Genomic DNA, 72089 nt, shown 5'->3' with positions numbered 1-72089 from the left:
CCGGATGCGCGATGTATGGTGGATGTAACTAACAGAAGTACGGAACCTTGAAGCTTCCACGGCGTACTTAAGGGAGCATTTTTCAGAAATTAATTTGATATTATTCGCTTGTTTATGTGAAAAATGCGATCACATCATGTTGTATTTTTGATTCAGGATGAAAGATATGAACGATCATGATTTACGCAATACATCAAAGAAAATCATACATTCATACAAAAAGTTAAAGAAAAAAAGAGGAAAGAAAATAACATCGACTGGTCCCCGATTCAAAGTCTATAGCATTTTCGAGGACGCTATGGGGATACGTAAAATTCTCCAAACGGCCTGAATCACCAAGCAAAACAATGTCCATGCACTCCGCTCCAAGTAACAAATGCAGCTTGGCTTAAATAGAATTGAGCATATTCGAGTTGTTCCTTTGTTAGAAAATATCCACCGACCGACCGATCGATGGTCGGAGAGACCGACCGACCGACCGATGGCCGGAGGGACCGACCGACCGACCAACAGCCGGAGGGACCGACCGACCGACCAACAGCCGGAGGGACCGACCGGCAGACGCCATCACTGGCCAATTGACGGCCCATCACCGACTGGGGGTGTGTCGGGCGTATCCCTCCCGACCGACTGACGGTCCGACCGACCGACCGACGGCCGACTGAACCCAGAGGTCCAATGGCCGACTCACGAAAGACTCGCCGACCAACGGGGGGGCCCGACACCACTCAGCTAGCCACCGACTTTGGGTCGGTCGGCTCCTCCAACCGCCGTACAGCCGTCAGACCTTGTCAGCTCTGACAGCGACATGCGGCACGGCTACCTAGGGGCATTGTCCCGTCGAGGGCATTGTCAACCCTGGTGATTTGATAGCCGCACGGCGACATGACACTTTCACGGCGACTCTGACAGTCTACAGTGAGTTGACAGTTCCTCACTTGTCTGCGTCATTAATGACGGCGCCATATCGTGCTCCACTATATAAACTGGGGAAGGCAACAATGCAGAGGACCCCCGCTCCGTCTCTCCCACTTCTCGACTCCCAAAAATACAGGCTCGCTCCTCTCTCCCTCTCTCTCTCTCTCTCTCTCTCAATCGAGCTCTCTGTCTACATTTCACTGTTGCCCAGTCACCTCTCTGACTTGACCGTCGGAGGGTCCCCACCGGAGCTGCCTCCGATCAGAGTGGACTTCTCGTTTTTGCAGGTGCACGCTTCCCGGCGATCGAACGACGAGGCGATTGGCCGCAACAGATTGGCGCGCCAGGTAGGGGGACAGCATGACAAAGACAAGAGCTCAACGATCGAGAATCACTGGGTCGGCAAGGCGCTCTTCCCGTCGGGAAGAGGCCTCCCCGCCACCACCGGCGGCGGAGCCTAGCTCTTCGCGCCCTGCAGTGACCACGGAGGCCCAGATCGCGGCCATCGTACGGCAGATGACCGTACTGACCGACGCAGTCAAAAGCCTCCAGCAGCAACCGGCGGCCCGACCGATGCCCTCCAGGAGCAGCCGCCGACGACCACGCCGATCCCTGTCGCCTCCATGCGAGCGCCCCCAACAGCGCTCCCACGGAGAAGAGGAGGGACGACTATGGCGCGATGACCGACGGTCCCAGCGGCCTTCTCCTTCCCCGTTGGAACGGGCAAGGAAGGAGAAACGGTCGCGCACGCCGTCGGCCTCCCTCTCAGAATCTTCCGGAGACTCCACTCCTGGGGTCTCCCAGCATCGACGAGCGGACGACTACGAGCGCCGGTTCGAGGAAATCGACCGCCGACTCACCCAGTTGCAGATGGACGGCCAGAAGTCTTCGAACGATGTCGACTTCCAGACCGCCCAACCTTTCTCCCGACTGGTCCTCGACGAGCCGATTCCCAGTCGGTTCAAAATGCCGCATGTGGAGCCATACGACGGCTCCACCGACCCAGTCGACCACCTCGAGAGCTATAAAGCTCTCATGACGATCCAAGGGGCAACCGACGCTCTTTTTTGCATCGGCTTCCCCGCCACACTCCGCAAGGCTGCCAGGGTCTGGTACTCCGATCTCCGATCGGGAAGTATCCACTCCTTCGGACAGCTCGAGCACTCGTTCGTGGTCCATTTCAGCACCAGCCGAAAGCCGCCGCGAACGTCGGACAACCTTTTCTCCCTCAAGCAGGGGGAAAACGAGACGCTCCGACACTTCGTGGCGCGATTCAATGCGGTCACGCTCGAGGTCCGGGACCTCAACGAAGACATGGCTGTTTCAGCCATGAAGCGGGGCCTGAGGGCGTCCCGATTCACCTATTCTCTGGACAAGACCCTCCCACGGACTTATGCCGAGCTACTGGAGCGCGCATACAAGTATATGCGCACGGACGAAGGAGCGTCCGACCGATGCTTGGCCGAGCCCAGAGGCCCGAAAGAGAAGCGGAGAAAAGGTCGGGAGCCCGCCGAACCAAGCAGGCCCCCGACCAATAGTCGGGTCTCGCCACCCCGACGAATCCAAAAGTCACCCCGGCAACAGACTCCGAGGCCGGCACGCCCCAGGTATGACTCCTACACTCCTCTCTCCGCTCCTCGTGCGCAGATCCTAATGGAGATCGAGGGGGAAGAATACCTGCGACGGCCTCCGCCTCTGAAGGCAAAAGGCCTCGACCATCGGAAGTACTGCCGGTTCCATCGAAGCCACGGCCACGACACCGAACGGTGCATCCAGTTGAAGGATGAGATTGAAGCTCTCATCCGCCGGGGGTACCTCGGCAAATTTCGGAAGGGTCCGCCGACCCAACCAGTTGCCGATCGACGCCCCCAGCCGACTGAAGAGCCGGCGACTAACCAGCCGACGGCCGGAGTCATCAACATGATCTCCAAGCGGCTGGGCCTGGGGACATCTGCGGGAGGGGAGCCGACGAAAAGGCTGCGCCCAGACGACGTAATCACCTTCACGGAGGACGACGTTCGGGGCATCCAGACTCCCCATGACGATGCTGTTGTTGTGTCGGCGACAATAGCGAATTATGATGTAAAACGAATTTTTGTTGATAATGGAAGTTCGACAAATGTTTTGTTTTACTCGACCTTCTCTCGGATGCGACTGTCAACTGACCGACTCAAGAGGGTCTCCATGCCCTTGATCGGCTTTGCCGGAGACGCCGTCACGACAGAAGGAGAAATCACCCTGCCCGTGACGGTCGGCACCGAACCACGGCAAAGCACGGTCTCCCTAACTTTCGCGGTCGTCCGAGTTCCTTCGGCCTATAATGCCATACTTGGATGACCCGGACTGAACGCCCTCAAGGCGATCGTCTCGACGTACCATCTCCTTGTTCGGTTCCCGACCAGAAACGGAACCGGAGAGATGCGCGGAGATCAACAGCTCGCCCGACGATGCTTCCAAATCTCCGCTCAAAGCGACGAGTCGAGGGGTTCTCTGACGATCGACAAGCTGGACCAACGGGAGGAGGAAGAACGAGGTTCGCCGGCCGAGCAGCTCGAGGCGATCCCGATAGGAGAAAATCCCGACAGGAAAGTTTGGGTCGGGTCTCAATTGCCCGACACCGAACGACGCCGACTGACGAAGCTGCTGACGGCCAATGCCGACATATTTGCTTGGTCGGCAGCAGATATGTCGGGCATCCCTCCAGAAACAATAACTCACCGACTCAACATCGACCCGACGATGAGACCGGTGAGGCAGAAGAAAAGGTCCTTCGCTCCAGAAAGGCAGAGGGCCATCGACGAAGAAGTGGACAAGCTACTTGAAGCAGGCTTCATCCGAGAATCCACGTATCCCGATTGGCTCGCCAATGTTGTCATGGTCAAGAAAGCCAACGGGAAGTGGAGGATCTGCATCGACTACACCGACCTCAATCGAGCCTGCCCAAAAGATAGCTTCCCGCTTCCCAAGATCGACCAGCTGGTGGATGCGACGTCCGGATTTCGACGCTCAGCTTCATGGACGCCTTCGCCGGATACAATCAGATCCGGATGGCGCCTGAAGACGAGGAGCAGACCGTCTTCGTGACCCCGAAGGACCTCTACTGCTATAAGGTGATGCCCTTCGGACTGAAGAACGCTGGCGCCACCTACCAGCGACTTGTCAATAAGGTCTTTAAAGACCAAATCGGGTGCAACATGGAAGTGTACGTGGACGACATGCTGGTGAAGAGCGCGTGGGTCCCGGATCATGTTCAGGATCTCGAGGAGACCTTCCGCACCCTTCGACGACACCGAATGAAGCTCAACCCGACCAAGTGTGCTTTCGGGGTGACCTCAGGGAAGTTCCTCGGATTCCTCGTTTCACAGAGAGGGATCGAGGCCAACCCTGAGAAAATAAAGGCGATCCTCGGCATGCGTCATCCGAACACCAAGAAGGAGGTCCAACAGCTGAATGGAAAAATCGTCGCTCTCAGCCGATTCATTTCCCGATCAGCTGAAAGGTGCCTCCCGTTCTTCAAGATTTTGCATCAGGCGAACGGTTTCTCTTGGTCGGATGAGTGCCAGCGGGCCTTCGAAGATCTGAAGAAGTACTTAGCTTCCCCACCGTTGCTCGTGAAGCCGCAGGTCGGGGAGACCTTGTATCTCTACTTGGCCACATCTTCCGAGGCGATCAGTTCGGTGCTCGTTCGGGAAAACGAGTGTCGAACTCATCAGCCCATCTACTACACCAGCAAAGTGCTCCACGGTGCCGAAGCCAGATATTCGGAGACGAAAAAGATGATTTTCGCCCTGACCATCTCCGCGCAACGACTTCGACCATACTTCCAGGCCCATGCCATAGTGGTGCTCACCAACCAGCCCCTGAGGGCGATACTGCACCGACCCGACACATCTGGACGACTCGCGAAGTGGGCAATGAAGCTCAGCGAGTTCGACATTCAGTACCGACCAAGGCCTGCCCTGAAAGCTCAGGTCTTGGTCGATTTCATCGCTGAATGCCCGACAACCGACCAAGGGTCGGGAGCTGAAGACCCAGGATGAGATGCGGTCTCTGAGCCAGACCCGATCTCCACCTGGGTACTCCACATCGACGGAGCCTCAAACGCTTAGGGAAGCGGGGCCGGGCTCCTGCTCACGAATTCGGATGGGGTGGTCACCGAGTACGCCCTCCGGTTCGACTTCAAGGCCTCCAACAATCAAGCCGAATACGAGGCACTCCTCGCTGGCTTGAGGATGGCGAAGGAGCTAGGCATCGACAGCCTCCGGACATTCTCCGACTCTCAGCTGATCGTAAGGCAGGTCAAGGGCGAATTCGAGGTGCGAGATCCGACCATGATCAAGTACCTTCAGAAAGTGAAGGACCTCGTGGCGTGCCTCGAGTATTTCAAAATTTTTCACATCCCTAGGTCGGAGAACGCCCGTGCCGACGCACTCTCCAGATTGGCAACGTCGGCCTACGACTCTTTGGGTCGGACGTTCGTCGAAAACCTTCAGCAGCCGAGCATTGATCGGGTCGAGGAAGTACAACAGCTAACGTCCGAACCAAGTTGGATGGACCCGATCGTCCGGTACCTGACCGACGGGATCAGTCCCGAAGATCCTGCGAAGGCCAAGCGGCTCCGATGGTCGGCCTCTCAATATGTGATCATGGACGGCCGGCTCTACAAAAGGTCATTCTCCCTTCCCCTGCTTAGGTGTTTGGGGCCGACCGACGCCGACTACGCTCTCCGAGAGGTTCACGAAGGAATTTGCGGGAACCACTTGGGGGGCAAGTCCCTAGCCTTCAAGGTCCTGCGACAAGGCTACTACTGGCCCACCATGAAAAATGATGCGACCGAGCTGGTCCGGAGGTGTGAACCTTGTCAAAAGTATGCCAACATTCAACACCAACCGGCCAGCCGAATTGCTCCCATTATCGCTCCATGGCCCTCCGCTCGGTGGGGGGTCGATATTCTCGGCCCTTTCCCTCCAGCGTCGGGTCAGAGGAAGTTCATCGTCGTCGCCATCGACTACTTCACGAAGTGAGTCAAGGTCGAGCCCTTGGCGCAGATCACCGAGCGGAAGATGGAGGACTTTATCCAAAAATCCATCATCTTCAGGTTCGGGTTGCCGCACACCATCGTCACCGACAATAGACGGCAATTCGACAACCAGAATTTCAGAGACTTCTGCGCCAGGTTCCACATAACGCACCGACTGACTTCAGTCGGGCACCCACAGTCCAACGGTGAGGTTGAGGTGACCAACCAGACCTTGCTCCATGGACTCAAGACCCGACTGAATGAAGCCAAAGGTCTCTGGGTCGACGAGCTGGGCTCCGTTCTGTGGGCTTACCGAATGACCCCCCGCATCCCGACCGGGGAGTCGCCGTTCAGCTTGGCCTACAGGACAGAGGCGATGATCCCGCTCGAGATCGGACTGTCATCTTCAAGGGTCGAGCGGTATCAGGAGCCGGACAACTCCGAGGATCGGAGGGCCGACCTGGACCTCCTCTCCGAACTACGAGACGAGGCTCAAATCCGAATGGCTTCATACCGATAGAGGGTCATCCGGTATTACAACGCCAAGGTCAGACCAAAGCTCTTCAGGCCTGGTGACTTGGTCTTGAGGAAGGCGGAGGTCTCGAAGCCCTTGGATCAGGGGAAGTTGGCTCCAAACTGGGAAGGACCCTACAAGGTTGCAGACACCTACTTGCCGAGAGCCTATCGGCTGGAGACCCTTGAAGGGAAGCCCATTCCCCGGACTTGGAACGCCGACAACTTGAAGTTGTATTACCCATGAGCTTTGTAATTGTTCAGTCGGAAAACAAACTCGGTTTGAAATCTCGGAGTCTTAACTCTTCGACTAATGATCGGCGCTCGCCAAAGCCCCAACGTATTGACGTGGACCTAGCATCCACCTAAAACCGACGACCTCATTGTCGGTAACGCATCGGACCCTTACAAGGACCGATGCATCTACAGTGACGGGAGTCGACACTCCTTCGACAGTCGACGAGACATCGGACCCTTACAAGGACCGATGCATCTACAATGACGGGAGTCGACACTCCTTCGACAGTCGACGAGACATCGGATCCTTACAAGGACCGATGCATCTACAATGACGGGAGTCGACACTCCTTCGACAGTCGACGAGACATCGGACCCTTACAAGGACCGATGCATCTACAATGACGGGAGTCGACACTCCTTCGACAGTCGACGAGACATCGGATCCTTACAAGGACCGATGCATCTACAATGATGGGAGCTGGCACTCCTTCTACGGTTGAACTCTCGGGCCAGACCATCGGCTAATACGCCGATCGGGCCCCGACCAAAAAAAGGCGAAATGCCTACGCGACCGACGTCGCGACTCCCGACCGAGCCACGGCCGGTCGAAGGATATTCGGCTTACCACCGTCTATCACACGACGCGACCCTAGTCGCATCTACGACTTGCCGACCGAGCCACAGTCGGTCGGAGGATATGCGGCTTACCACCGTATATCACGAGGCGCGGAGGTGTACCCGACACAAGGGTATCGGGGCCCGACTTATCGGCGCTCCCCCGACTGAATGCGATCGCGCCGATTCGCATTCCCGATGGGATGCCTGACAGCGGCCCACACTCCCGCTAACAGCGCTGGATATTCGGTCGTCTGACACCGTGTCGTGTGGCATCCGATCTTCTGACACCGACGCGACGTCTGACGCCGACAATACGCGCCGTCTGACACCCGACGCCGACGTGACCTCTGACACCGACTAGACACCTGACGTCAGCGAATCGCTCGGCATTTACGAGGTGCCTGACACCGTATCAGACTGATGGTACGGTCGGACTCTTGCATGCGACAAATCCACTCCTATTCGCCCTGGGACGCTGCCCCAGCAAAAGCACCGGCCAGCTCACCGTCCGACTCAGGAGTGGAGGGGGGCAACTGTTGGGGAATATCCACCGACCGACCGATCGATGGCCGGAGGGACCGATCGACCGACCGATGGTCGGAGGGACCGACCGATCGACCGATGGCCGGAGGGACCGACCGACCGACCGATGGCCGGAGGGACCGACCGACCGACCGATGGTCGGAGGGACCGACCGACCGACCGATGGCCGGAGGGACCGACTGGCAGACGCCATCACTGGCCAATTGACGGCCCATCACCGACTGGGGGTGTGTCGGGCGTATCCCTCCCGACCGACTGACGGCCGACTGAACCCAGAGGTCCAATGGCCGACTCACGAAAGACTCGCCGACCAACGGGGGGGCCCAACACCACTCAGCTGGCCACCGACTTTGGGTCGGTCGGCTCCTCCAACCGCCGTACAGCTGCCAGACCTTGTCAGCTCTGACAGCGACATGCGGTACGGCTACCTAGGGGCATTGTCCCGCCGAGGGCATTGTCAACCCTGGTGATTTGATAGCCGCACGGCGACATGACACTTTCACGGCGACTCTGACAGTCTACAGTGAGTTGACAGTTCCTCACTTGTCTGCGCCATTAATGACGGTGTCATATCGTGCTCCACTATATAAACCGGGGAAGGCAACAGTGCAGAGGACCCCCGCTCTGTCTCTCCCACTTCTCGACTCCCAAAAACACAGGCTCGCTCCTCTCTTCCTCTCTCTCTCTCTCGATCGAGCTCTCTGTCTACATTTCACTGTTGTCCAATCACCTCTCTGACTTGACCGTCGGAGGGTCTCCGCCGGAGCCGCCTCCGTCAGAGTGGACTTCTCGTTTTGTAGGTGCACGCTTCCCGACGATCGGACGACGAGGCGATTGGCCGTAATATTTTTTTTTTTTTTTTGCTATCTTCGAGGCAGATGAGGCCATCGGCAATTTTTTTGGGCGACACATCTTGAGCTCACCCTCCACCAACAACGAAGTTCGAACAATATCAGAAATGTTGCACTTCTTAACATCAAACTGATGGACAATACCCCATTGCTTTCTACAAGAACTTGGTGGCCTTATTGCTCCAATCATGTTGTTTAGAGAATTCCACATAGGACCTGGCTTAATAACATAAACTGCTGTTTTTAAAAAAAAAAAAAAATTCACAAAACCACAAAGAATAAAAACAAGTTTTATTTGAACAATATTCTAAATAACCGCTTATCACACATAACATTGAAATAAGTGATGAATGAACCGATATTAATCAAGCCAAACAAATCGAAGTGATCTGGGCATCAACAAAAGGAAGGAGATACCTAAGCTCCCTCTTAGATATCTAAGCCATTTGATTTTAGACTTCTAGCTCCCTCTCAAACGAAGGAGATATCTAAGCCTCAGTCATAATCTACTAGCTAACAGTTTTGTGATTAAAGCGGCTAGTTGACTGCACATTAACAGAAAGCTACAGTCGGGTGAATGACAGATAACCTCAGCTTGCTGTGCCGCATTTTATTTTATAGAATCTGCTGGGCGATATCCCTCTATGATCCCAGCTAGTCCGCAAGGTCAAATTTGTTAGAACCACGCAAACTGGAGAAAAAAGGATCAAAAAATGACAAAAAAAAATCATTTATTTCTTCAGAGCATTCATCCTTTCTGTGAGGTAATAAAGTTTCGCGCTCCTAACTTTCTTCTTATCCAGGACCTTCATTTCCTTGACGTTCGGAGAGTATCTGTCAAAATTGACACTGCCAAAAAATGCCCATTTAGCACATGAATGCACACATGCCAGTGACCAAGTTCTTAAGAACTCAGAATTTTAACTCACAAGGGAAAAACAGATTCGATCCCAACACCAGCTACCAGTCGACGCAATCTAAATGTTGTATTTAGACCAGCAGTCCGCCTCGCTATGACAATGCCTTTTAAAACTGAAACTCGACGTTTGTTCTCAGGCACTTCCTGTTCAAATCATGGATCAACACAGAGCACAAGAGAGAATCAACTAATAAAGAATGTCATACCACTTATAGCTGAACGATAGATCCAGGCTTTATATCAGGAATTTCTCTATCAGCCTGTACTTTTTCCACTGCTTCTTTATCTAAAATCTGTAATTAGTACCAGAAACTATAAGAGTAATGATAATAAGAACAGCTATATCCTTCTAATGGGTTAATAATTCCAATCAATGCCTTCTAATTATGTTAAGTTGGACATTCCCATTTCCGTAAAAGCTGAAAATTATAAAGTTTCGTAAAACAAAAAGTAAAGCAAAATGCTAAAATAAAGCAATCTGGCATCCACCGCTTTAGGCTTACATTCATGATGTGCTTTGCTGTTTTATCAAGCCTTTTGAATTTAATGCGTTGAGGCTGATCTATATCAGGGGAGGCAGAACTATCTTGTCCCAAACATGTCTCTGGTTGACCCATAGTTGCTATGCCTTGGAAGAAAGATCTATTCCCAACAATGGCAGGTTGCTTGTGAAATGGTATTGTTGCTATGCTTCGGAAGAAACATCTATTCCCACCAATTGCAGATTGAAATATCCCATTTTGAAACGGTGCCCGCTCCTGGTGGATTTGCAGCTTGTTTCCCTGAAATAAGTAGACAAGAATCAAATATTTGAACTGCTAATTTTCCTTGATATCAAGGCAATGAAGGAAAAAGCAAAAATGCAATGAGCCAAACACAGAGTCATCATGGTAATCAAAATTATGATAACATACCACAGATCATATTTTACTGAAGATGAAAATTTTATCACTTTCAAGAACATTGGTGATGCCTCTAAATTTTAAATCCCACAATCATGGATAGTGGCAAGAAAGCTACGGGGTGAGTGGTCCATTTGGCACCACCTTGGTGGAGAGGACCAGCTGAAGAGACGGGAGAGAAAAGGGAGTGGAAGAGCGGGTTTTATAAAGGTTAGGTGTTTGATTTTTGAATCTCGGGCAGCTACCTTGAATGAGTGGCCCAGATTCTCTAGCCTTTATAATATATTCGGTAGAAATAAATGTAAATGTACACTTCAAAGTATCAAGTAGTCTTTCAGGCAGACCAGTCTAAGGCCTTGCATGCCTAACCAAAATAAAGTAGGGCCATGAATTTGTAACGTGGCCAAGGTCCAAAGCGCCTTTTTTTTTTTGTTTTTTCTAAGGCATGCTCAGCCCTGCTCAACAGGCCATGGGTTGGTCCAGGTCCATGGTAGCTCAAAGTGCTTGGACTGCCATGACCGCAACTTTAAAGAGCTTCAAAAAATGTGACATAAGGAAAATCAAAATGAAACAATTATTGAGATGGCAGATGTTATTGACAGTAAGAAATGGAGTTATATAGCTAAAAATACTAAGCAAAATCCTCAACAATTCCTTGTAAGTTTGGCATCTAATAGGATAAGGGGATGCAACCTCAAATAGGATCTTCCAATGATGCTTACTGGTAACATCGGCTAAAGTGCAAGCTTGACCAAAGAAAACATAAGAATAGCATATGGCTTGATCAGATGATTTAAGCATATCACAAACTCATATCAAACTCAAGCCAGGCTTAGGTATAAAATGTCTGGCATCTCGAATTTTTTGTCTGGATGTTGACTCCTAAGTTACATACATTAGCTCCACCCTCATGCATACAAGCTAACCACCAGAAGTATTTTAAAGCTGTTCCTCATATACATGGATTTTAAATTTTAGGTTTCAACATAAAATCTAGGATCAAACATAAAATTTGAGAAGGAATGAATCAAACTCTTGAATGATCAAACAACATCTAGATATTGACATTTTGAATTCAAAAGCTGCTTTTGGGAAAACACCAAAAAAAAAAAAAAAAACAAGCAAAAAGAAAGCGAATCACAAATTATTGTAACTGGTAGTGCATATGAACATGCCATAGATAAGTTTGTGATGGAAACTAATGGCCATCTAATGAAGGAACCCATGCATCATACGTCAATTCGAACACTTGCCCTATATTGTGAAGCAGCAGTAACTGGTTCGAGAAATAACACAAATCACAGATCAATCGACATTATATATAAGCATTCTTGAAATGCTAATTTTAACAAGGAATGTAACAATAAATGCGATGTTCTTTTCCCACAAGAAAAAAGAATAAAATCAGCTTCATGCCCCCAACTCTCCCATTCAGAAGGACATCAAACAGGAATACCATACCTACAAAAAATAATAGGAGCTATATTAATCTATAAGCAGTTAAAAGAAAATCTACCTTCCAAGAGGTTTTCATCAAGCAAATCGGCCGACGAATCAGCCAGACACAGTCCAGAAACCCAGACCGACATTATTAGCTAGAAAACTAGATTTATCCCATGCGAGGTTTCATCAAGCAAGGGATATAGGAGTGAATCACAAAATGGTTATTTTTCTTCTTTTTTTCTTAAAAAAAAAATCATCAAATGCTAGCATAGAAAAAATAATCAACAAAAAAATTGGAAAAGAAAATTGTTGGGTATAAAATACCCTCGGCCGAAGTTCTTGGCGGGATTGACCCTCACAAGTCTCTTCCAACTTCAACTGCTGGTAAGCCTTGTCCGGACTCCTACGGGAGCTGGACTTCGTCTTTGACATAAATTGCAGGAAGACTTCGCCCGAACTCCTACGGGAGCCGGGCCTCGTCCTCGACTTCAACGGCTGCGGACAGACTTCATCCGGACTCTTACGGGAGACGGACTCCGTCCGCGACTTCAACCGCAAGTAGACCTCGTCCGGGCTCCTACGGGAGCCGAGCTCCGTCCTCAACTTCAACTGCTGGTAAGCCTTGTCCGGACTCCTACAGGAGCCGGACTTCGCCTTTGACTTTAATTACAGGAAGACTCCACCCGGACTCCTATGGGAGCCGGGCCTCGTCCTCGACTCCAACGGCTGCGGACAGATTTCATCCGGACTCCTATTGGAGACGGACTCCGCCCGCGACTTCAATCGCAAGTAGACCTCGCCCGGGCTCTTATGGGAGCCGGGCTCCGTCCTCAACTTCAACTGCTGGTAAGCCTTGTCCGGACTCCTACGGGAGTCGGACTTCGCCTTTGACTTTAATTGCAGGAAGACTCCATCCGGACTCCTACGGGAGCCGGGCCTCGTCCTCGACTCCAACGGCTGCGGACAGACTTCATCCGGACTCCTACGGGAGACAGACTCCGCCCGCGACTTCAACCGAAAATAGGCTTCGCCCGGGCTCCTACGGGAGCCGGGCTCCGTCCTCAACTTCAACTGCTGGTAAGCCTTGTCCGGACTCCTACGGGAGCCGGACTTCGCCTTTGACTTTAATTGCAGGAAGACTCCACCCGAACTCCTACGGGAGCCGGATCTCATCCTCGACTCCAACGGCTGCGGACAGACTTCGTCCGGACTCCTACGGGAGACGGACTCCGCCCGCGACTTCAACCGCAAGTAGACCTCGCCCGGGCTCCGTCCTCAACTTCAACTGCTGGTAAGCCTTGTCCGGACTCCTACGGGAGCCGGACTTCGTCTTTGACTTTAATTGCAGGAAGACTCCACCCGGACTCCTACGGGAGCCAGGCCTCGTCCTCGACTCCAACGGCTGCGGACAGACTTCATCCGGACTCCTACGGGAGACGGACTCTGCCCGCGACTTCAACCGAAAATAGGCTTCGCTCGGGCTCCTACGGGAGCCGGGCTCCGTCCTCAACTTCAACTGCTGGTAAGCCTTGTCCGGACTCCTACGGAAGCCGGACTTCGCCTTTGACTTTAATTGCAGGAAGACTCCACCCGGACTCCTACGGGAGCCGGACCTCGTCCTCGACTCCAACGGCTGCGGACAGACTTCGTCCGGAGTCCTACGGGAGACAGACTCCATCCGCGACTTCAACCGCAAGTAGACCTCGCCCGGGCTCCTACGAGAGCCGGGCTCCGTCCTCAACTTCAACTGCTGGTAAGCCTTGTCCGGACTCCTACGGGAGCCGGACTTCGCCTTTGACTTTAATTACAGGAAAACTCCACCCGGACTCCTACGGGAGCTGGGCCTCGTCCTCGACTCCAACGGCTGCGGACAGACTTCGTCCGGACTCCTACGGGAGACGGACTCCGCCCGCGACTTCAACCGCAAGTAGACCTCACCCGAGCTCCTACGGGAGCCGGGCTCCATCCTCAACTTCAACTGCTGGTAAGCCTTGTCCGGACTCCTACGGGAGACGGACTTCGCCTTTGACTTTAATTGCAGGAAGACTCCACCCGGACTCCTATGGGAGCCGGGCCTCATCCTCGACTCTAACGGCTGTGGACAGACTTCATCCGGACTCCTACAGGAGACGGACTCCACCCGCGACTTCAACCGCAAGTAGACCTCGCCCGGGCTCCTACGGGAGCCGGGCTCCGTCCTCAACTTCAGCTGCTGGTAAGCTTTGTCCGGACTCCTACGGGAGCCGGACTTCGCCTTTGACTTTAATTGTAGGAAGACTCCACCCGGACTCCTACGGGAGCCGGACCTCGTTCTCGACTCCAACGGCTGCAGACAGACTTCGTCCGGACTCCTACGGGAGACGGACTCCGCCCGCGACTTCAACCGAAAATAGGCTTCGCCCGGGCTCCTATGGGAGCCGGGCTCCGTCCTCAACTTCAACTGCTGGTAAGCCTTGTCCGGACTCCTACGGGAGCCGGACTTCGCATATTGACTTTAATTGCAGGAAGGCTCCACCCGGGCTCCTACGGGAGCCGGCCTCCGTCCTCGACTCCAACGGCAGCCAGACTCCGTCTTCTACTCCGACTGCGGGAAGACCTCGCCCAAACTCCTACGGGTACCGAACATCGCTACTGACTCCTACCGAACTTCGGTCGATAAGTCTGGACCCCCTGGCAGGCCACAGTAACGGACAACACTGCTTCACTCCCTGCGGTGGATCCTACGCAGCCCCATTACCCCCTGACAGGCTGTATTAACGGCAACGATTCTGCTCCACTCCCTACGGCGGATCCTGTGCGATTCCACCACTTCTTGACAAGTCACGACGGCGGACGGCGCTCCACTCCCCGTAACTGATTCCACGTGGCGAGCCACGGCGATAGCCACGATTCCACTCCACTACCCTCCGCAATAAATTCTTCCTGACTCTGGGCGGCCCACTACCAGACAGTTACAGACGTCGCTATCAATTTGTTGCCCCCTTCGTCTATAAAAGGGGAACCCCAGATACGTTATTCCATAAGCTCTCATTTTTACCTAGAAACTCTGCTAAAATTTTTGTTCGAGAACTCCATTCTTGTTGAGGCAGAGAACTGACTTGAGCGTCGGAGGGTCTTGCCAGAGCAACCCCACCTCCGGTTTAGACTTTTTTTGCAGGTCCCAGCGGCGACCGCGACTCCAGCTTCTCCGACGTAAGCGAATTTTTGCACCAACAGGATTGGCGCTAGAGGAAGGGCTGAACCTTCGCGCGGTACCCTTGTTCTTAAAGGATCGCTCAACGGAGCCGCCTCCGATCATCTTCTCCGACACCCACTCCTCCTTTCCCCCACTGGATCCTCGCTCGATGCCTTCTCGTGAAGCATCCGCGCGGCTACCCACGGCCTCCGCAGCCATATCTCGGGCCCCGGTCTCGCCTCTGATTTCTCGGGCCCTGCATCCTCCGGCTATGGTCGCCGGCATGGAGTGGTCGGACAATCGGCCTCCGATTGATTTCGCCAACACCATCTCGGGAGGATCCCGGCAGGAAGCAACCAATATACCAGCTGTACCCTCCAAGCGGCAAAAGATCAAAGAGCCCATAACCTTTACTGAAGAAGACGCTCAGGGGGTCCAATTCCCTCATAACGACGCGGTCGTAGTTTCCATGAATATAGTAAATTACGACGTCCGTCGCATTCTTGTCGACAATGGAAGCTCAGCCGACATCTTGTTCTACGATGTCTTTTCAAGAATGTCCATCCTCGACGGCCATTTGAGACCGATTAGCTCCCCTCTGATAGGGTTTATCGGCGACGCTATTCCGACGGAAGGAATGATAACTTTGACTGTGGCCGCAGGTCGATATCCAAGGCAATCCTGGGCTCTGGTGAATTTCTTGGTGGTGAAGGCGCCGTCAGCCTACAATGCAATCCTCGGCCGACCTGGCCTCAATGCTCTCCGAGCCATCGTATCAACCTACCATTTGAAGTTGAAATTCTCCACCAACCAGGGGATCGGAGAGGTCCGGAGAGACCAAGTCCTGGCCAGACACTGCTACAACAAAGCCTTGCAAAGAAGCGACCAATCTGACCCCTATCCCGTCGATGGACTGGATGCTCGCGATGACCTCACCGAAGAAAGGGGCGCCCCAATTGAAGATCTGGTACCAATCCCTTTGAATGACGGGAACGCGGAGCATGTAGCGATGATCGGCTCCAACCTGGGGGAGGAGGTGCGGACGCGTCTCATTGATTTTCTACGAAGAAATGCGGACATTTTCGCTTGGGTTCCAGCAGACATGCCAGGGATTGACACGGAAGTCATGGAGCATCGCCTGGCCATCGATCCAAAGCATCGACCGATGAAAGAGAAAATTCGAGGTCATGCACTGGAGAGGCAGAAGGCAATAGCCGAGGAAGTGGACAAGCTCCTTAAAGCCGGATTCATTAAGGAAGTCAATTATCCTGATTGGATTTCCAACGTTGTCCTAGTCAAAAAAGCAAACGACAAGTGGAGGATGTGCATAGACTTCAAAAAGCTGAATAAGGCCTGTCCAAAGGACAGCTACCCTCTTCCCAGAATCGATCAACTAGTGGATGCGACCTCGGGCCATGAGCTCCTCACCTTCATGGATGCGTTCTCCGGCTATAATCAAATCAGAATGGCACCGAAAGACGAAGAAAAGATAGCTTTCATCACTAATCTGGCCTTTACTATTACAGGGTCATGCATTTCGGCCTCAAGAATGCGGGCGCAACCTACCAACGGTTGGTGAACAAAATCTTCAAGGAGCAGATCAGCCGTAACATGGAGGTCTACGTGGATGATATGCTCGTAAAAAGCAAATCTTCCAGAGATCATGTCGCCGACCTCAAGGAGACCTTCGACGCTCTCCGAAAATATAGAATGAAGCTGAACCCAACTAAATACGCTTTCGGAGTAACCTCGGGAAAGTTCCTGGGCTTCATGGTGTCGGAGCGCGGGATCTTCCAGAGAAAATTCGCGCCATCCAGGAGATGGCCGCCCCAAAGTCGATAAAAGAGGTTCAGCACCTCACGGGGAGGATAGCGGCCCTGAATCGCTTCGTCGCGAGGTCGGCCGAACGGTGCTTACCCTTCTTTCAAACCCTCAAGCAGCCGAAGAACTTCTGTTGGACCTCTGAGTGCCAACAGGCGTTCGAAGAACTAAGGAACTACCTCGGCTCACCCCCGCTGTTGGCAAAGCCGGAGCCCAGGGAGGAGCTATTTTTATACCTGGCGGTCTCTCTCATGGCTCTCGCGGTCGTCCTTATCAAAGAAGAAGCGAAAGTCCAACGACCGATCTACTACGTCAGCCGCGCATTGAGGGACGCCGAGACCAGGTACACCAAATTAGAAAAATTGACTTACGCCTTGTTGATTGCAGTCCGAAGGCTCCGGCCCTACTTTCAAGGGCACACCGTGACGCTGCTCACCGACCAACCGATCAAAGCGATTTTGCACCGGGCGGACGCCTCTGGGAGGATGGCAAAGTGGGCGATCGAGCTCACAGAATTTGACATCAACTATCGACCCAGGCCAGCAGTGAAGGCCCAAATACTGACAGATTTCATAGTGGAGTGTACTATCCCAGAGGAGGCTGAACCTGAACAAAGTGAAATTGACGACCTGAAGTCCCGACCGAACTCCCCCAAAGAAGAAGCGGACCCCTCTGATCGCTTTTGGGCCCTCTATGTGCACGGGTCTTCCAACATGTTAGGCGCAGGTGCAAGCCTGATCTTGGTCAGTCCGAAGGGAATCGTCGCGGAGTACGCTCTGTATTTTGAGTTCCCCGCAACAAACAATGGAGCGGAGTATGAAGCTCTGATCGCGGGGCTAAGGATCGCCAAAGAGTTGGGAATAGATCAGCTCTGGGTCCACAGTGACTCTCAACTAGTAGTGGGACAAGTCAGCGAAAGTTACGAAGCACGAGAGGACAGTATGGCCAAATATCTCAAAAGGATAAAGGAGCTCGTCCCCGACTTTAGCAGCTTCAACATCAGATAGATCCCAAGGTTGGAAAATACTAGGGCTGACCTTTTCTCCAAGCTGGCAACGCTGGCTCCGGCCGAACTGTCCAAAGGCGTTCTCTTTGAAGTTCTAAAGCGCCCGAGTACAGAAGAGTCGTAGCCCGTGATGGAAATTGACCACGAGCCCAGCTGGGTCGACCCACTGATAGTCTATCTCAGAGATGGAGTTCTCCCCCAGGATGCGAAAGAAGCTCGAAAACTCCAAAACCAAGCCTCCCGATACATCCTTTATGAGGGCAAATTGTACAAGAGATCGTACTCCTTGCCCCTCTTAAAATGTCTCCAGCCTTCGGAAGCTGACTACGCCCTGTGGGAAGTGCATGAAGGAATCTACGGAAACCATCTGGGGGCTAGATCTTTATCCCATAAGTTGCTCCGCCAAGGATATTACTGGCCGAAAATGCATCATGATTCGATTGAATATGTCAGAAAGTGTGATCGATGCCAGAGATATGCTAACGTCCAGAGACAGCCAGCCACCGAGCTCACACCTTTGAGTGCCCCATGGCCTTTTGTGCAATGGGGGATGGACATCCTTGGCCCCTTTCCCATGGCGTCTGGGCAGAGGAAGTTCCTCCTGGTAGCGATCGGCTATTTCACCAAATGGGTTGAAGCCGAACCACTAGCAAAAATCACAGAAGCAAAAGTGCAAGATTTCATCTGGAAGTCGATCATGTGTAGGTTCGATCTGTCTAGAACCCTAATCACTGATAATGGATGGCAATTCGCGGGAGCGAAATTCACCGAATTCTGTGAAGATCTAAACATCTCCCATAACTTCACATCAGTAGCCCATCCTCAGGCGAACGGCGAGGCTGAGGTGACTAACAGAACCCTTTTGCAGGGGATTAAGACAAGGCTCGAAAAAGCGAAAGGAACTTGGGCGGACGAACTTTATCATGTGTTGTGGGCGTATCGAACTACCCAGAGGCTGCCCACAGGGAAAACCCCCTTTGCTTTGGCCTTCAGTATGGAGGCCGTCATCCCAATTGAGCTTAAACTCCCGTCAGCGCGAGTCGTGGCGTTCGACGAACATCAAAATTCGCAAAGTCTTAAAACCAACCTCGACCTGCTGGAAGAAAGATGGGAGATAGCTCAAGTTCGAATGGCAGCCTACAGACAGAAGATCGCTCGGTATTACAACGCCCGAGTCAAGAACAAAGTCTTTAGAGCAGGAGATCTAATGCTTCGACGAGCCACTGTCTCGCAACCTCAGGATCGAGGGAAACTCGCCCCATACTTGGAAGGCCCGTATGAGGTCAAAGAAGTAGTCCGGCCTGGAACTTATTATCTTAAGGAGCTCGAAGGGGCCGACCTCCCACGACCATAGAGCTCGGACAACTTACGGATGTACTACCAATAACTTCATTTTAATTAAAAGTTGTGTATTTGCATGTCTTTAGCAATATCCTACATCTACAGGACCATCCAAACAAATTGTATCAGAAGTGAGAGGGGAACCTCGTCTCGACAAAATCGAAGGCCCGATTTTCTTTAGATCGGATGGGGGGAGAGGCCCTGCAACGCCCATATGCGCCCCCACAGCCCTGTTAGGGACAGGAGGAGAACCTCGCCCTAACTTGAGCAAAGTCGAAGGCCCGGTTCCCTTTAGATCGGATGGGGGGAGAGGCCCTGCAACGCCCATATGCGCCCCCACAGCCCTGTTAGGGACAGGAGGAGAACCTCGCCCTAACTTGAGCAAAGTCGAAGGCCCGGTTCCCTTTAGACCGGATGGGGGGAGAGGCCCTGCAACGCCCATATGCGCCCCCACAGCCCTGTTAGGGACAGGAGGAGAACCTCGCCCTAACTTGAGCAAAGTCGAAGGCCCGATTTTCTTTAGACCGGATGGGGAGAGAGGCCCTGCAATGCCCATATGCGCCCCCACAGCCCTGTTAGGGACAGGAGGAGAACCTCGCCCTAACTTGAGCAAAGTCGAAGGCCCGGTTTCTTTTAGACCGGATGGGGGGAGAGGCCCTGCAACGCCCATATGCACCCCACAGCCCTGTTAGGGACAGGAGGAGAATCTCGTCCTAACTTGAGCAAAGTCGAAGGCCCGGTTCCCTTTAGACCGGATGGGGGGAGAGGCCCTGCAACGCCTATATGTGCCCCCACAGCCCTGTTAGGGACAGGAGGAGAACCTCACCCTAACTTGAGCAAAGTCGAAGGCCCGGCTCTCTTTAGGTCGGAAGGTGGGGAGAGGCCCTGCAACGCCCATATGCGCCCCCACAGCCCTGTTAGAGACAGAAGGAGAACCTCGTCCTAACTCGAGCAAAGTCGAAGGCCCGGCTCTCTTTAGGCCGGGAGGTGGGAAGGGCCCAGCAATGCCCATATGTACGCCCGCGGCTGTGTTAGAAACAAGAGGAGGACCTCGTCCTAACCAGAGCTGAAACTTGTTACGACAGGAATGGGGGAAAACCTCGTCCCGGCATCAATTAAAAGTCTGGTCGTTCAAAGACCAGAGGAGAAAAAGGGGGGACTTTCCCCAACGGCCCCCTCACAATAAAATTCCGTCCGGACTCCTACGGGAGCCGGACTTCGTCCCTAACCTTGACTGCAGGTGGACTCCGCCCGGACTCCTACGGAAGCCGAACTCCGTTCTCAACCTCAACTGCTGAAGGGCTCCGCCCGGACTCCTACGGGAGCCGAGCCCCGCCCGCGACTTCACTTACAGGCTTCATCCGGACTCACACGAGAGCCGGACTTCACCCCGACTTCACTTACGGGAGCCAAACTCCCGTAACCTCACCAAGAGCGTAGGAAAAGTTCCAAGCAAAAAAGAAAAAGAAAGCCGATGGATCACGTCAGCGACGAATGGAAAACAAACAGCGTCCAAGATGCAGAGAACCCTGTCTCGGCAAGGATTGGGGCTCACATCAAGAACCTCAGCTTTCAAGGAAGCTTTCAACACAAGCCCAAGGTAAGACAACTTCCTCTGGGTGACAGAAGCTCAGACCTCCGAGCTCGAGCCCTGATGGGGGCACCAAACCCGAATGGTCCCAGATGACTCTGCGGCCACGGACGAAAAAGATGGGTTGATACGATAGCAACCGAATACCTCCGAACGACACAAAGGCCAAAAAGAAGCTCGGCAAACGATAATTCAACACATGAGTAAAAGAGGTAGTGGAAAATTACCTTCTCGTATGCATTATAGAGCCATTGAGGTTGAAGGAAAGGGATAACTAAAAGGCGAGCCGGCGTGGCAACCACCGGTAACCTAAGGACGACATCAAAAAAAAAAAAAAAAAAGAAAAGAAGAGAGAAGAAAAAGAAAAGAAGAGAAAAGGAGAAAGGGAATACAACAACGATAATGGCAAAGGAAAGAAGTTCGACAGACAACAATTCAATGCAAAGTGCGGACGAGGTAATAAAATCTCCTTCTCATTTTTCAATCAACAAGATGTACGTTACAAGACCCGGAGGGCCAGAAAAGAATACACTATTACAAGGCTCGGATACACGACTTGGAAGAGATACACCGGAGGCCACTTCAGGCTGCAAACTTCTCTTCCCGATTCCGTCCAACCGTATTTTTCAGTGCGTGTGATAAACATGCTTGGCTTTCTCCCGCTCCATCTCAGGAATCCCAACCCTAGGGGAAAAGAATGGGATAGAGTTCAGGAGGCAGCAAGGGCAACGGCAGCGGCGACGATGACTTATTTCAAGAAGAACCGGGGTTACCCCGGGGACAGCGATGGCGTCGGAGATATGCGCCATCACCGAATGCCCCATGACAACCGCCGTCCTAGGCATTCCGGCAAGGTCAGCATGCGCTACTTCCACCATCCCCGCAACAAGTTTTACTGCCCCACCGTCGGCGCCGACCGCTCCTGGTCCCTCGGCTCCGATGACATCAAGGATCCCGCCACGGCTTGTGACGACGACTCTGCCCTCTTGACCGGCGTCGCCCCGATCAGCTACTCCAAAATTCTCAGGCAGAACGTCTTCACCGGTTGTCCCCGTTATTAAACCCCTGTTGTTGAAGGGATTCTCCCTCGAGCCTCCTTCAAAGCGACGAGAACCCACGGCGACACGACCGGAGAACTCGCAGACTACTATTCTCCTCCTTGCACCCTTCCAAGACTGTGGCATCTTCTTGAGATTGGCCTCCAAGGCGGAGATCCTGGCGGGGGAACCCCTTAAAGAGAATCGGGGGACTGAAAATGGCGGAGAGCCGGCGGAGATGGCAAAAACCAGCGCAAAGGACGCTCAGAGTCGGAAGGGGCACCGATGGAGTGGCAGAGTGGCTAAGCTCTCTGGCGAAAGGAAGATGCCGTCCTTCAGGCGAAGCGAAGCCCCCCGAGGAAGGGTGGGGGGTTTAAATAGGCAGTGGAGCCTAACGCAATTATGGTGGCGAGTGTCCCTAGGCCAATCGGTGCTCACCACGTGTCCCATTCGCCGCTACCGAGGGTTGACTGTTCGCAAACTTTCATGGCACGACGCTTGGGATCGCGTCCCGATGGAAGTTCTGAAAAGACTCTTCGGGTCATCCTAATCGGAAAAAGGGACTCCGGCATGCGCGCATTAAATGCCAACATATCCGAGGACGGTTGCGCGCGGGCGTCTGGGGGAGAACTTCGACTGCGACGACCTCTCTGTACTTCCTTCATTCCAAATTCAAACTCGAAAGTAGCGGGACTGGTGTTGGGTATAAAATATCCTCGGTCGAAGTTCTTGACGGGATTGACCCTCGCAAGTCTCTTCCAACTTCAACTACTGGTAAGCCTTGTCCGGACTCCTACGGGAGCCGGACTTCGCCTTTGACTTTAATTGCAGGAAGACTTCGCCCGGACTCCTACGGGAGCCAGGCCTCGTTCTCAACTCCAACGCTGCGGACAGACTTCATCCGGACTCCTACGGGAGACGGACTCCGCCCGCGACTTCAACCGCAAGTAGACCTCGCCCGGGCTCCTACGGGAGTCGGGCTCCGTCCTCAACTTCAACTGCTGGTAAGCCTTGTCCGGACTCCTACGGGAGCCGGACTTCGCCTTTGACTTTAATTGCAGGAAGACTCCACCCGGACTCCTACGGAAGTCGGGCCTCGTCTTCGACTTCAACGGCTGCAGACAGACTTCATCCGGACTCCTACGGGAGACGGACTCCGCCCGAAACTTCAATCGCAAGTAGACCTTGCCCGGGCTCCTACGGGAGCTGGGCTCCGTCCTCAACTTCAACTGCTGGTAAGCCTTGTCCGGACTCCTACGGGAGCCGGACTTCGCCTTTGACTTTAATTGCAGGAAGACTCCATCCGGACTCCTACGGGAGCCGGACCTTGTCCTCGACTCCAATGACTGCGGACAGACTTCATCCGGACTCCTACGGGAGACGGACTCCGCCCGCGACTTCAACCGAAAATAGGCTTCGCCCGGGCTCCTACGGAAGTTGGACTCCATCCTCAACTTCAACTACTGGTAAGCCTTGTCCGGACTCCTACGGGAGCCGGACTTCGCCTTTGACTTTAATTGCAGGAAGACTCCACTCGGACTCCTACGGGGAGCCGGGCCTCGTCCTCGACTCCAACGGCTGCGGACAGACTTCGTCCGGACTCCTACGGGAGACAGACTCCGCCCGCGACTTCAACCGCAAGTAGACCTCGTCCGGATTCCTACGGGAGCCGGGCTCCATCCTCAACTTCAACTGCTGGTAAGCCTTGTCCAGACTCCTACAGGAGCCGGACTTCGCCTTTGACTTTAATTGCAGGAAGACTCCTTCCGGACTCCTACGGGAGCCGGGCCTCGTCCTCGACTCCAACGGCTGCGGACAGACTTCATCCGGACTCCTACAGGAGACGGACTCCGCCCGCGATTTCAACCGAAAATAGGCTTCGCCCGGGCTCCGTCCTCAACTTCAACTACTGGTAAGCCTTGTCCGGACTCCTACGGGAGCCGGACTTCGCCTTTGACTTTAATTGCAGGAAGACTCCACCCGGACTCCTACGGGAGCCGGGCCTCGTCCTCGACTCCAACGACTGCGGACAGACTTCGTCCGGACTCCTACGGGAGACGGACTCCGCCTGCGACTTCAACCGCAAGTAGACCTCGTCCGGGCTCCTACGGGAGCCGGGCTCCGTCCTCAACTTCAACTGCTGGTAAGCCTTGTCCAGACTCCTACGGGAGCCGGACTTCGTCTTTGACTTTAATTGCAGGAAGACTCCACCCGGACTCCTACGGGAGCCGGGCCTCGTCCTCGACTCCAACGGCTGCGAACAGACTTCGTCCGGACTCCTACGGGAGATGGACTTCGCCTGCGACTTCAACTGCAAGTAGACCTCACTCGGGCTCCTACGGGAGCCGGGCTCCGTCCTTAACTTCAACTGCTGGTAAGCCTTGTCCGGACTCCTACGGGAGCCGAACTTCGCCTTTGACTTTAATTGCAGGAAGACTCCACCCGGACTCCTACGGGAGCCGGGCCTCGTCCTCGACTCCTACAGCTGCGGACAGACTTCATCCGGACTCCTACGGGAGATGGACTCCGCCCGCGACTTCAACCGCAAGTAGACCTCGCCCGGGCTTCTAAGGGAGCCGGGCTCCATCCTCAACTTCAGCTGCTGGTAAGCCTTGTCCGGACTCCTACGGGAGCCGGACTTCGTCTTTGACTTTAATTGCAGGAAGACTCCACCCGGACTCCTACGGGAGTCGGGCCTCGTCCTCGACTCCAACGGCTGCGGACAGACTTCGTCCGGACTCCTACGGGAGACGAACTCCGCCCGCGACTTCAACCGAAAATAGGCTTCGCCCGGGCTCCTACGGGAGCCGGGCTCCGTCCTCAACTTCAACTGCTGGTAAGCCTTGTCCGGACTCCTACGGGAGCCAGACTTCGCCTTTGACTTTAATTGCAGGAAGGCTCCACCCGGGCTCCTACGGGAGCCGGCCTCCGTCCTCGACTCCAACGGCAGCCAGATTCCGTCTTCTACTCCGACTGTGGGAAGACCTCGCCCAAACTCCTACGAGTACCGGACCTCGCTACCGACTCCTACCGAACTTCGGCCGACAAGTCTGGACCCCCTGGCAGGCCACAGTAACGGACAACATTGCTCCACTCCCTGCAGCGGATCCTATGCAGCCCCATTACCCCCTGGCAGGCTGTATTAACGGTCACGATTCTGCTCCACTCCCTGCGGCGGATCCTGTGCGATTCCACCGCTTCCTGACAAGTCACGACGGCGGACGCCGCTCCACTCCCCGTAACTGATTCCACGTGGCGAGCCACGGCGATAGCTACGATCCCACTCCACTACCCTCCGCAATAAATTCCTCCTGACTCTGGGCGGCCTACTACTAGATGGTTACAGGCGTCGCTATCAATTTGTTGCCCCCTCCGTCTATAAAAGGGGAACCCCAGATACGTTATTCCATAAGCTCTTATTTTTACCTAGAAACTCTGCTAAAATTTTCGTTCGAGCACTCCATTCTTGTTGAGGCAGAGAACTGACTTGAGCGTCGGAGGGTCTTGCCGGAGCAATCCCACCTCCGGTTTAGACTTCTTTTGCAGGTCCCAGCGGCGACCGCGACTCCAGCTTCTCCGACGTAAGCAGATTTTTGCACCAATAGGAATCAAGGACCATTGAACGATCGATCGTGTACCTTGACGGAATGGAAGAACCGCGTCATGTCTGACTGCTTCCGCCTCCATAGCTCCGAGACGCACTTGAAAGCCGCTGAAATAAACAAGCGGAAAAGAAAAGTTCGAGGCCGGTATCGGATACAAAATCCATCAAACAAGCCACTAGGGGGAGGGAGGGTAAATGGAGAAGAATCAAGGAGAGGGAGAGAGAAGGACGAAGCTCACCCATAAACCGCTCCCGGGAAGCTCTTCGCGCACCCTAGATTGGGTTTTAGGGTTGAGAAATTTTTTGTTTACTGCCTGTGGCGCAGAAAATTTGGCATGGAACACACTACTTCGTCCCGTGTCATCATTTTTTAATATATATTTGATATTTATAATTTTATCTTTTATTTATAATTTTAAATAATAAAATTATTTTTTAAAAAAATTTATGATATCTTTTATAAAAATTATAATATTTTTTTTAAAAAATATTTATGACATTCCTCACTAAATTATAATATTTTATCATAAAAAATTATGATATCCCTTCTTGACAGAATTATGACACTTCTTCATAAAAATTATCACATCTCTTCACAAAAATTATTACATCCTTCATTCAAAAAAATTATAACACTCTTTTCATAGAAATGTCATAATTTTATGAAGAGGTATCATAATATTTAAGAAATGTGTCATAATTTTTAAGAAGAATGTTATAATTTTTTTCAAAGAGCAGGAGTGTCAAAATTTTTGTGAAAGGATGTCATAATTTTTGTGAAGCAATATCATAATCAAAATATAGAAATATTTTCATCATGTAAAATTTTTAAACGAAAAAAATAATCTGCAAGCATTAAATGCACTTTGAAAAGTGATAACTTTTTTTTGATTTTTGTGATCGTGCGATTTTTTTTTAATTCTACAAATCGAAGGATTTTTTTTTATTTTTTGAAAATGCATTCTATAAGTTTTTTTATCAATAATAATTTTTTATTATTTTTTTATAATATCAATCATTGGATAGTGTGTTAAACATCTTTCATCGATTCCAGCAATCAAGCTACAGACGGCTTGGACTAATGTTATAAATTTGAGATTAGGAGTTAAGATGTTAGAGATTAAGGAGAACTCAGCCATTGTGATTGTATGGCTTTGAGACCAACCGCTGGAGGCAATGCTACATCTCTTCTTCATGATATTTAGAGCATGACAAGGATTATCTTTTCATCAATATTCATCATGTATATCGCAAGGCTAACAATATTCTTATGTGGCCGAGCATATATGTAGACTGATACGGGGTATCCTTCTAGTCTTTCTAGAGATTCTTTTCTCTAATTTTGTTAGATGTATTCATATTAAAGTTGTATGAACATATCCGTTTTACCACCTCAAAAAAAAATCTATATTATAGATAAAAAGATGAGGCTGAAGGATTTTGAAATTTATATAATACTTGATCTAATGGTTCGTATAGCAAAAAAAGATCAATCATCCTTTTGCGTAAAAGATGCAACTCAAATCCACTCTGATATGCTTAGGTATCCAAACCATCCTCTTTTTATTTTTATCTCTAAATAATTCATGTATAACTGATTTTGAAACATAATATCTGGCATATTAAGCATTCCAAATGAAAACTTGTACTTCAAAAAATTTTTTTTGGTAGAACTTGTACTTCAATTTTTGGTTGCATATGTCGCAACATGTAAAGTCTTTTACACAAAATAGGAAATGTACATAAGAGCATAAAAAATGCTTTCAAATTAAAAAAATCAATTTAAATGGTGAATAAGAAGCATATCCACAAAGGAAGGCACCAACTATTATAAAAAGCAAATAACAATTATTGGTGAGTATGTGCAACCAAATAACTCTTTTTCGGCTGCTTGAGTGTTGAATTGCATACGATTGATGTGGAATGGAATTGCTTGTGGAATTGCCTCGATTGTGAATGGAATCGGTTGTGGAATTGTCCGTGGATAGAAGATCTATGGTGGAATGGCCGAAGGAAAGATGAACATACGCTGCTTAAACCATAAAAAGAAACTGGCCTATTACATATTCTATCATGCTTTATGTTGTAATCGTATCCATGTACCAACAGCAATAATGATGATGGTGAGAATGGCGTTGTTTATTTCATTTATGACATCCAGCTGATGATCTCATAGTTTTATTAAAAAAAAAATGAAAGGCATTTTGCATGTGCAGGTTGGATCGACCTACATCGAACCCGAGTTGTTATGAGGTCTTATTCACACTGGTTATGGTTCGGAGTAGCTGGTCGTAGTCGCATGGCCACCACAATCGGACCTCAAATGCAAGCCAAATTTTGAGCTGGTTGGATTAGATCCGGACCTAGAGATCTAAAAGTCCAAATCAAACCGGTCGAGTCCGAGCCGAACCAGACCCGGTCGAATCAAGGTGGGCGACGGCCAACCTTCCATCGGCGGGAGACGCGAAATCGCTCGCTCACCCACCCACTCCGGCGGAGCCAGATGGTGGGTGAGGGAAAAAGACAGCTCCTCTTCCCCTCCTATAAATGCCCTACCTTCTCCCGCACCTAGTGTCTCAGATCTCCTGTTGCTCCTACTTTCTTTCGCTCGCTTGCTCTCCGGAATGGCATACGAAGGCATTCTCCTGGGCATGGGGAATCCCCTTCTCGACATCTCCGCGGTCGTCGACGAGGAGTTCCTCAAAAAGTAACCCATCTCTCTCTGATCTCTTGCTCTGACCCGTTCTTGATAGCTTTGCTGTGTTGACTGTTTCTTGGGGTTCATTGATCGGATTTATGCTTAAAGATCATAAGGCTTAGCTCGTCGGTCAACTGGTGGATCTTAGATCTCGATCTGTTCATGGTAGCTGACTTCATGGATTTGTGTGTTTCTTGAAATTTGTGGTTCCTTGATCTGATTTATGGTCACGGATTTCTTGAACGGTAGTTCTTCGTAGCCTTATGGATTTAGCGTTACTTGTAATTTTGGTTCTTTGTTCTGCTTTTTGGTCATGGACTTCGACAGGAGTGCATCGAGATCGTAGACCCTAGCTTATTGGGCAAGTGATGAACCACGGATCTTGTTCTGAGATCTGTAACTTGTGGTTTCGTGATATTGGACGAGTTCGAAATTCTAGGTTTCTTGATCTGTTTCAATAAAGAGTTGTCGTTGTTCTTTGGATCTTATCTTGTAGAGCTGAAGGTCAGATCATATGATCTTTCTTGAAGTGTTGGTGATGCGAATGGATGAGGCGTTTCATGGATTTTGAAGATGTCATAGCATACCAACGAGTTGATCGTATTATTTTCTATTTTACGCATTTTCTTTATTTTCTTTTTGATAGTTCTCTTTAGATTTGGCTTTTTCTTCTGCTGTCTGGGTTTCTAGAAGCCGTAATAGCACAAGCTGTTTCTTTTTCTGTTTTTGTATCCTATACCTAACTCTCGAAGTAAATGTGGTTTTTTTTATGTCCATCAGTTTTTCTAATATATAATTCTTGATTCTTCGAGTTTTTTCATTGGGTGTTCGGATATTGAAATTTCTGATCTTCAAACTAATCTGGGGTAAATTGGACAGTTAATTGGCATTCGTTTTAAGTTCAAAATATGGTAGACAGTGTATGATGGTTATTATTTTATAAATCTTTTATATGTTCAGTTATGTCAAGTTTGTAGATTATCTTATGTTCAAATATGGTTGAATTGTTTACATGCTGAGATTGCTTTACTTGATTAGCTGTTACTGGATTTTAGTATTGCAGATTGAATATTAATTTTATCTGAAATCTTGTGAATGATAATGAATAGTTTTTAGTTTTTCTCTTCCCTGATTATTGTGAGGATTTTGTTGTTCTATAGGTGCACCGATGTGGACTTTTTGATTTATCTTTCTTTTCCGTTATTACCACTTTTTTTGACATTCTTAAGTCTTGTTACATGAATTCTTTTATTGTTGCAACGTGTTTTTTTTTTTTAAAAACATATTTTATGATAAATTTCCATGAACAGCTCTGTCCTTCTGTTTCTTTATTTTCTTATCTTTCCTTTGTAGATTTAGTCCCTTCATGCTATCTTACATGTTATAATGAGCCACATTAGCTTGATCTTTGTGGGTTGTATTTTTGTGATCAGGTGGCGTGTTAGTTGTTTTGTGTTTCCTTTGTGCATTTTATTTTGAAATATTCTATGGTCTGAATGTGATGAATACAGTTATGGTTCTTTGTGCTCTTCTGTAGAACTTAGAGCTCCTGATTTCTAAATATGCATGTTTTCTTTGAGCTCATTTAAATCTTGATTCTTGAACTTTCTTTACATTTACTGGCATTTACATTGTCTTCTGTATTACTATTAGGATTTTTTTAGAAAATTATCTTAGAAGTTCCTTTTCTGCATATTTCTTAAATGCTATGGAGCTAGCAAGTATCTATATCCTTTTCCTTGGACAACATTTTAATTATATAGAGCTAGCAAGTATCTATAGCCTTTTCCTGGGAAATATTTTAATTATATAGAATATATTTTATGTTAACTAGAGAATTATATGGATGTACCAGAGCATGATGACTTTTATGACTACAACAACTCACATTTCTTATTCCATTCCAGATATGATATCAAGTTGAACAATGCAATTCTTGCTGAGGAAAAGCATGTTTCTATGTAAGTTCTAAATCACTAAGTTAAAAAAGACATGTCATTTTTGCATAGGTCTGGTGATATCCATAAATGAAGACATGACATTCTTGACTCACTTTATTTTACTGTAGTTCTTTTTTTTTTTTAACATTCTTTCCATGTGCTTATAAAGTTTTTTTTTTTAATTGGAATTGGAACATGACAATATTTGAGAGGTTTTGAATCTCTCTCTTTCTCTCTCTCTAAATTGTACACTGTTGTGATATGTTCTCTACTGCTCTAAACTTATGTCATTTCCCCAGGTATGATGATTTAGCTAGTAAATACACTGTTGAATACATAGCTGGAGGTAATGCTTTGACTTTGCTGATATTCATTCTTTGCCTTTTATGTGTTCCTTTATTTGTTCGGGGGAAGGGGCTTTGGTTTGATGTGTAGAACTATGTTCTGACTTTTTAGTCCTATGCTTTATTTATCTACCCAGGGGCTACCCAGAATTCGATCAGGGTTGCTCAGGTATGTTTTACCATGAACTTACTAAAATCTAATATTGAAGGCAATATTTGCCGTCTTGGTACCAGATACCATATTGATACCATCCTATTATAGTGTTGATACGTGATTTGGTACAGTATAACTTGATATACCGTGTATCAATATGGTACAGTACGTCCAGTACGGTATCAAACGGTATGGCAAACCTTTATTGAAGTGCCATCATTGTTCACATATCCTTTTGCAGTGGATGCTTCAAATTCCTGGTGCAACTAGTTATATTGGCTGCATTGGAAAGGACAAGTTTGGAAAGGAAATGAAGAAAAAGGCAAAAGATTCAGGTGTTAATGTAAGTTCTCCTTGTTCTTACCTCTAAATTTATATTCTTCAGCTCTTTTCTGCCACTGGATCACACTCCAATATATTTTTTTCCATGACTCTCAAACAGGGTCACTATTATGAGGATGAGACTGCTCCAACTGGCACATGTGCTGTCTGTGTTGTTGGTGGTGAAAGGTAAGTTCTTCTTAGGATTATCTGTTAGGTTCCTAGGTTGACAGATATCTCTTATACAACATGTATGTTTGCTTAGCCAACCCCAAATAGTTGCGAAAAGGCTAGGTGGTTATGATTATGACACGTACCTCTGCTTGTCATATCTACGGCTCGGGTCCTAAATTCATTAATTTTTGTCTCCATGAATTGCACCAAAAAATATCACCTCCATCTTTGTGTCTGGTCATGATCTTGTCATCAGCTTTTGTTTAAAATGGCCACATTTTGACGTAAGGCTCGACCTAACCCAATGTTGTTTCAGGAAAGTGTATTCTAACATCAGTTTATCTGGTAGGTTAAAAAGGTTAAATCCTTGGTCACCCACAAAATTGATGGGCCTTAATGACTCTTTTGGTCTCTAACCCCACCCAGCATATCAACACTCTAATCCAGTCTTGTCACTATATTGTTCTTTCTGATATATATCTTGTTATAATTTTTTTACCATATCTGATGCTCTAAGACATTGTCCCGTTTTCATCTAAAATATAGATTGCATACTTAAGGATGGTGCATGTGGTAGACCTTGACTTGTTACCAAATGAAACCTTCCAACTGTTTTTACTTCCTTTATGCATGTATCAGTGAAATACATGGATCAGGACCAAGTGTTAGTCTGCCAGGTACCTTATTCGTATTGAAGTTGTCCACGAGGAACATTCCCATTGAATCCATGCTTTATTTAATATCGATTCACTTTCTCTTTCTGGTTCAAGGTGCTATATTGTGAATATTAGTTTGATTTCTGAATAATCTATTTGTTTATTTGGTTTCTAACATATGGAATTATGGATTTCAATAGTTGAATGTGCTTTTTGCTTGCAATCTTCAAGATATATAATGACATCGTTCTTTTTATGATAAATAGGTCTCTTGTTGCCAACTTATCTGCAGCAAATTGTTATAAGTCGGAACATTTAAAGAAGCCCGAAAACTGGGCATTAGGTAACTTTCTGCTCTTTGAATCTAGTCCTTAGGATACCTATTTATGTATTCATTTCAAGCACATGTCATTGATATGAAGGGAGATTACAAAAAATTTTTGTACAACTTGAGGACTTCAAGACTTTGGAAGATATAGAGAAATTAAGGCAGAAACAAAATAAAAAAGAGATTTATAAATTACATCTCTAGCTGTTTAGAGGGTTTCTCACCTGCAGGCTAATATGGAACCCTGCTGCTTGTCACATGAATAAAGCTTTTGTGGTGCTGATAACCCCTTATTTTTTAAAATGCTTAATTAAGGAAAAGGGCGATTTCCTCGTTTATATGCAAAAGGAGGGAGTTTGTCAACTCTTCCTACAATGTCACCTCATTTGGCATCTAATATCTAAATTTAGTTAGTCTGAACTAGGTTACAAAGAACTGTAGTTGATGATAGTCTATGACACTTTGAAACTTTGTTAAGAGGAAAGAGTGATGGAGCATGCTTACCCGTAGCCCATTCCTTATGGTGGGAACCGAGGAAAGGAAAAAATTGGAGGATCTTTAGTTTTGCTTTGCTTTTATTTTTTTTTCTAGGAGGTGCGGCGTGTGGTGGTGAGCATGGTGGGGGGAGAGAGACCTTTTTTACATAATTGGTTGTGCAAATATAATTAAAACAGAAAAGGAACATATGCATCACATTGTGTTTCTTCTATGCTTGCCAACATTTTTTTCCCAAAATGTAATATCGAGAGAACAAAATTGAACATATGAGAACTTTTCTTCACTTTCAGTTTCACAGCTTTAGGAGAAGTGCTACAACTTGAGGTCCTTATACGCACTACTATTATTGCCATTGACAATGCTATGACCAATGCTTCTGTCTGTGACACCAACATTGCTGCCACCTACCAACTTTGTCACCCCCTTCATCATCTTTTGCCACATTGCCATTACTACCATGGTTGCTACTTTTATTGTGCTACCATGACTATTACCTTTCTTGTAGTCAATACTGCCATCTCACCACCACATTGCAGTCTTTCCAGCCACACCACGATTAGGACTAATGGTGGTGGTGCTGTTGTTGCCAACACTGCTCCTGCTTTCGCAACTATTGTAGCTACTATTTTGCTTGCACTAGCATAGCCTTTGCTTACATAGAAGCAGTGATAACTACTAGTGCTACTGCAACCACCATTTTTGTTGAAACTCTTGTCACTGTTACCACCACCTTTGATAGGGCTGTCACTCCAGCCCACAAACTTGGTACTCGACTCTGTCCCTACTTGGACAGCTCCAACCTGCTGATGAATATGGGTCCAAATTTGGCCCATTGAAATTTTCCAGTCCTGTCTAGCTTAGAGGTTTTTAGACCTGATCCAATTCGATCCCAACTAATTATGCAGTTTATTTATATACATATAATAATAGTTTTATTTATTATATACCTTTGAATTTCTAACCTCTTGGAATATGAAACTTTCTTCTATAACTTAATGGGACAGAAATAATAAAAATTTTGTACTTGACTGTCTTTTCAGTTTAAGTAATCATTGTTATATTGGTTAACCATCAAGTGCTTGTTTTTCATCATTTTAGTTTTGGAGCTTGTAATTGGATATTTCATTGATAAACTTTTCAAAGTAAAGCATAGATGATTTTAGCTCGATGAATTATTTACAATATATTATTTGGTACCTAATGGGAACCTAGATTCAATACACACTGAAACCTTTGAAGGGAAGCCTTCCTACCTTAAACTGCATTCCTGAACTGCCTTTTGAATAGTCTCACAAGTAACAGATGATTCTTCAATCATCTTTGAAGTCTCGGTCTGTATTTGAAGAAAGGGCACATGATTAATTTATGCTAATTGTTCCAACCCATTAGTTTAGCTTCCATCAACTTTCCATTAATTGTATTACTTCTGTCAGTTGAAAAGGCAAACTATATTTATATTGCTGGTTTCTTCCTGACGGTGTCTCCGGAGTCCATTCAACTTGTTGCTGAGCATGCTGCAGCCAAGAACAAGGTAATTTTCCTTTTCCATCATTAGGCTTCTTATGTATTTTATTACTGGAGTTACACCATTCAGTCCCTCACATCATGCTCTTTCTGTTGCAGGTATTTATGATGAACCTTTCTGCTCCATTTATTTGCGAGTTTTTCCGGGATGCTCAGGAGAAAGCATTATGGTAAGTAGCTCATCCTTACCATAAAATGTCAGAAACTGTTTCTGGATCCCTTTGTTGGCCATTGATTTAGCATGACATCTAGACTTATTTTTTCACACGGTGAAGTAGAGACATGCCTGTTACAAAAGTTACTTAAAAGAGATCCTCTTGGATTTTTCTTTTTCTTTCTGGTTTATTGTCGACAAATTCAAGCTGTTCTGACTGACTGAACAAGCATGGGGCTAGAGTAAAGCAAACCTGCCACTTGCTGATGTGTTCACTGACCAGATTTTAAGACATTGGTCAAAATTGTTAAAGGTTTATTGCAACAATTTTATTTTATTCATTTTCTCAGGTATGTTGACTATCTCTTTGGGAATGAAACAGAAGCAAAGACCTTTGCTAAAGTTCGTGGTTGGGAGGTAAAAAGCTTTTCTATTTTCTATACTTCTCTTGTTAGAGACTCATTCTGATAGGTTATCAATGATTCTTAGACTGAGAATGTTGAGGAGATTGCTCTGAAGATTTCTGCACTTCCCAAGGCATCTGGGACGCACAAGAGGATTACCGTTATCACCCAAGGTTGTGATCCAGTCATAGTTGCTGATGATGGAAAGGTTAGCATTTTGCGTGTTCATTTCACTGTTCCTCCAAATTTGTTGCATAGCTATTAATTTTTCTTAAAAGCACTTGAGTTAAAACAGTGAAACAGGGAATATGGAGAAATACATGATTAATGATCAAACAGATGTGATGCTTGCAGACTGTCAATCCTTCTTCCAACTATTTCTTGACAGCTTTTCAAATCGATATTCACATAATGTTCCTATTAAAAAGCTTACCCTGGTTTTGTTGCAAACTTTCCAAATATTTTGGTGCAACCACCATCTTTGTTGGTTCGAATCTTGTTCATGACTGTTACAGCACAAGTTTGAGTTAGTCTCATGACCAGGGCTTCTTAGATACCTCTAGCCAGGTTCCTACCATCTTGGTTGGTTCTCCATGAGTTTATCATCCCCCTCTCATATACTCGATATCTGTCTCAACGTTCTTGTCTCTACCATATTCAATTGTTCATCTTGTTTGCTTGGATTTTCTTGCCCAACACATTAAATCTTGCAACATTATGGACATTGTTGATATTTTATTGTAATTTGCCAAGGCATGAAAGTGAAGTTACTTATGGGACGAGATTTTGCACTGTATCTGATAGTATGTATAGGGTTATATTGCTGTCATGAGTCTTGGAATTTTGGGGATTATGAATGACTTCTCATGGCCTTTCCTTTTGTGAACCCTGGCAACAGGTGAAAACGTTCCCTGTGATTGTATTACCGAAGGAGAAGCTGGTCGATACTAATGGTGCAGGTATTTCCTACATCTGAGGTAGCATCCATGGGTTGTTATTGAAAAGAACATGTCAGACGTCATTATGGCACTAGGACAAATTGCTAACCCTCATGATTGTTTTGTGACTATTTAAGATTGCTGACATGACTAATGCTGCCTTTTCTGTTCCTTTTTGTCCAATGATTATTGGTTTCTGGATCATATTTTTCGCTTGATTCTCTGTTTTCTTATCACTTATGCGAAAACTTTGGCAGGTGATGCGTTTGTCGGAGGATTTCTGTCTCAGTTGGTCCAAGAGAGGAGTGTAGAGGACTGTGTAAGAGCTGGGTGTTATGCAGCAAATGTCATAATACAAAGGTCAGGCTGCACTTATCCAGAGAAGCCTGATTTTGAATAGGCATTTTAAACATTCATATATGAGTATATGCCAGAGGCAAACCATCCTACTCTTTTGCTTCCATTCTTATATCTTTTTTGCTTTATTTTCCGAGGCTTCTTGCTTGTGTACTACTATTCTTCTTTGCCATCAAGGGATGGCAATGGCAGCATGCTCTGAATTTCCAGAGCTAGGTTCTTACAGTTCCGGTGTATTGTCCCTAAAGATGAATAACAAAGTCGCTCTACTCATTGTCGTACTGTTGATAATTGAAATTCATATCGAGTTTGTGTCCATCAGTAGTTAACAACTAACACCAAATTGACTAGAAGCATTGTCGTCATAGAAAATATCAAGTCGTTCTATACGTAAATTCATCTCTACCTCGTTTCCATCTTTTGTCCGTCTCCAGGATGCTTGGATGGTTTTATTTGAGGGAAAATGCTACATGCAGTCCTGAATTATGTCAATTGCCTATATATATATATATATATATATATATATAAACAAACCATCCTCGAGGTGATGTATGGCTCGGATAGAAACAGAGGCGTAACTGGCTGCTAATCTAGTGTAATAAGGTAATTGGCTTCCCTCCTGATCCGTCGATAATTGTCCAAGGATGAACGTGTGCCTTAATAAGCACGTGGAGAGGAATGGGGATGCCTTTGTTTCTCTGGGTTGCGAGAGTCTTGGCACCGCTGTTGTGTCACGTTTCTCCCGCTCTCCTCTCGGTCAGTCCACCAGAGATTGACGGAGTTGGGATCCTCTGCTTCACATGGTTTCATTGCAGAGAGCTTTACTAGCTTGGATAGCCACCACCACGTTATCTATCTTAGAAATGGATCGCTATCGTTCATCTCGTGACCTGCCATGTTTGGCATCAAGGGCTACGCTTTCTATCCTTTTGTTGTGGCTATATAGGCTTGTACAGCCCTTTGTGGTGTAAAGCACATAAAGGATTCAAGCTTGATGCTCGTTGCTCGCCCATGTTGTCGCATTGATTTGTTCTGCCCTTGCTCTGCCCTGTATTGAGACCAAAAGAAGCAGCATAATGGATGATGACATGATGATAATTTTGCCTGTGTAAACACTTACATTTTAAGTGAAAATGTTACTCAAAATCAATATAGTGAAATATTAAAACTCAAATCAATGTGGTAACCAAATACTAATTTGTGTCTCCAGCTTATGGTTTGTCAGGGATGATTGTTTTTTAATCAGGTCTTGGTCATCTTTGTTGTCCATCTATTTTCTATGGTTGGGGAATTACTAGCGGATTGTACCTTTGTTGGACATGTTTGAATTGCTGTGATTAATCTCCCTATTCACCAATTGACCTTTATAGTTTCATTATGAGCCATTCCTTGGCTGTATTTCTTGTCGGCTTCAGCATTAATCTAGAAAATTGATGTTAACACTAGCAGGTTACTTAGAATGACATAAAATCACACTTCAATACATAAATAGATGATTTTTATTTTAGGGTTGTATGCAAAATTTCCCTTTAGGAAAAATTAAATAATTCAACCATCAAATTGTTTTTCAAACCAATTCAATGGTGTCTTTCTTTCTTCATTTTTTTCATCATTAAGATCAAAGCATAATCATTTTGGAATTAGAGTCCTTGAACAGTCAGGGACTGAACTTGATGATCCAGTTTCACAATCATGATCTAGTTTCTGTTGCATCACGATTGTCCCTCATGGATGTTCGTGATTGTAGGCTAGTTTATAAAGCAGTCATTGAACTTGAGAAGATTCAAACTTTTAGAATTATGTCAAACATGTGTGAAACTCAAGACTCGTTTGGTTCGTGGGAAGTGGAGGAGAAACGTGGTAATTCACAAAAAATGAAGAAGAATCCTATTGTTTGGTTGGAATTTTAAGAGAAAAGAATGGAAAAAAATTCTTTTCTTGGGAAGACATTTCTCATGTTTCATGAAAAGTGAAAATTTATGGGAGATGTGCTTTTTGAAACTTTCATAGAATGAAAATTGATAATCTTTTTTCTTTTCAAAAATATTCTTTTAAGATTTATGGTAGAAATTTTACAAAATATTAATGAATGGCTAAGATGAAATATTGAAAAGAGATATATGTCAAGATTTTTACTTTCTCCTTCTTGCAAAATTAATATAATAAAAAAATAATATCATCCTAATATTAATATAATATAATATTTATTATAATGTATATTATAATATTTATAATATAATAATATAATAATATAATATAATATTTAATATTATATTTATGTTTATATTAATAATTTATTATATTAATATAATAAATTATTATAAATAAATATTATATTATATTATAATATTATTATATTAATATTAATATAATATAATATTATTATTTATTCAAAATTTGTGAGTAAAAAGATATGATCTTATATTTATTAAGGATATAATAGTTATTTTATATAGTTTTTTCAAAAAAATCGATACTCAATCAAATATATGCCACTTTGTAATAAATCATTTTTCTATGATCAACCAAATATGCTAAAATTATATTTCGAAAAAAATTACTTGCTAGAAAATTAATTTTTGGGAAGAAAACTTCTTTCCATGAATGAAACGAGTCCTTGTTGTATTTAAATCTTTGTGTCCAAGGCTAAATGAGTTTGCTAAAAAAATATTTATGTATTCTTTGCAATGTTTATTATATACAAGTATTGTTTGTGTTTTTTTTTTTATAGTTTTTATTGTGATCTCACCATCTTAGCGTGGCGTTATAACATGAGGTAATTCATAAATTGACCCACCCCCAACCCCCGGGGAACAAAACACCCCCACCCCCACAAAAAAAAAAAAAAAAAAGAACGATTTTTTTTTTAAAAAAAAACAAAACCCTTACAGGAAACGGAAAAAAAAAAAAAAAAAGAAGAAAAAAAGAAATGCTCTAAGGTGTCGATGTCTCTTCCGTGTGTCAGTTTGATTCACCGCTTCTCGTATATTAACTCTATCCCTCCTCCGTTCTTTGTTAGATTTTCTTTTTTCCTTTTCCCGGGTGCAATTTTGTTGTGTTGTACTTTGGGATGCAACTTGGGTTAAATTAGTTTACTTCTTTAATACGTTTAAAATTTGTTGGCGCTTGAATTGAAATGTCGACCCATTCATAACTCTGGTTGCGTTCAGTTGTTGGAGTGGGCGATCTCAGATAATAAGAAACCAAACCAGTCAGTCGAACTCGAACCACAGTTATATACAGGCCGAGCAAATCGTACGAGAGAACTCCAATGATGGATCTAGCAATCCATCATCGGAGTGGGCCGGACTTAAATGTTTTGCCTACCTTGCTTCTATGCTTAACCATCCATTTCGAGCTACAGAAAATAACCATCGCTGCTTTAACGTCTTAGCCCCAGCAGGGGGTGCAATTTGGTGAGAGCAGACACATTACACATCTGTAGTTATGTGCGCAGAGAAGTTCCTTTGATTCTAATGCTTATTTGGTAATTTATTCCCTCCATGCATTGCACCCAGTCTAATACTATTACCTTTATATATAGTATCGACTTCTTGAAAATTGTCTAGCGGATCCATGACCATCCATACATACAAACTATGCGAAGCATAACCCTGACAAGCTAATTTAATAATTAACTGCTTTCTTTTTAAGCAAAATGATGGGACTAATTGAATAACTACAGATCCACCGATTTCAAAGTAAGTATCAGGAGCACCCTCCAAACAATCCAAAGGTTAGAAAAAGCAGCTACAGACCAAACTTAGGGGGGCGTTAATCTCCACGGCAATAACAACACATCCTTCCCTTTATTCCCAAAATAAATATCCATTTAAGCTTGTCTTCTTTATCATGTACAACAATTGAGATAAAGTAAGTACTCAAGGTCCCACTATCACTGTTCAACCATACATCATATCTAGGGTTCTACAAATGACAGCAACACAGCTCATAGTGATGATTAAAGTCACCGCTCGTTATCATTTATCCATGCCTGACTGGTTCAAGGACAAAAATTTGCTGTATCCCCAAGGAATTCCTGAATGAAATCGCTGTATCTTCTCCCCACCCCCCACACCCAAAAAAAAATTGTTGCACCACCATACGTTCATGCTTTCGATGTTTGTTATTGATTTGGTCCATATCACGCTCAAATTGAGTTCTACTAGCACGGCAAACTCAAGCTGGGGGCTGCTAACAGTTTCCAAAGGGCTAGATCACTGGATCATTGGCCAGATTGTTGGGTATCAGCTGAAGTTAAAATATATCAAAATGATAAGAAATATAAAAAAACAGCTAGGATATAAAAATATGTGTTCCTGTCTTTGTGACTCTTTTTTTTTTTTCAATCTGTTTCATGTCTTTCTTAAGCTATTTGATGTATTCATCGTACTAATCTATTGGTTGATAGTTTCAGAATTAATTATAATTTAGAAAATATGTAGATGTGTTGAAAATTTTTTTATTCTACATACTGCTCCTTAAATATATGTGCGTCTTCCCTAAACTATATTTTTCATTTTCCTTGACCAGAATTACAACAACTCAAGGAGCCTTGTACGAGTAAAATCCGGTTTCCATCCTCTCTTTCCAAAGTTACCTGTGCGGGCTTAATTACCCCTTCATCCCAAAGCAAGCATCGCATGAAAACGAGCTACCTACAGTGGGGATTTTATACGGTTTTCAAAGCTCTCTCGGATGTCTCCATATGCTTAGCTTTGGTGGATCAGGCCTGGCGGTACCAAAGGGATCAGTCTCCGTACCATCCATGAGGCCCTTGCGGGAAAGTAGGAAAATCCGCCGTACAGACCTCGGCCGCGCTCATAAAGTCTTTATGCGGAAAGATGGGAACCCGCATAGAAATGAATATGAGGAAGTTTGTACAAAGTTCATGATAACGTACGACTTTGGCGTATTCCGATTTCTGCTCCAGGATAGGAGCATCGGAACGGTCGAGAAAACCACCAAAATTCAAGTTAATTACCAAAAGTACCCTCGAATGATATCTGGAGAATTTCTAAAACATCGAATGGGTAGTGTTCCAAGGACATTCTTGTCCGTCTCCCTCCTTGACGACCTTGACGGTTTGATCGTCATCCGCTCCCCGACTCAAGTACAGAAGACTCCAGCGGAGAAAAGAAATCCACAGAGTCGCACCGGTTGCTCCTGAAATAAACCGCCGTTCCGACGTGACAGCCATGGCGGACGCCGATCCGCCGCGGCTCGATCTCCGGACCGCCGGTCACGTGCTCCGCCGGTCGTGGTCTGTCCTTCTCGCCGCCCTTCCCGCTCTACTCCTTGCCGCCGCCCTCCTACTCTCCTTCCGTTCCGCGCTCCTCGCCGGCAATCTTCGCCTCGCCTCCGTCGCCGACCGCGACCCTGCCGTCCGGTCCCTCCTCTCCCGCCTCTCTTCCGCTGCCGCCGGACCCCCTCCGCGTCCTCCTCCCCGCCGCCGCCCCTTCCTCCACCTCACCCGCGTCGGCACCCTCGACGAAGACTTCTTCTCCGACTCCGTCGCCGGTGACCGCCGCGTCTCCCGCCGTTCGGCCGATTCCTCCAACGTCTCCTTCCCCGCCCTCGTCCGCCTCTTCCTCGTCGATGGCTCTCTGGGGTTTCCAAGATCCCCAAATTCCGTCAAGGTAAGGGTTCCGGACTTCCCTTCCTCCCCTTTCCTCTTCTCCTTCCCCGATGGCGAAGGCGGTGCCAACGATGCCGCTGGCGATGGAGACCAGGCCGTTGATCTCCGGATCTTCGGGCGCAGACTCGACTTGGACCGCCAAGATGTGATGGTGATCCTCTATCTCCTCACCCTACTCTCCTCCTCCCACGCCCTCGCCATCCTAGGGTTCATCCTCTCCTATACCTCTGCCCTCGGCGTTCTTTTCGTCGCCGTCACCACTTCCCTCCTCCATAAGCCGGTCTCCATCACCAGAACCATCTGTTCCGGCACTCGATTGGGGATCTGGCGGCTCACGGGGTTCGTGTTTTTGCGGTGGGCTGCAAAGGACGCCCTGGTCCAGTTCCTCTGCGTGTGGTTCTTCGCCGACGTCAGGGACCAGAACGAGCTCTTCAAGCTCTTTGTGAAGGTCAAACTCATGCCCTTCTCCCTATCGCCGTTGAACCCATGGTCCGGGCCCCATGATGAGGTTCTCTCGGGGTTCTTCTTCGTCTGGGCCCTGCTCGACGCGGTGATCTCTGTTGTGTTTGCGCTTGTTCCATGGGTGGTGATCATAGACCACAACTTGAGGAGGCAGGGGCGAGATGTGGTGAGAGAAGGGTGCTATTTGATATCAATGATGCCAGCGCAGGCTATTTTGCTCAAGTGTTTGGAGACACTGGCCTGTGGGAATCTTGGGAGGAGATTTGCTATGATGGTTGGGGGGAGGCTCTTTGCGGAGGTGTTTCATTCCGTGGCGGAGGTTTACTTCTTTGTGGTCTGGCTGATCTTCTATTTTGCAGCGAGGTGTAAGGATGGGGAGTTGGAAGGTAGGAGGTTTGGAAGGCAAGATTTGGAGGAATGTATCAATGGCCTCGGATGACTGTAGTGGTGGAGCTGGTGGCAAATACTAGAGGTACCAGCAATGTCCGTTTTGTTATTTTATTTGCAATTGAAATGCCATTATCTAAGTTCTTTCCTTTATGTAGTTGTAATAGATTCTTTAATGATGAGGTGGGGAATGTAAGCTTGCATGTACGATTTTGGAAGAATGAATTGTGTGTACATCGTCAATTTTTTAGAAGGGGGGGAAATGTACATTAGTAGTAGGCGAATGATGCTTCAGAGTTGCCTCCTTACCAATATGTTGAATCTAGGGGTAGCAATCGGGTTGGATCGGATCAGATACAGGTCGGATCAGATACGGGTTGGATCAGAAAACATCAAACCTGAACCCGACCTGTTTATTAAACAGATCAAAATTTCAAATCTGAACCTGACCCATTTAATAAACAGATCATCCGATCCGATCCGTTTAATCTGTTTATTAAACAGTTAACCTATTCATCCGATCCGACCCAACCCGTTTAATCCGTTTATCATTTAATCTGTTTATTAAATAGTTAATCTGTTTAACCGACCCGTTTAACCTGTTTAATAGATAAACAACCTATTTAACCAACCCGACCTGATCTGTTTAACCTGTTTTTCAATAAGACAAATATCACAATTCACAAACAGCCACTATATTTAATTCAAAACAAAATATACTATTTCAAACCGGAATACATTATCCTTAAAGGAGAACAATTGCTGCCACTATTTAACATATTACCACTTTAAATAACATAAAGCACGAGGAGAAAATTTATTCAAGAATTAAAAAAAAAGAAGCTTACCAACCAAATAAGTAATCACAGTGTTTTTAAGTCCAATCACATATCATGCATGAAAGTATGAAATCTGCAACATCCTATTATAGAACATAAAATACATATATCAAAATATTAAGTTAACATGTTACTGTAAATAATATCAGAATGCAGAACATAGTCTCAAATTACAACCCAGTGATGACAAAGAAGATAGCTACGCTGCAACAATAATATGTATAGAAGATGCAAATAGGATACAACAACTCTAAACCAAATTGCATTACCAACAATATGTTCAAATTAAATCGGTAGTAGCAGCCTAAGAGCCTAGCTTTTATGAGGTTCAGTAATTAGCCGGAGAGGCCTGAGGCTCATATGTTGTCCATCATCATAGTTCATAGAAGCTTGGGGATGATTTCTTAGAAGAAACTCATCTTGATTCCTGCATAAAACATTTATATTTTAGCAATGTTCAATTGAATATAAAATATTGATAGAGAAAAAGTGAAGGATACAAATATGTGGTACAACTTCAAATATATGAATCTGCTAATCCACATTCTCATCCATCTCAAAAATGATAATAAGATTGCTGCATCTAAAAAATATCAAAATAGCAAAGAATGGAAAAGAAAGATCCATGCATATCTAGAAAAAGAAGACGAGGCTCAGATCTGATAAAGTGATAATTAATCCATAGTTAAATCAAAACGACCACAATCGGTTGCCTATAAAAGAAGGCCATCCAAGATTGTTGCCGCTAGAAATAGTTGAGTCATCAAATATATATCCAGAAATCATCATAGCCTCCACAATACATATATATGTCCAAAAACATGAACAAAACAAACATCATAATTCACAAATAGCCAGCATGTTCCATTCAAGATAAAATATACCATTTCAAATTGAGTCTAGAAACACATTATCCTTAAAGGAGAACAACTGTTACCACTGTTTAACATATAATCATTTTAAATAACATAAAGCATGAGGAGAAAATCTGCTCAAGAATTAAAAAAAAAAAAGCTTACCAACCAAATAAGTAATCACAATGTTTTTAAGTCCAATCACATATCATGCATGAAAGTATGAAACCCGCAACTTCCTATTATAGAACATAAAATACATATAACAAAATATTAAGTTAACATGTTACTGTAAATAATATCATAATTCAGAATATATTCCCAAATTACAATCCAGTGATGACAAAGAAGATAGCAACGCTGCAACAATAACATGTATAAAAAATTCAAATAGAATACAACATCAACTCTAAACCAAATCCCATCACCAACAATATGTTCAAATTAAACAGATAGTAGCGGCTTAAAAGCCAAGATTTTATAAGTTTCAACAATTAACTGGAGAGGCTCAGATTTGATAATTAATCCATAGCTAAATCAAAACGACTACAATCGGTTGCCTATATAAGAAGGCCATCCAAGATTGTTGCCGTTAGAATTAGTTGAGTTCTCAAATATATATAATATATCCAAAAATCATCATAGCCTCCACATACAAACTTTAAAACAATCTCAAAATTGCTTAAAATCCAAACAAGTACCTAAACTTTCAAATAAAAACAGCATAACAACATCCATTGTTCTTACTCAAACAAAAATCAAAAAAAAGTTTTAAACAAAACACAACATAACAAGATAATATGTCCGAAAAATATTAACAACACAATCCAAAAAAGAATCCATAACCATGATTCATCTCATTATGGGTTGGGATCAATATTGGCCGAGTCTTGAGTTGATTGGGCTTCATTAATGGAACTGGAGTTCATGACATCTTCTACAATCTCATCTAACTCAGGTTTCAAAATATCTACATTGAAAGATTACAATAGTTAATAATAAACTCATTCAAAAAATATAATAGCAATACAATGATTAAATTATATACTTTTCTTTCCAAATATCCAATCTCGAGTGCAAATCATGGTCTCAACGACATCTGGTTTAAGTGAACTGCGATATTTATCAAGTATCCGTCCACCAATACCAAAAGCAGATTCAGAGGCAACTGTAGATATTGGAATAGTTAAAATATCATGTGCCATAAGAGAAAGATGAGGATATAAAAAATGATTGGCTTTCCAAAATTCAAAGATATCTAAATTAGACTTCCTATCAACTCTTGGCTTATCTAAGTATAATTTCAATTCAGACTTCTGTGCAGTAGTCACAAATTCAAAGCTTTCAAATGTATCAAAATCCTACAACATTATAAAAATGAAATAAGTTATTTATTAAAACTAGTATTATATACAAGATAATAAATTTATTTTGATAAACAAAAATTTATATTATCTGAAAAACATCTGCTTTTATACATAGCTCAGAAGTCTCACAAGAAGTACCACTACCAATGTCTGCATTAGTTGATGTACCAACAGTTGGAATTTTAGAAGAAGAAGCTATATACTTCTTGAAGAGAGAAAATATGCAATCACGAATGCAGACGGTCTCCATATAGTGATATCCATACAACTTTTTGTAACAATACTCTACAAACTGAAATTTATACCGAGGATCCAAAATAACTGCTATGGCTAATATTAAACAATGATTTGATCAATATTTTTTAAATTTTTTATACATTTGTCCTGCCATCCGTTGCATGAAAGCATCTACACTCTCCATCTCTTGTCTTAAAGTGAGCTCAATCAAAAAAATATGAGGAAAGTACAAATTTACTGTAGCATACTTAACTCCAGAAAATACAAGAGTAGCATCATAGAATACACTCAACAACTTGTTAATCTTCACAATTTTGTCCCACTCTTCTCCAGATGGACAATGCTTGTAATTGGAGTCATTTAATTTCAAATAAAAAAAAGTACGTTGATAAGCAAGAGCACTATCTAGCATCAAATAAGTTGAATTCCATCTTGTGGGAACATCTTGCTTTAAATTTTTTCTACTTTTCAAAGATATTTGTCTAACACATTCCAAAAACTTTTGTTTCCGAACTTGTGAACCTCTCACATATTTAACACTTTCACAAATCTTGTAAATAGATTCATCTATCTTCTTTAATCCCTCTTGTACAATTAAATTAAGAATATGAGCACAACATTAAACATGAAAGAACTCACCATTTGAGTAAAGTGCATTTTTCAAATTAAGTTGGCTCTTTAACATATCAACAAAAACATCATTTACTGATGCATTATCCAACGTCATACAAAATAACTATTTTTCAATCCCCCAATCAATTAACAAACCATAGATCATTTCACACAAAGATATGCCATTGTGTGGAGGAGGCATGAAACGAAAGTTAAGAACTTTCTTTTGCAACACCCATTCTTCATTAATAAAATGGGCAGTTAAACATAAATACCCATCAGTGGTAATAGAGGTCCACAAATCTGAAGTCAAGTTTATCCTAGTAGGAATTGAGTGTAGCCATAATAACAATTTTTTTTTTCTTTTTTATATAATTTCAGCATATCTGCCTTAACAGTATTCCTTGATACTAACCTGACATCTTCACAAACATAAGCAAATAAGGATCTAATACCTTCATACTCAACAAATTGAAATGGTAGATCATGCTTGATAATTGCATATGTCAACAATTCACGAAATTTTTCTGAATTAAATTTACTAGACTGCATTGATATGGATCCTTGAGATTGTGATAAAATCATTTGCCTCACATTACGATTCTTCTTACAATTCTCTATATGCCGTTTCAAATTTTCAGTCTCAACCTTACCACCAAATTGATATTTCATACCACACTTGATGCATTTGCATTTTTTTGTTGCTTCATTTATTTGAAAAAATTGATAAACCACTGAAGTTAACTTTTTTTACGTTTACCAGTGGAATCACAAATTGTAGCTGTATTTGAAGCTACAGGCACCGATTCATTGGCACCATCATCATCACTTCTCAGATCTAAATTGACGACAGGCTCTTTATCCATCTATATCATATAGTAAAAGTTTATATTAACTACAAAAAAAAATTAAAAATAGTTAGAATATTAAAGAAAGGAAGAGGAGGCTCAGATTTGGTATTTCGTCAATAACTAAATCAAAACAACAACAATCGGTTGCCTGTAAAAGAAGGCCGTCCTAGATTATTGCTGTTAGAAACAATTGAATCAACAAAAAGATATTTCAAAATCATCATAGCCTCCCTACACAAATCTTAAAACAAATCTCTGCACATATGCCGTACTGCACATTTTGACATTCAGCATAAAAAATAAAAATCAAGAAAATTTCAAAACATCAAAAAATCAGCACCTTATACCTTGAATTATAGCATCAGAAAAATCGGACATTAATAGGTTAATGCCATTGAACCCATAAATCAGAGCAACATCAAGAAGGACTAAAACCCCTAACGTAAATCAAGGACTAAAACTAGATCGCTATGAGATCCCAAAAACCCTAACGTAAATCCAAGAAAAAACCAGCAAATCGATATATAAATCAGACAATATATAAATGAGACATGCAAGATAATATTTATTAAATATGTCGCAGGAGAATAATGATCGTCTGAGAGTCAGATCGAAAATCCATAGGTTAGTGCCATTGAACCCATAAGTCAAAGCAAAATCAAGAAGAAAAAAAAGAAATGACTATTAACAAGGACTAAAATCCTTAATTTAAACCAGCCGAACAAAGAGGATTCCAAATAATAGACAAGATTCTATAAAATCCCAGAAACCCTAACGTAAATCCAAGAAAAAAATCTAACCTAAGAACAATCGTCGGATCTAGATTGAACACCAACCTCAGAGATCGGAGGAGAATACTTAAGCTTCGGAACAGCGGAATCTCGCGATTCCTCCGAGTTTTCCGTCGTCGTGATGTCGCGTGTCACGATGGCTAAAGATAGATGTCAGGTCCCGGCCGGCGCTCCCATGATGAGGGAAGATCGGGAGGAGCAGCATCTAAGGGAGGAGGTTGAGGAGGAGGGGAATACCTATGCTTCGGACCAGTAGAATCTCGCAATTCCTTCAAGTTTCCTTCAACACGACTGCGAACGGAGAGGAGCTGGTAGTAGATGGCCACCTATTGCCAGCGGTGGGGAAGATGGTGGGGATCCTCGGCCAAAAGGAGGGATGGGATGGAAAACCCTAGAGGAGGGAAGACGAACAGCTGTGGAGCAGCGGAAGCGAAATCGATCGAACGGCGTCGGCAAATGAGTAAAACCTAAAACCTAAAATACAATCGGTTAAAGCCTTAAAGGATATAAGTATAACGGGTTAAACGGGTTATAATCCGACCCGATCCGATTCGATCCATTTATTAAACGGGTTAAACGGGTCAGTCGCTTAAAATCTGAACCCGATCCGATTATTAAATGGGTTAAACAAGTCGATCCGTCTATGATCCGAACCCGTTTAATCCAAACCCAAACCTGTTTAACATGGGTCGAATGCGGGTCGGGTTGGCGGGTCGGATCGACTTTTGCCGCCCCTAGTTGAATCCGTCACTAATCTTTGTATACCTTTTCTTTGTAGAGCTCTTTATGATTTTCCCTTTAGAACACTTCTAAAGCCGTCATTTTTATATCTTGTACTTGGAAAGTTAAGAGGGTAAATAATGGAAATATTTATGTATGTTCTAAAAGACTCGTGCTTTGACAGTCTAGGTGCTTGCTTTAAGGTTTTACAGAGGATGAGACCAATATATGAATCAATATCAGATGTTGCTAAGTTGGTACCAGTCATTAGAAAACTCAATACATCATATTTTGTATGTGTTACATTTCATATTTGAATTGTAATTTTTCATGTTTTCATTGTTAAATTTTCCATTTATTGTTTTTGGGCCAGCTTGATCTCTAGGCACTCATCAGGCTTTTAGGTACTAGGAGCCCTTTGGTTGCTGATCTACCATCAACAATGTTTTAAAAATTGATTTGTGCTCCTTTGATTTTTGTTAAAGGGGATATCTATAGTTTCAAGTGTTTGTTTTCCAATAAGGATCAAATAGTTATATCAATTTCGAAGACTTTTGGGAACCAAGTAAAAATGATCAGAGAGAGCAAAGCAGGGATTCAGTGCATTGGGTCATTTTGTTGGATACCTAGACACTTGGACATTCAATTTTTAAAATGTTTGGAACTGTCAATACCTTTGGACACTTGGACATAACAGGACTTGATAGAGCACAACTAGAAGCTCTACTTTGAAGTGCCCTGTTAATATCGGCAAAGAGTGCCAACATTTGGCACTTTCTTGTCAATTTCTTGGTTTCAAGTGCTCGAAACTTGAAATATACTTAAGCAATAACTTAAACAACTTGCAAACTCATGGTTGTTTTATTGTATTGTTTGTTGGAGATTATATATATATTGCTCCTTTTATTTTATGTTTTTTGGATAAGCGTAAACAATGGCTTATAGGCTTATACATGCATACATACATATACGTACGCACATGCACATACACACACACACATATACATGTAGATACATAGATACTTAGATATGTGTATGTTTTGTTATGCTAAGGTTTTTGGTGGCAGCTATATTTAATACTTGAGAACAATTAGGGGCTTGGCACTTACGCAAGTATCCAAACAATATTGGCACTAAAGATTTAAATGTCAAGGTATGGGCACATATTGATCACATGCCAATACGGTGTGGCATGTGATATGGGTGCAATATGTGTTGGCACAAATGAACAGAAAAATTAAATGTATCGACCAGTGAAAATTTGATGCACCTCAGTACTATGCAATACAAGGTGGTACTTTTAGATAGGGTATGATATAACAATGTCCTGGCTTGGTTCACTAAATCACGATGTACTGGTCCTTGCCTGATATGCTATGGCCTGTTTGGAGCCTGTATTTTCAAGTCTTAAATCTTTGACTGGTAATCACTTGCATATTATCTGTAAAAGTAGGCATTTCCCCTTTATGTAAGACATTCCTGCTTCAGCACTTGTTGATTATCTCCATCTGCTAGTTGGAACACCTTTTGATAAATATAGTTTGGGTCTGCAGAAAGTGCACTCATGCGTTACATGATGGTACCATTCTAGGTTGTGTATGCCCAATAGTATGTCTCTCAAATTCCATAAGGATCCATTTTATACTAGGAAGCCACATCATTCAGTTTATTTGGTTGTATTTAGCAGATTTTCCAAGTTCTTTACTTGGTTAACTATTAGTGACTTCTGCATGGATATCTATTTTGTGCTTGGTGAGTTAGGACCACTATATGATTATCTATCAGGCATGGTATTTGACATAGTTATAAGTTTTCAAATATAACTAGTATAATTCCATAGGGATTTTTTGGCAATATTTTGAAGTTTGAATCTATTGACAGTGTTGGGGGCAAAGGATAGGTGGTTTTAGAGTTCTTGGTCACCCCTTTGTTTTTGAGGTCATGCTTTGTTGAATTTGAAAAAACTGGAATTGGGTGCTTCTACCAGGCTAAAGAGCTATTCTCTAAACATTCTTGCTGCAGAAGGAAGAATAAAGATGAAAGTTCCCTTTGAGGCTAGGAAGCACAACCTCAAATTTCATCTATGTTCATATTTGATACGTTGAATATGGCTAGGATATCCTGCATACTTATTCAAGTATCCTATTTTTGAAAATTAAAATAAGGAACCAGGATACTTCCCAAATATCTTTTTGAATAAGAGCAAGGGCTTTCATTCTTTAAATGAATGTTAACCTTTTGATGATGGATGCTTGATTTTAGAGTTTGTGATTTTGACGATATTTATAATGCATGGATTTGAATAAATGACAAAATTATCGTGTTTGTGGTAGTTGATGTTACTCTATAGAATAGGGGCTACATTATTGTAATAGATCATTTTTCTTTATGGATGCATTTTTATATAAGTGTGAACAATATATATTTTTTTATTACCATAGCACCGCTATAGTATATCCTATTTGTTTTAAAAATTTACCATTTCGGTGTATCCGACTCGCATTGTATTAATATCCTATGCTAGGTACCCTGCTTCATAATAGGTTTGTGGGTGGAATCAGTACAAATGTTCAAATAATTTTTTCCAATTATACCATAATTATCAATACTAGATGCATATGCAAGTAATGGCATTCTAGTTGCTTGGGTAAAAGTCATTAGGGATTCTTAGTATTATGGTATGTCAAATACCAATTTGGGAATAGAATGCATGCACATCGGAGTTAGAACTGATCATGGACCGGGCCTAAACTATATTCAGTTTTAGTAGGGCTTTGGGCCAGGCCTATTTAAAATTTGACATTTTCTGTGTCCAAGCCTAGCCCATGATCAGCTCTAATTAGAGTGCAACATTTGTTACAAACTTCCTTTTATCATCTTTTTCTTTTTTTTTTTCCTTCGAGTGTTGATTAACTTGTGTGACTCTTGTGATGTTCTGTTTGTGGGCTATCATCAACACTGCAGGGTCCATGTTTGCTGTTGATTTGTGAATGGGGAACATGGACCACTGCCTGAGGAGGTTGTGGCAGTATGGGGGAAGCGAAGATGCCATGTTATATTGGTGATGCTGGTCCATTTGAATCAAGTGCTTGGAGATAGTGGTTGTGGGGATTTGACTAGCTGGATTACGATGATGGTTGAGTATTTGCATGTTTCATTTGGTGGAGTCTTGCTTTTTAGTGGTTTGGTTGATAATTCTATTTTGCAGTAAGGTGGATTGACTTTTACCAGTTTGGCAGTTTTAGATTGACTTTCACCAGTTTCAGCATAAAAGTTAAAAAAATATGAATAATATAAAAATCAGAATATGATGAAGTTAAGAACTTATATGGGATATATTTAGGATCTCCAATGTATTTTGTATAGGTGGTTTTATGCTGGAACAATTGAAATTTTACAAAACTGAAACGTTTAAAAAACATTTTCGACATCATTTTAGATTATACACACATGCATATCATTTTATTGCTTGATAACAATGTAACATCAAACTGTATGTATAAGAGATTTGATTGAGGGCACCAGAAGAAGAAATCCAGATCTCATATCCCAATTTTTGCATTGAATTGATCTGATGGGTCAGTTTAGGCACTTGATCCATCCATGCCATCATGGTGTCAACCATTTGTTAGCATTTGATGGTGGATTGGAGTTGGGGGCAATTGATGTTCCAATCTCTATGTTAGAACATTGAACATCCATAGCTTAGGGTCGAATGCTCTAGAGTCTCCATTTATGGGCTCAAGTTATTCCTTTTGTTTGATTTCATAATGCATCAAGTTCCAAGGCACCCATAAGTCCTAACCTATATATGGGGTCTAGTATATCACAGTGAGCCATGTACTCTTTACAATTTTCATAGTGAATTGGAATTGAGCTCTCTCGAGTCACTCGTGGTGTGAGGCAATGAGGAAAATGGCAGTGAGGTTGTGGATTCAAGAGGAGGGCTTGTGAGGGTTGGATTCCTTCATTGCGGCCCTGTGAAGATTTGTTGTGCAAGGCTGGCGGTTGGGAAGGAACAGGGGTGCAACCAGTCATCCCATTGATGTCACAAGGTGGACCTTAAATTTGACAACCTTTATTTATACTTTACTAGTCATTATTTAGTTTCAGCTTTTCCCCTAGATTCATATAGCTTCCCATATTGTCCTTGTTTTAGTTGTATTTTGACATTGTGAGAGAGGTGGACTCTATCCTTGCCTGCATCAGATGGCCAAACCTATGTTAAAAAATGCAATTTTTCATGTAAATTTGGAGCTCGACATATCATCTCAGGACTTGCAAATCTTAGTTCAATCTCAATTGAATGCTTCTTGGATTTGAATAGTATAGGTTTAAAATTCTACTCAAAAGAAGAGGATAGAGTTTAAAGATTTGCTCAACCTGGCCATCTACACAATGATATGTATTTGGTCTTAACTCTCTGTTTGGTACAAAAGATGGATTAAAAGAAGGATGGATGGAGGAAAGGATGGATGGAAAATCCTAGATTTTTCATTCATCCTCTAATATGTTTAGTGAAACATGGAAGAATGAGTGGAAATGATTTCCTCCTTTGTTTGATATAGGAGAAACAAGAAAATGGATAGATGATATTTGTATAACATTTTTACTATACTATCCTTTAATAAAAATATTATTGTTGGTGCAAAAATCTGCTTGCACCGGAGAAGCTGGAGTCGGGGAAGCCGCGGTCGCCGCCGGGACCTGCAAAGGAAGTCTAAACCGGAGGTGGGGTTGCTCCGGCAAGACCCTCCGACGCTCAAGTCAGTTCTCTGCCTCAACAAGAATGGAGTGCTCGAACGGAGAATTTAGCAAAGTTTTGAGATAAGAAATGAGCTTAGAGAATAACGTATCTGGGTCCCCCTTTTATAGGCGGGGGAGGTAACGGATTGATGGCGACGTTTGTAACCGCCAGGTAGTGGGCCGCCCTTAGTCAGGAGGAATCTACTGCGAAGAGTAGTGGAGCGGAGCCGTGGCCATCACTGGGGCGTGCCACGTGGAATCTGCCGTGGGAAGTGGGATGCAGATGCTGCGACGTCTTGCCAGCGGATGGGAGAATCGTGCGATATCTGCTGCAGGAGGTGGAGCAGGATCGCGGCCGTTTATCGTGGCCTGTCAGGCAGTAATGGAGCCGCGTGGGCGCGGGATCCGCCGTAGAGAGTGGAGCAGTGTTGCGACCGTTACTGCGACCTGTCAGGGAGTGATGGAGCTGCGCGGAGTTCGCCGCAGGAAGTGGAGCAGGATCGTGGCCGTGATTGTGGCCTGGGAGTGCAGATCTGCCGGCTGAAGCTCGGCAGCGGTTGGAGTTCGGCCCTCATATGGATCCGGGCGGTGTCCTCCTTGCGATTGGGGTCGTGGGTGGAGCCCGGCTTCCGTGGGAGTCCGGGCGGAACCCTCTCGGAGCTGAAGTTGCGGGCGGAACCCGGCTCCTGTAGGAGTCCGGGCAGAGTCCTCTGCAAACAAAGTTAAAGGTGAAGTCCGGCTCCCGTAGGAGTCCGGACGGAGCTTACCAGCAGTTGATACTGAGAACGGAGCCCGGCTCCCGTAGGAGTCCGGGCGGAGTCCACTGCAAACAAAGTTAAAGGTGAAGTCCGGCTCCCGTAGGAGTCCGGACGGAGTTTACCAGCAGTTGATACTGAGAACGGAGCCCGGCTCCCGTAGGAGTCCGGGCGGAGTCCACTGCAAACAAAGTTAAAGGTAAAGTCCGGCTCCCGTAGGAGTCCGGACGGAGCTTACCAGCAGTTGGTACTGAGAGCGGAGCCCGGCTCCCGTAGGAGTCCGGGCGGAGTCCACTGCAAACAAAGTTAAAGGTGAAGTCCGACTCCCGTAGGAGTCCGGACGGAGCTTACCAGCAGTTGGTACTGAAAGCGGAGCCCGGCTCCCGTAGGAGTCCGGGCGGAGTCCTCTTGAGGTCGAAGTTGTCGGCGGAGTCCGGCTCCCGTAGGAGTCCGGATGAAGTCTGTCTGCAGTCGTTGGAGTCGTCGGCGGGGCCCGGCTCCCGTAGGAGTCCGGGCGGAGCTGTCTTGTAGCTGAAGTTGTTGGTCGTCGAGGATGAAGTCCGGCTCCCGTGGGAGCCCGGGCGGAGATTTCTTTTGAGGTTGGCTTTGCTGGCGGAGCCGTTGATTCTGTGGAGGACTTCGGCTGGGGGTATTTTATACCCAACAATTATTATTATCAATTTACAATATTTATACTAAAGAAGTAAATAATGTATAAACTTATAATATTTATAATCTATAATTATATAAATATTTAATTTGATACATGATTTTATACATTAATTATTGTTGAATTAATTATATAAATTACTAATTTATTTATAATTTAGTTTAAATAGTTAATTTATATTATACAAATAGTTAATTAAAAAATAGTAAATATAAATAAGAAAATAGAAGATAATCTAATTATTTAATTATAATTATGAAAATTATATAATAAAATTAAAATAATGACTAATGATATTTAATAGTATATAATTAATAGTATATATAAAAATATATCTAAATAATATGAATGAAAAAGTGAAGAAGTATTATAGTTTTATCAAAAAACAATAATGAGGGGTAATTTTATTAATGTAAAAGTCCATCCTTCAAATATTGCATCCATCTTTCCTTCATTCTCCTAATTTGGGAGGATGCAAATTAGTGGTCCAAGGTGGATGGGCAATACCTCTTTTATCCATTATCCCTGTAACTTTTTGAACCAAATGATGGATGGAGGCCATCCATCCTTCCAATCCCATCCATCCACCCTTTCATGACTCCAGCCAAGTACAGTTTAGTCAGTTTTCACTGAATTCATATTGGTTTTAGCCAACACAAAAAATCTTGGTTTTGATTTCTCAGAATTTCTGATGAAATTTGAAATATTATGGTAAGAGCTAGTACAATATTTGATGGGTTGATTGAAAAATTTTATGTTTCTTGTGGTTCGAAGTGTCACTGGGAACAAGAGAAGAACAACTGAAGAGCGTCTTCAGCAAAATAATTTCATCACTTCTGCATCTACAACACAGCTGCTTCTGGCTGCGAAACTTTTCTGGTAACACTTACCCTGAAAGAAAATTATGTGAACAATGGATTCTGGAAAGAGAGGAGCAGATTATTTCTACGGGCCTGGATCACAATCCATTTCCGTAGAAGGATTCCTTGAGAAGTACCTATGCAGAGGCATCTCTGTAGAAGCAAGAGAGATGCTACAGTGCCATGCTTAAACAAAATGTGGACATCTCCTGCCATATTGTATGTTCTTTATGATGAATGATGGCTGGAACCATGTGGACCACAAATGTGCCTCGCCCATGAAGTACTTCATGTGGCTAGCCATCTGCAACGTTTGATCATTTTTTTTAAGACCAAATTAGGCCTGGCCAGATCATCAAAATAAGTTTTGATAGGATTATCTCCAATACTTTTGATTCTTTGACTGATTATAAAATAACTGCGATGTAAATTTCTGAGAAAAGACATTTTTCTCACCAATAATAGCCATGCACCTCGAATAAGGCAGGGATCAGTAATTTGTGGTAATTTGACAATTTGTAAATTTACTACTAATGAAGATTTTCCCACAATGGAAACAATAATCTTGGTTCTGTATTTACAATCCTGTTGTCTACTTTGATCTAGTAGCATTCTCAAACTTTGATTGAGGAGTAATGTGGACTAATCTTAGTAAATCTCTTCAAGTTTGGGAATCATTCTCTTTCTATAGTTAGCATGTAAGTTTATACCGTGCTATAGAAATATGTGATGCCTACAAATGTAGTTGTTTCAGCTTTAATATCTTATATACTATCTTATGAGCTGTAACAGGGAACTCATGCTTTGACATTTGTGAAGTACTGATCTGAATTGTTGCTTCTGGATGGTTCCCAGGTATCCATGATCACTTATTATTAGCTTTCCAAGTTTGAGCTTGGTATCACAACGTCAGAAACTGTAGAGTCGGTATTAACTATTCTCCTCTTTTTTTCCTTTTGTGGATCGCGGTTGAGGTTGGGGTTGGGGTTGGGGTTGGGGGGGGTGGTGCGGCGGGGGTGTGTAAGCTAACATATGTTGCAAGGATTTAAAAATTTTGAAGCTCAGTGACTTGGGGCTCATTTGGTATTGCTTTTGTCTTCAAAAACTGAAGAAGAAAAGTGAACTAGACTGAACAACATGTACGATGAATCAAGTGATAATGTCTTTGGAGCTTTTGGTCACAAAGATTTATTATTTCAAACAAGAGTGAAAATTGAAGCAAGTAATGGCAGAAGGTTTGGGCAAATACATTTTTACACAACAACCTCCATTTGATATTTCACTAATTTGTAGAGACAAAAACACAAAAACTGCAGTGACAGGCCCTTGAATATTTGAGGATGGCAATATAATCTACACCTTGACATGGCTGTTTTATAAAAGGGAATCTAAAATGTTTATCAGGGAAACCTTAATACCTTATAATCTTTCAAGGCGTAAATGGTGAATGGGTTTCAGAATATACAAATGGTAATTCTGTTGAAAAATCTTTCAAGCTCTGTATGATAGATGGCTCTTAGAGTGCAAGGATTTATTATCATATATCTTTCATTGTATGAGAAGACAGGAGAGTGCAAAAAATTGTGCAGGAGGCTCTAGATCAAAATCATTACTAATAGATGGGAACTAGCTGATAGTGTGGGATAATGTTCTGAAGTCATCAGATCAATGAACATAGTGTAATAGATAGTCGTTTTTTTACATCTCTGTGCTATGTTTACTTGCGTAGCTCATTTATGGATGATTTGACACATCATTTTAGTCCTTTTCACTCACTAGTTTTTATTTTTGATTTTCCTTTACACTTTTTCCTTTATTCTGCACATTTTCTTCTAGTCCCCTGTTGTTACATCAAAAAAATCGCACTCCTTGGTCGGAATCTCAGCTTATCATTGTTTCTTCTTCCAACGGTCTGATGTTGCTGCTCAGTATTTTATGTCATGCATTAACACATCGAATGCATTTTATGTTATGCCATTTAGATTCTTATGTAGGCCTTTATGCGGGGGGGTGGGGGGGAGCAGAGGAAACGAGAAAGATCAAACTTCTAGCAACACAGCCGGAAGAACCTTTGGTTCTGCTTTGAACCAACATCATGAAGAATGTCAAGGAAGATGTTCTCATTGCAGGATATGCAGAGTTTGGAGTCAGGCTTGAATTCATACTCCTTCCTAGCTTGATCAAGCACTTCCCGGAATAATGGATGCTCAATAAAGATGAGACTGATGATCCTCCTGCATTCTTCGTCCACGTACCTGGTCATGCGGCCCCTGGGACATCTTTTGGAATGGTCTGCTCTTCCTGACTAGAGAGCACTGGGGACATTTTATTGGTTGCACAAATCAAGTCACTCTCTGACCTTCTCCATCCACTTGCTCAAGGAGGTCCTGAGGGAATTCTCTCTGAAAATCTTCATTCTCAAAATGTGTGAGAGTTATCTTGTATGACCACAGGATTCTACGGGTCTCTGTATTGTTGGGGCTAGGATGTCGGAGCATTCAATGAAGGTCAGCTACATAGGGAGTAGAATGATATCTAGAGGTGAGCTGTAAAACCTTGGTTGCATGTGTGGCAATTTGGAAATAGTAAAATATTTTTATAGATTTTCAAATTAGATTGTTATTTTTTTTTCTTCCCCTAAATTTTTTTTATTTGAATTATTTGAGATGATTAAATTAATCAAGTATTACATGAAGAAGCACAATTTCGTTAGTCATTCATGAATTATTTGCATACTTATTCAAGGAAGGATAGTGGATAACAAATGAATGATGCAATCATTATTGTTGATTGTGTTTCTTTTGTTATTGTTCATGGTTATCGTAAGTATATTTAAATATACAAGTAATTGTCTGACGATTTTACACACCCGTTCCGCATTCCAAATCTTTGTCCCGGACAAGTTGATGCCCCAGCTGTGGTTTTGATCCAAATTATTTGCGTTTGTTTATGCAGTTCATCAATTAATTTGATTCTATTTTACATAATACATTATGATGTATTCATGTGAATATCATATTTTTTTCTAATGAGTCATGATGCTTGCTTAGGGGGTGATGTGGGTGAGTTAGGTAGACCGTCATATGACTGCTAGTCACGTTTCAGCCCATGGCTCTTTTCCAACCTGCATGATCCAAATGCAACCCATGCTCTGTACACGTCACCAACCTAATTGACGGTTGTTGGGTTTGGCTCGGGGAAAATCTAGGCCACGTTGTAGATGGATAATGGAATCCTATGCGCTGCTAGAAAACATTAGAGTAGTGACATGCAGAGTTACAGAGTTTTGGTACAGGTGACACATGATGAACTTACTTCCCGTTGAAGGGCGGGCGTTGTCCTGGAAGGAGATCCTTTGACGGTGGTTTAATTGGATCAATGGGAGTGCCTGTGCCACTTCCTACCATATTGCCCTCAGAATAATTAGAACGATCTGATTTGCTCTTCGTAGTTTCTTTATGTACGAAGCCAATCAGGCAGCGGATTTTCTTGGTAACTGTGCAGATTTGAGTCCATCTAGACCAAGGGGTTCCTGCGGCTGCGAGCCTCAATGGGCTAACTCAAGCTTCTTTCCTTCGTACGTAATAGCGTTCTGCCTCAGCTAGGAACAGCACCAAAAAAAAAACAAAGAAAAAGAAAAGGCGGGCAAACAACCGTGAAGGTAAATTGATGAATTGGGTCGTAAGAGTTCATGTTGTTCCCTGCGAAACATAAAGTTCAGCTGGACGGTACCCCAACTCTAAGAAAAGACGATGACGGAAATCATCATTGGTATGGGGGTCCAGTAAATTGGACAACTCCCCCACAAGTGACAGATGATGCGAGGCCCAAAAACTTAAAGTGACACGTATCGTTCCTTCCGCCACGGAACCAACTGCATCAAAAATAAATGGTGAAGAGAGGTGCACTCCTCCCCATCCATCTCTATCGACTCCTAACGTACTAATTAACAAACATCCAAGGAGAATGGACTTTAGCATGACTTGGAATATGGAGGGGACGTAGAAGAGGCCAGGGTCAATTCATTCACCAAGCGCTCCTTGCCGAAGTCGGTGAAGAATGCTTTCGTGGCACTCATTGATAAGATCACGTCGCATGGCGTGTTTCGTTCCGTCATGAAGTACCTTTCGAGCATTAAGGCTTTCATGTTCCTTAAAAAATGAAATCTAATATAGCTTTTAATGCTTGATGACATAAATCACTCTAACATATTGCTTAAACTTTGTATAGGTGGCACGGTGAAGCTCTTTTTACCTGATATTTTTTTTCATAATTTGAAACCACACTCGTGGATGAACGTCAGCTACAAGGACACGGTGCATAAGAACGCATGGGGCGTGATGAGGGCAAATTCGATCCTGACATGCGACAAATGGACAACGATGGAATGGATGACTTGTGGAAGCAATCATATAGTTAAAATACACTGCATCTTGATGATAATTGGGGTGGTTTTCTAATAATTGGTCACAAAACATGATCCAGATGGAGAGAATATAGTTTTGTTTCTCTTGAGAGAGAGAGAGAGAATTTTCTAACTATAACAGTGGCAGCATGGGAAAAAAAAGGAAAAAAAAAAATTGTGGGAGTATCACTTTTAATTTTTATTTTTAAAAATAGTTAGCAGCTGTTAAAGTCGCGTTGCTCAAATACTTGAGAACACCACCGTCATGCTTTACACCAAGAGCGTCATCTCGTATGCTGGGTTATTGTCCACTGTACAGGAAAGGATATGCTTTTTTGAGCAAAATAATGAAAATAAATAAATAAAAAGAAAAACATTATGCATACGAGGAAAAATTATAATGTTTGTGGAGAAAAGAAGAGACTTAATTTGTTTCTGTACGGTGGATGCCCGTTAATTGGGAATATAAAATTAATTTAACAAAACAAGGATCAGACTCAACGGTTGATGTTTTACCTATCTTGACTTTGAAAGTGGATTAAGCAGAACCACTTAGCTAACCCATTGCTGAATTAGAATCGGAATAAATTCGCATAGAAATTGAAATAGCTATATCCCTTTAAATATTTGGTTCATGATTATAATCAAAATTGAAGTGAAGATTTAAATCTTTAGATAAGAGTTGAGATTATGTTTTAAGAGGATTGGATAGCTCCAGAATCAGAATCGGAATGAAATTTTTCTCAACCAAATTGTTGGCAAGAAAATCATCCATTCTCATTTTCATTCCAACCTTCGATGCCTCAGCTCTTCCCAACCAAACACCCCTATATTCTATAAATTACTAAAATATGCAAGATGGCTAATCTCATTTATGCATGTCATGGGGGTACTAATATTGATGTGCGTGCACCATGTGCACCTTAACATGTGATGCACGGCGTCAACATTTTAGTGTAACAAGAGATGTTCCGTTGGGCATGAGATCCAGTTTGTTTCTTCCAAACGAACCAAAAAAAGCCATCTCATTAAAATTATTTTAAATTAATTATCAATAATTATTAGCATCGGTGGCCAAACAATTCATCTCTAAAGGCTTGTTTTTCAAGAAATCAAGAATTCAAATCTGGAGTATTATTTTAAACAATTAGTTATCATACCCTAGAAAAAGTTACTTCTTTTTCAAACTTTATTTAGTATAAGGCAGAAAAAGAATTGAGGCTTAAATGGGTGTAGGTGTGGACTCATGGGATGAAACTATGCTTCGCTTCCACCCCATAAAGTTCTCCCCACCACGTGGTAGTGAACATTGACAAAGCTTTCTCAATACGAGGGGCCAAGTCTTTTACTTCTTCTCCCATCTTTAATTGGAGTGGTCTCTGGGATCACTTCACAGGATATAAAAAAACTGGATTGGAGAAGAAGAGACACCATCATGTGGCTCCCTGGTGCTCGACTTTAAAAATTGGGAGTTGGCGAAGAAAGGTGGTATAGAAATTAGTGATTGGTTTGGTTTGTTATCTCTAAAAATCTAGGATCAGCACTCCAAGGTAGAGGTTGTGACGGTTGACAGTTTGCTTTAACAAGTATCCTGAAATCATGGATATGCAAAATTGATTCATTTAATTACTATAGATTTGGCTAAATCATCTCTCTATCTCTGTGTGTGTGTGTGTGTCAAAGAGAGAGGGGGTACAAAGGGGGAGGTATCAGTAGAAAATGGATAATGCTAACTGAAAGCATACGACTACTTGGCATGCATGTAATGAGATACACGTATATAATTTTAATTTTCTTTCAATATAAAACTATATCACATTGTAGTTTATAATGCCATAATTATCTTCTCTCCCACACCTACCTCCTCTAAACCACGATCATGCAAAGCATTGGATGTCATTTTTATGAAAGGAGAATGTTGTTTCCTAACTGCATGGTGCTTTACTAAGATTCCTCTTTGGGATATACGATGGAATCGACAAGGAATCAATATTTTAGGTCATTGTCTGATGCAAGTGATTGATTTACTTTTGATCAAATGAGAGAGAGAGAGAGAGTTATGTCATGGCTGGTGTCATCGATCATAATGCATGAATAGGCCCTATCACATCTAAATCTAGGTGACGTAGGTAGATTTCCGAACAATTTCCACAACAAAGTTTTATGATTATTTGATTGGTTTCGATGGTTGTGATGCATTAATTGGGTGTAACGTTGTTGGGAACATGCTAGCTATATAGGGTGTCAGCTTTGTGCCTCTCGTACCTACGTTGTCATATATGCTGTTAACTGGAGGAGCTCCATTAGAACGGGTATATCTTGCTAGGCATTGGAGAAGCAAACCGATCGAGATGCGGTGTACAATAGAGGAAATCGGTCAAAAGAAGGCATATCTAATAGGTTTGGGACCAGTCATCAAGGCAAAGACTGAATTTTTAAGAGAAGGAGAATCTCGCATCCTTCCATACGAATGTTCAATGCAAGGACCACAATAAGGTGCACGCCTCATCTCCTCTTCTATAGAAAGCCCCAAGAAGACTAGAGGGGTTTATTTGGACTACTCAAGCCTCAATCAAAAAAGATATGGAGATGCATACATCAAAGCAAGAGAGTTCGGTGGCGGTTATGACGTGTGTCATGAGAACATTTTTTAGTACAAGGGAATCGAAACCATGACTCCTTCGTTAACAAGGCTTTTTTAAAATTAGACAGAATATGAATCATAAATCGGTATGTCCATATTTATATTTGCTTCGTTTGGCAAATACATATATAAATACAGATGATTGAACGTAAAAATTCATATTTATATTTATTTAAAATAGGTATATACACAAATTAGATATTAAGAATATAGACATAAATATGGATATAAGTTGATTAATTAAATTTTATAACCAAAGAATCAAAACTATCAGTAAGTAGATGATTAATCAAATTAATAACATATTAATATTATTATATAATTTCGTTAACAGTAAAAATTATATAAAATAAAAATAAAATTATTAATAAAATTAAATATTTGAATATGGATTAGATAATTGCACATCTATATTCATATATTTTTTTTTGGCAGAAGTGAATATAAATATTAATAAGATATTTATATTTTTATCATATCTAAATAGATTCGAATATAAAAATAAATTTAAAGTGATATTAATCGATCCACTTTCACTCTATTTCTTTAGCAAGCATTAAAGGTTGAACATGTGAACCAGTTACCAAATGGCCGAGAAATAATTGAGTTCTTTTCTTACAAATATTAATCGGAGGCTGGGCAATAAAATAGAGACGTTTTATGATTCCCTAGGTGACGTAGCATCATTTTTTTGACCCTTTGGTCATGTAATTTTATTTGACCCTTGAATCCATGCAGCGCTAGTTTTTAGCCGAAATCTTGGCCAGGAACTTTTCAGCGTTGTACAAGCGGACAATACCTAAGCTTTCTTTTATGAAAGAAACCACAAGTCCCAAGTCGCGAGGTCCTAACATGCGTGCCGGAGAGAGATAAGAGCCGACGGCTATCAGATCAACGGCGTATAGTCAAACTGAACCCTTGTTTTTGATTTCAAAGTTGGAAGGTATGGAAACCACATCGTCCAACACCTTCTGGCTGCAGCAAAAGCACAAAAGGAATCCAGCAAGGTTCTCAAAAACCAAAAGCAAATTCTTTAAAAGGTTTTCGTCGATGCAATATGTATAGTATTATGATCATTTTCATCTAGCCTTATCCCAATCATTCGAGAGTGGTTTTATAGACCCTCGTCTCGCCCAATTAGAGCTATCTCCCTGAGATTGAGGCCCTTTTTTTTTTTTTTTTTTTTTTAATTTTTTGAGAATATGGGAGGCTATAAGCCACCCAATCTTTATTAATATAAAGAGCTATACAAGAGTAGGATGCAACTTTAATTAATTCCACCATTTAAATGTTGGACCCGCCACCATATGGAAGCTAAAATATATCCGTGGAATTACTAGTGTCGGATATCATCAGTGCCATAGGAGAATCTTAATATCCTAATCGATGCCTGAAAAATTTTTCTGTGGGAATAGATCGAGGGACAATTTTTTTTTGGACAACCGTTGGATGCAAGAATTGATTTATAGAAAAGTTTTGAGCAGGACAAACGGTTACTCAAGTGGTTTTGAGTCGCAACTTATGTAATTAGTTGCCGTGATTTTGTAACACCTATGCATTCGACTGCCGTTGTTGAGATCGATAATTGTATTCTTAGGCACCTTCTGCCATTAAAAATATTATCTTATTAGGTGATTGGGTGTAATAATATCATGAATTTTGATGTAATTGACAGATAACAAGTCTTCATCAGGGCCAAGATAGCTACAACGGCCTCTCCATACACAAATCATCTCCAGCGGAGGATATTTCATAGGCCCTACTTCCATATGCGGTCTTTGATTGCCCCTTAGCAGTCCATTTAGATGCAAGATACATCAAGGTTGTCCCCGTGGTGGATGAGAGAAGATTTTTATTGCAACGATGATACCATGTCAAACTTATAACAATTTAATAAAATGTCGAAAATCAATAGGACAGTGTGGGGTGTCATCACGGAAATCGATAAAATACACTGTAATCGATAAAATACAAATATTTTTATTGGATTGTGATAAATTTGACGTGGTATCATCGATTTTTTTTTTTTATTTGATAAAATATGATATCACCGTTGCAATGAAATTTTTTTTCCTGGATGCGTCGCAATAGGTAAGGCAAGGAATTGTGAAGCAAGTTAAGGTGAGTCACGAATAAAAACTTGCATATTTTATGCAAAGACAAAAAAAAGTTCACAAAGTCATGACTCATCTGCTTTCCTCCAGCCCATGGACAATTACATGATACTGGGACCACAGAAACCTTCCCTCTTTTCTGAATATATATATATATAAAAAGACTAATCAGTCATGACATGCGTCATAATTTGCTTTTTGTTTTTTTTTTTGATACAATACAGGCCAGAGCTAAAAGGAAAACAGGGGGTATAAGTAAGACAGATTAGAGTCTTAAGGTATAACTTTGTTAATATATAACTGACATAGAGTAACAATTTGTTGCACAACTATATTCCTTACCCTATTCTTTGTTAAATATTGTAGGAGGTAATTAGTGTAATTTGTAGGATTTGAGTTGCACTAGTTCACAAGGTACTGGGCACTGTGACAACACATCAAACAAGAAGGGAGTGGGGGATTATGATGTGGAGCATGTAGCATAGGAAGCGATGAAAATATATAACTGTAGTACTATCATCTAATTTCTCTCCAAACATAGTACTATAGCCTAACAGGTTTTTTTTAAAATTATTTAGTAAAATATTCTTGAATAATTTGTTTTTTATAAAACAAAGTAGTGGCAACTTATCTCACATTTTACTGACCAATAAAATAAAAGAAAATTATAGGACATGGAGAGTGGAGATGCGGGGAATTGAGCTCCACGCCAGTTGCATGCTTGGTGAGTTTCTTTTCATATAAAAAATTAAAATAAAAAAGTGGATCAGAGTTGGCCAACATATTAAGTTTGGAAATATAATTGGCATGAGCTAATGGATTCGGTAGCAACAAATTTTGACAAGAAGGAAGCAAATGAAAAGAGGCAGGAAATCATGAATTAATTATATGGTATCCATACAAGAAGAAGCAATGACAACAAACTATGATCCCTCTATCTATTTAAGTATTTTTTTATTTACATTTTTTTTTTTTTTTGTTCGACGAAAACAATCAAGTGATTATAATCTTTCTCCCTTATCGACATCACATCATCCTCTTGACAGTCGTTTGATGTGCAATTTTCTTGGAGGTTGAATTTCAACTTGTTGAGAGTCTACTGAAGGGTTTTATTTTTGAAGGGATCGTAGGTGAGACTTGGAACATCAACTCTTTGAATATGCATTTTCGATGGCCAACCAAGTCGCAAGAATTTGCTTAATGCAAAGTACCTCTTTGGCAGAAATCAAAAAATATTCCTTCTTCCAGGGGCCCACAGGTGGACTAACATACTTGGCGTTGCACGAATTAGCAATTTTTTTATACCGTTCTTGAAGAATTTAGAAAGAATACATGATCCACATAAGTGATGGAGGGAGAATAAGCAGCCACGCCTATCTCTCAGGCAGGCCGGTCAAACTATCAGGTTTCTGCTAGGAAAATGCACGCCGTCGAGCAACAGTGAGACAAAAAGAGAGAGAGAGAGAGAGAGGGAAGGATAGCATAAACCACCGAATATGCCATTCCACTCCCTCAGTCTGTCCGTTGGAAGGCCCCACAACAAGCGAAATCAAGAACATTCCAACAAAGAAGCCTTTCACGAAAATAAGAGCAAAAGCAAATTCCATAAACTTGGATCTCTCTTTATATGACACAATAGCAGTATACCACGCAGCGCTTCCCCCCCCCAAAAAAAAAAAAAAAGAAAAATTGCAGATACTCGACTTTATTCCTTTCTTTAGGAAAAAAAAAAAATATGTACACTCGAACGTTAAGGAGATCGAAAAGATCAGAAAAAATCCCATCTTTATCTCACATGAAGACCTCAAGCTCCGGAATCCCTTCTGAAAAATGAACAAAAAAGGGCACATTTATATACGGCGATGGTATTCACAGTATATTTGTACGCGAAGCCCGATCTCAACCTCTTTTAATCTTCTTTCTAGTTTGCCTCCTCTTCTGCTGGTCTCAGTCCCCCGCCACTGGTTATCCACGGATGCCCTGATATTTTTTTAACAAAAAGAAGAGGAGCGCAAATCATTTTTTTTTTTCAAAAATATACAATTAGATTCGATGCAGGAACCATGTGGAATTCCTTTAAATTAAAAAAAAAAAAATGGATATAGCAAAGAACGGAGAAAAAAATCACAAGATACCGCAAAAAGATCGTCGTATAACAAAAATATCCGAGTCCCAATCTTTTTTGTATATGTTAATCCAAAACACAAGACCTTGGAGGAGAAAAGAAAGGAGAAGGAAAAAAAAGACCGCAGCTAAAAATAAACCAAGAAAGGGGAAAATCGCCAGTTCAACTCCCAGATGCAGGATTTTCAAAGAACGAGATAGATCCGAGAAGAAACCCTATAAAGCTAAGTAAAACCGGAAGAAGCGCTAGAAAAAGAGATCGGAACCCAAAGATGAAGAAAGAAAACACGGGATCGGAGGAGGAGGCATACCGAGGACTTGCTCCGCCGAGAACCTTCGCGATACGTCCTTGCAGAGCATCCGGCGGAGGAGATCCTTGGCCGCCGGAGAGACGGTGCGGAAGATCCGAGTGGGAAACCGGAGGTTGGCCCGGAGCACCTTCTCGAAGATCTCCACCGCCGTGTCGCCGTAGAAGGGCGGCATCCCGGAGAGCATTATGTAGAGAACGACGCCAGCGCTCCAGACATCCACCTTCTCGTCGTAGTCCCTCCCGGCCACCACCTCTGGCGCCACATAGTATGGCGTCCCCACCAGCCCCCGCATCGGCCGCCCGTCCCCGAAGCACTCCGCCGACCCGAAGTCCGCCAGCTTCAGCCCCCCAACCCGGTCGAAAAGCACGTTGTCGGGCTTGATGTCCCGGTGCGCCACCCCCCGCTGATGGCACACCGCCACCGCCTCCATCAGCTGCGCCATCACCACCGCTGCCTCCGCCTCCGACAGCGGCTCACCCCGCCCGCTGATCCGATCGAAGAGGTCCGGCCCCGGGCACAGCTCCATCACCACGTGGAGCCACTCCTCGTCCTCGTACACGTCTTGCACCTGGACGGCGCGCGGGTTCCCGGCGGCGGCGTGCTGTGCGATCTTGGCTTCCCGCTCGACGCACTCACGGTCAATGATGTCGGCGAGGAGGGCCTTCTCGATGGACTTCACGGCGAACTCCTCGCCGGTCTCCGCCGAGACGCACCGGTATACGGTGCCGAACCTCCCCCGTCCGATCTGTGCTCCGATCTCGTACTCCCTCCTCAGCTCTTCACTCATCGCTCTGTGTCAACTAAAATTTCCCTTCAGAGATAAACGGTGATGGTTGGCCGGCTTTTATGAAGGAGCGTATGCGGTGTGAGTAGCACCACCTCCAAATATAAAACAAACGTCAGGCGGACTTCTAGGATTCTTCCGCCTTCCGCGCAAGTTCGATTTTACTTTTATTCCCAAAATGCCACTATCTTTATTTAATTAGGCACGAACTAAATTTGGAGCACTCGGTAATATAGTTTATAATGATAATATAATTGAAAAAAAAATTATTAACGGGTTAGCAAGCAGAATCGCCCATCGAAAAATATCGAACGGCGAGAGGGATTATTTACCATAAATAATACAAAAAAAGTTTATTAGGTGGAGTTGGACATGTCTTGCAAATTAATCCGGTTAGTTTTCGCTTTTAAGAGCGATCAGTTTCGGAAAGCGATGACTTCCGTTAGATGCAAGGCTGGTCCTGGGGCAGGTCGAATTGGATGATCGTCTCAGGCTCAGGTCCTGTATTAATATTCCAATAGGGTGCAAGGATGATTTTTATAATATTATAATAAAAAAATAATTACATAGATTAATGATAGATTTTATATGTTACTTAATGAATATATTTATAAAAAATTATTGTACATAAATTAATTTTTTTTAATAATAATTAATATTTAAAATATATTAATTTTTAATAAAAAAAATTTTATTATTTAATCTCAGATCTAAAAAATATCAGGATCGGTCAGATGACCTCCTACTATTGCAGTCTTGATACGGACCGTTGGATACGGTTGTCCCCACATGGATTGGAGGTAGGAGCACGTGAGAGGGTCGTATCGTAACGGCCTTTTGGAGAAAGTTTCGGTTTTAGTGGGTCCCAGGGGACCTTTTCGGACGACAGAGGTTAGAGACGATTAAAAAGCTGAAGGATACAAGGCCGCGTGGAAGGATAGCTTTATTCGGACCATTGGATGGCCACCGCGTTGTCACGCCAAGGCCATGCGATGGGGTCCCGGCCTTTTCGCAGCTAAAGGCCCGCTCCCTGTTTTTGTTTTCGGAGGGGAAAAAATTTAAGTAATTAACGGAGAAGTGGACCCAGCAGGTCGCCTTATATGGCGACTTTACTTATAATATAAGCTGTTTAGGGACACGATATGTTTGGTGAGCTATCAACTGTGGCTGATAAGCCAATCGCATCGTTTAGGTCTACGCCCTTGCCGTATCTTTCACGGCAAACATCAACCGAGTGATGACATATTTTATATTTTTTATTTGAAAATATTATTTTAAAATTCTGCGTCCAATGTACTTTTTTTTTCTTGGTACATATCTTTATATATTTTTATATTTTTGAGTAAAATATATAAATAATTTTTTAATAATTGAGTAACCCACGAACAGATGGAAACAAGTAACAGATGGGTAGGAATCGATAGGGATGGCAGACAGATATATTTTCTGTCTAATTTATTTATTTATTTTTTTTGATACAAACGGACGATCACACAATTTCGATATAATATAATTTAAAAAATTAAAAAAATATATTTTTTAAATTCTAAAAGCAAACATCATCAAAACATCAGTTTCAATCATCAGAGTGATCAACAACGAAGCAAATTATGCAGTCCGCTGCATTATTGGCCTATTGGAACACATACTGAGTAGACACATCAGCGCACTGACAAACTAAATCTTAATAGTTAATAAGGCTAATCTAATAATATTCTATTATAGAGTTTAGAATATGTTTGTGATTTAAAATTAAAATTCAAATATATTTGAGATGGATTTAAAATTTATCCCTTATATACCTGCTATCAGAATTCACTTTTATATGGATGTCCATCACAAAATCCTAAGCTTCCCTATTTGGCTGCTCAAGCCTTCCACCTTATTGAGACTCTTTAGGATAGAAAAAAAAAATCAGAAAAATAAAAAAAAAATAAAAAAATCAAAGAAAAAATGAAAAAAATATTGAATAATTAGATATTTTTTATATACATTAATTAATTATTAATTATTTATTATTTATTTTTATTTTATTTTATTTTTTTTGAAGGAAAAGAAAGTACTTGAGGGAGTTCATAGGGATTTCCAAGATTCGACTGGGGTTTTTTCTTAAGCACATGGGCCTTTGGGGGGGGGGGGGCTGTGGCATTGTGAGTTGGCCGCTTGAGGTTTTGAGAGCTTAATGTTGGTAGAAGCATGGTATTTTTGTGTGATTAAAGATTTTTGATGGAAAGGCTCTAAGTCCCCCACTTGATTGAATTCCTAAGGATGGAAAAAACAAAAATTGAAAAAATTGAAAGAAATGACTTTTTCCAATATATATTGATCATTTTTTTTATTATTTTTTTTTCATTTCATTATCTCAGATTAGATAGGTTCGGATACCAAATAACCTAACTCAAATAAATGATAATCGGATGGATTCAGATATCCGGCGGGGATGGGTTTGAGATTTTTGGTTGATTTTGTAATTCATTTTGTGATGAATTTGAATAGTAAAATTTTCAACGGATTCGGTTATAGATAGGACAAATTTTGTGATCTTTTATCTGTTGCTATCTCTAGAGACACGGGATATACAAATCTTTGATTTTTAGTATTCAACTAAAAATCGGTGCTTTTAACCAACCCATCTTACATTTTTCTTGACTTGATAGCTCTGAGCATAATTTGGATTGAATCAAAAATTGGATCCAGTTACTTTGGATATAGATATATATATATTTAAAACAAGCTTAATGGAGCTCGACCAAGTTAGGTTTCGTACATCAACTTGCAGCGGACAAGAATTTTGTCAGAGTTAGTTAAATTGCATCTAGATCCTAGAGCAAAGAGCAGGTTAGGTTGAGGACTACGGTCTAGTTTGGATTTGAGTCGCTCAACCCTGTGTCTCGTGCACAAGCCAACTTGACATTGGGTTCTTTTCGGGTCCAACAAAATCCAGGTAGGCTAAGCTACGTACAAGCTCTACCAGGCCCAAACTAAAACAGTTGCAACCCCTGATTCACAAACAAAGCTATCGATAGAGGGTTCCATTATGTAGATGCTTGAATAAGAATGATTTTGTTTATGCACATCACATTATATAATTTGAATAAAAGATTAGCATTATTTAATTCAACTGGGATGCATCTTTCTTCTTCATAGCATCGAGGAATACGTAGGCGTGCCATGCCCACAGAGCGAGGGCGCGTACTACTGGTTAAAGATTCGTAATAAACCTTATAAAATGAATGAATCATCACTACCGTTTTAATTGCTTTGCCTTTTGGGAGGCTAGAGAGCGAACCAAATTTATTATATTTAGATTATACTTATAGTTTTTTGAGATCCAAGTCTGAACTTGTTTCCAAACAAATAAGGCAATCGAGTCAAAGAACCGCTCTGATCATCTTCCGGACTTGGATCCGACGATCGAGATGGGTTGGACAATATTTTTAATTTTAACTTTTTCCCTCATAAACAATTGCGCTTATCCTAATTCTAATTCAATGTTTTAACTACATTAACGGTTTTTGCGACATCTTCCCTGTACCAGAAACGGAGCTATTCACGAAGCAAGAAGGGAAAAAAAAAAAAAAAACGAAATGGTACATATAAACTGTTATATCTTGGATAAGTAGCATCATATAATTCAACTCTTGATACATTTTGTATTTTAAAACATACATGAATACGCAGGCCATGACGCCTGGTGCAACGCCCACAACTTGAGTCCAAGTTTTCAATTAGGTTTAGGGTGGACAGAGACATGTCAACAAGTTGTAGGATTTAACTAGGTTCAGCTGTTAATGTGGATCTAGCCATATAAATATTTTAACATTTTATGGTTATTCGTAATCCAACCCTCACGTCATGCCCGAGAATGGAGAGCACTGATGCATCA

General features: G+C 43.2%; 3 protein-coding genes, 1 long non-coding RNA gene and 1 pseudogene across 10 annotated transcripts; 2 read left to right on the top strand and 3 right to left on the bottom strand.

The window, feature by feature from the left end:
• Positions 1–9409: 9409 nt before the first annotated feature.
• LOC105054499 (uncharacterized) lies at positions 9410–12261 on the bottom strand. Its single transcript, XR_012135569.1, has 4 exons — positions 10126–12261; positions 9829–9915; positions 9633–9766; positions 9410–9552 (listed from the first exon to the last, which is right to left on the bottom strand). It is a non-coding gene; the product is annotated as an uncharacterized lncRNA (long non-coding RNA).
• Positions 12262–28018: 15757 nt separating this feature from the next.
• On the top strand, positions 28019–36348 carry LOC105054498 (adenosine kinase 2). Its single transcript, XM_073245714.1, has 13 exons — positions 28019–28249; positions 30148–30201; positions 30480–30526; positions 30662–30693; positions 30920–31021; positions 31121–31188; positions 32096–32172; positions 34089–34186; positions 34279–34349; positions 34684–34750; positions 34823–34945; positions 35636–35696; positions 35933–36348. The coding sequence occupies exons 1-13, from the start codon at positions 28167–28169 to the stop codon at positions 36073–36075; spliced, it is 1026 nt and encodes a 341-aa protein (XP_073101815.1). The 5' UTR covers positions 28019–28166; the 3' UTR covers positions 36076–36348.
• A 4736-nt stretch (positions 36349–41084) lies between these two features.
• On the top strand, positions 41085–58443 carry LOC105054497 (uncharacterized). 7 transcript variants are annotated; one of them, XR_012135433.1, is made up of 3 exons: positions 41085–42604; positions 56677–56748; positions 57951–58443. XR_012135433.1 is itself a non-coding variant. In XM_073245898.1 (2 exons), the coding sequence occupies exon 1, from the start codon at positions 41231–41233 to the stop codon at positions 42569–42571; it is 1341 nt and encodes a 446-aa protein (XP_073101999.1). In that variant the 5' UTR covers positions 41085–41230; the 3' UTR covers positions 42572–42604; positions 57951–58443. The 7 variants fall into 7 exon arrangements, 5 of the variants coding, with proteins under 5 accessions (XP_073101999.1, XP_073101995.1, XP_073101998.1 ...); XR_012135432.1 differs by having other exon boundaries at positions 55736–56748; XM_073245898.1 differs by lacking the exon at positions 56677–56748.
• LOC114914623 (zinc finger BED domain-containing protein RICESLEEPER 2-like) lies at positions 45659–46543 on the bottom strand (annotated as a pseudogene).
• Positions 58444–66558: 8115 nt separating the features above from the next.
• On the bottom strand, positions 66559–68287 carry LOC105054496 (phosphoenolpyruvate carboxylase kinase 2-like). Its single transcript, XM_010936022.4, has 2 exons — positions 67420–68287; positions 66559–66964 (listed from the first exon to the last, which is right to left on the bottom strand). Exons 1-2 carry the CDS (start codon positions 68204–68206, stop codon positions 66906–66908), a joined length of 846 nt encoding a protein of 281 aa, XP_010934324.2. The 5' UTR covers positions 68207–68287; the 3' UTR covers positions 66559–66905.
• Positions 68288–72089: the final 3802 nt, after the last annotated feature.

The sequence above is a fragment of the Elaeis guineensis genome, chromosome 11 (genome assembly GCF_000442705.2).
Source record: "Elaeis guineensis isolate ETL-2024a chromosome 11, EG11, whole genome shotgun sequence".
NCBI classification, from domain to species: Eukaryota; Viridiplantae; Streptophyta; class Magnoliopsida; order Arecales; family Arecaceae; genus Elaeis; species Elaeis guineensis.
The sequence above is the reverse complement of the archived record's forward strand: the minus strand, read 5'-3'. Positions and strand labels throughout refer to the sequence as shown.

Bases quoted from the DNA above. Each gene is read 5' to 3' on its own strand.
- LOC105054496 (XM_010936022.4), bottom strand. From the start codon at position 68,206: ATGAGTGAAGAGCTGAGGAGGGAGTACGAGATCGGAGCACAGATCGGA. The intron at 66,965-67,419 runs GTATGCCTCCTC...AAAAAATATCAG, and splicing joins CTCGGCGGAGCAAGTCCTCG to GGCATCCGTGGATAACCAGT.
- LOC105054497 (XM_073245898.1), top strand. From the start codon at position 41,231: ATGGCGGACGCCGATCCGCCGCGGCTCGATCTCCGGACCGCCGGTCAC.
- LOC105054498 (XM_073245714.1), top strand. From the start codon at position 28,167: ATGGCATACGAAGGCATTCTCCTGGGCATGGGGAATCCCCTTCTCGAC. The intron at 31,022-31,120 runs GTAAGTTCTCCT...ACTCTCAAACAG, and splicing joins CAAAAGATTCAGGTGTTAAT to GGTCACTATTATGAGGATGA. The intron at 31,189-32,095 runs GTAAGTTCTTCT...TATGATAAATAG, and splicing joins TGTGTTGTTGGTGGTGAAAG to GTCTCTTGTTGCCAACTTAT.